Below are 63,094 nucleotides of genomic sequence, written 5' to 3'. Positions count from 1 at the left end.
CCAGATAATTCACTGAGTAAGACTTGGACTCCTCCCACAATAATTTATCCGTAGCCGCTTGATTCAAAATCTCAAGAGATTCTACCTCAATACCCTGGAAAACCTTTTTATTCCTATCTTTCCAAACTGACCAAATAATCCAAGGTAGTTGAATGCCTATATCCGAGACCCCGGGTTGCGAAGACGCCCACCAAAAAATAAAGTCTAAATTCGCATAAATCGATGTGTATGGAAAACCCCCTGGTCCATCCGTATAGGCGACAACTCCCAAATACATCGAGACCTAGGGCACTCAAAGAGCGCATGGTTTATAGTTTCCACTGCAGAATCACATCTCTTACACACGGTGTCACAACGAACACCTCAATGTGCAAGACGCTCCAACACATGTAGAGTACCCGAACCAATCTGCCAAAAAAAGTGTTGGATCTTGGATGGTACATCAAGTTTCCACGATTGGGCCCGCAAAGCCGTACACGTCGGCCCATACTCTACATCCATAATTAATTCCCGAGCTAACTGGTAACCTAATTTGACCGAATATTTCCCAGATTTAGTATAATGCCATATTAATCTATCCGGTTGATGAGTTCTACTAACCGACATACTCTGGATTAGTTGTATATCCCCCGGATCAAAAAACTCCTCCAAAGTAGGTAGATGCCAATTCTTAGTCTCCGGGTTAATTAAATGATTAACCATTAAACTCGGAAGCCACAACCTCCCTCGACCATTCGCCGGTCTAGGGCGAATATCCGGTATCCATGGATCACGCCAAACCAAAATGGAATTGCCAGAGCCTACCGCCCATCGCGCCCCCTGGTCCACCAATCCCTTGATGGAATAAATACTTCTCCAAGCAAAGGACGGATTACATGTTTTTTTTGCCATAAGAGGATGTTTGTTCCTGAAATATCGACTTTTCATCACCTTAGCCATTAAAGACGTTGGGTATTGAATTAGACGCCAAAACTGTTTGGCCAACATAGCCTCATTAAATTGTTCCAGAGCTCGGAAGCCAATTCCCCCTTCAGCTTTATCTTTACATAGTTTGTCCCACGCAACCCAATGCATACCACGAGCTTTGTCATTGGACTTCCACCAGAAAGTGGAAATTGCACTTGTTAATTTAGATGTTAGTTCCTGAGGTAGCTTATAACACGACATAACATGGGTAGGTAATGCCAAAGCCACTGATTTAATCATAATTCCTTGCCACCCTTCGACAAACACTTTGCAGACCAGCCATTAACACGATCATCTAGCCGATCCTTAACGTAGCTAAACACCTTAGTTCTCGATCCTTGAAGATTCTCAGGAATACCCAAGTAAGAACCCATGCCACCCTCCTTAGAAATCCCAATAACTAACTCTAACTGGGATCGAATATCTGGAGTAACCTTTTTGCCAAACATAATAGATGATTTAGCCAGATTGACCTCTTGACCTGAAGCTCTGCCATAGGTACCGATTATATCCATAATCGTCCTACATTCCTGGGCAGTTGCTTTGCAAAAGAACAGGCTATCATCCGCAAACAGCAAATGCGAGACAGTAGGACTACCACGGGCGATGGTAATACCCGTCAATTTTTTCTCCCTTTCAGCCTTCTTAATATTAGCTATCAAGACCTCTGTGCAAAGAATAAATAAATATGGAGATAGAGGATCCCCTTGTCGTAACCCCCTCTGAGGTCTAATAAACCCTCTAGGCTGACCATTCAGAAGAACTTGATACGACACTGACGATACACACCACATAATCCACGAAATCCATCTCCTATCAAATCCGAATTTGACCAAAACCGCCTCCAGACAATCCCACTCTACCCGATCATATGCCTTACTCATATCCGTTTTAAATGCCAAAAATTCCGAATTACACCTACTATTAGTATTTAATTCGTGAAATATCTCTTGAGCCACCAGGATGTTATCAGTAATTAACCGTCCAGAAACAAAAGCTGATTGAGTTTCTGAAACCAAACGAGGCAATAGACGTTTCAGACGGAAACACAACACTTTTGAAATAATCTTATAGCTCACATTACATAAGCTTATAGGTCTAAACTCCGCCATCCGCTGAGGCCGATCCACTTTAGGAATAAGACAAATATTGGTCTCATTTAGAAGCGGATCAAAACTGCCAGTACGAAAAAACTCTTTAATTAGAGCCACTAAATCCCCTTTGAGAGAAGACCAAAATCTTTGGAAAAACAAAGCTGTCATCCCATCAGGACCTGGAGTTTTCTCCGGATGCATAGCAAACAAAGCTTGTCTGACTTCCCTTTCCGAGATATCCCTGATAAGATCTCTGTTCATACTTGCTGTAACAATCGGATCAATTGCTTGTAGCATCTCAGAAATACCTCCACCGTCGGATTTCTTGAACAGATCCTCAAAATATGTGGTAGCTATATGTTCCATACCCGATGCTGATTCATCCCAAACGTTATTTGCACCAAATAAACCAATTATCCTATTCCGAACCCGCCGTTGTTTAGTGGATGCGTGAAAATATGAAGTGTTTTTATCCCCAACCCTTAGCCAAAATTTTCTGCTCTTTTGTTGCCAATAAATCTCCTCATCCCGGTATGCCTCTTTCAATTTCCTCTCAATTCCCCGAATATCTTCCAGCGAAACCGAGTCATCCATCTTCGCATCATGCAGAGCAGTCTTCAAAGAAGAAATAATTGATCGGCCAGTACTGACAATATTTTTCCTCCACCATGAAATCGAATTCCTACAATTCCTTAATTTATCAACAAAACCCAGAATCCTAAAATTCCGTGTCCGATTCCAACCAGACTCAACCGCTCCAGCCAAGCCCTCCTTACCCAACCACCGCTTATCAAACCGAAATTGTCTCTGTCTCCTCCAGACCGCCGTCAAACAAGTTGCTAAAATTGGACTATGATCAGAACCAATCATCTCCAAATACTCTACTTTCGAATTGGGATAGAGGGCGTGCCAGTCTTCATTACCTAAAGCCCGATCAGGTCGGCAACAAATCACTTGATTATTACACTGATTCCCACGCCAGGATAATTGATCCCCATAACATGGAAATTCAAGCATCCCAATATCCTTAATCATTGAGATAAAAGGTTTGAAGGAATTAGCTGACCGCAGGGCACCACCCTGCTTCTCATGGTTACCAATTAATTCATTAAAGTCTCCAATAATAAACCAAGGATCAATACGAAAAGATCCAATGTCCGGTAATTTATCCCACACTTTTCCGCGATGTTGGGGAACCGTGTCACCATAAACAAAAGAAAAATATACCAATTGATGATCAAGAACAGCTTTTGTATCAATTATACGGTCATTATGAAATAGAACAGAAAGATTTATTTCATCCTTATAAAATAAAACCAAACCACCGCTAGCCCCTCGTGGTTCAACAGTAAACATTTTATTATAGCCAAATTTTGATTGAAATTTTTGTAAATAAGAAAAACATTTCTTTGTCTCTGATAAAAACAAAATATCTGGTCGATGCTTCCTCCACAAATCACCCAAATAATTCTCTGTCAGATCAACCCAATGCCCTGACAGTTCCAACTTAGGACCTTCACGGTTTAGCCGGCGGTTTCGGGAGAGCCCCCATCCCTATCTTTGCTGGTCTTATACCAATGCCAGCCGGTTTTCCATCCATAGCCTTGTTCCCTTGTTTTCCCATCCCATTCTGTTTGTTACCTTCACCTGCAGGTTTAGATAAAGCTTTAGCTAGCAAACGTTTACCAGGGGAAGCTAAAATCAAACCAGGCTTCCTAACTAGTTTCTTAGGCAGAGAAGTAGGCCTCCTCGACCCCTCAATTCTCGTACGACTGATATTAACTTCTTGCAAAGCAACCTGTACTACATTCACATCCAAATCAAACATTAAGGATGGTGAGGAAGTACCTTTCGGATCCTCCACATTGGGGATAACATCACCCGAACCCAAGTCTCCCAAACCCGCATTCACCTGGTCGAGCGCAATCTCACCCTCTTCTGGAAGGTTACCATGTGAGGTAACACCCTCCTCGAGAAGATCATCAGTCGCTTCATCAAACTCAGAATCAACCAAAACCGCAGTAGTCCCATGAGGAGGAGAACTCTCCCTAGCTATTCCTTGTTGAGCAATTCCTTGATCAACCACGTCAGGATCAACACCAAGAACCCCTTGTGACTGCTTCTCTAAGAAACCGCTTTTTGTCTTGTACAACGGTTTCAAGCTTTCCCTTTCCCCTTGCGGTTAAGGGGGAAGGAATTAGCCTGTCCCATGTATCCTCCATGACCCCTCTGAATCTCCCGCATATCTCCTGACCCGCTTGCAACTGCACTGTACGTCCGTTTCTGTTCCCTCCCTGAGCCATGGTGACGAACCTGATGAAACAAACTGGAACTACCCGCCCCAGCAGAAAACTCATAAGCTTGGAAGTCCAAAGCTCTCTTGACTACCTTTCTAGGCTTCTCCCAGCCCCCAGCATTGTGGAAAACCCCTTGATTCCCCATCCCTTGTTGTCGCTGAACACCTCTCTTCTCAGGATGATGCTCAAACACGTGACTCCCACCAGCTTTAATCAACTCTGGACAACTCTTCTCATCGTGGGTAAGACGAGAGCAATTTTCACAATAGCCGGATAGTTTCTCATACTCAAGAGTCACCACCACTTCATCTCCAGATTCGAACGGCACCAACAGCTTAAAAACAATAGGATTGAAGCCATTTACCGTAACACAAACGCTCCCAGATTCTTCATCAATATCTCGGATTATACCAATCTTCTTGCCAATGGCCTCCAAAGTAGCAACCTCCCACAGATGCATCAGAATGCCAGAAACTCTCACCCAAAAGTTGATGGCAGAAGGATAAGTAGGAGATACAATGGGCTCCCACTTAACCAAGGAAAGCATCCAACTATCAAAATGGTAAGGACCATTCTGAAGAACCTCTTGAAGATCATCCGCATCCGCAAAATTGAACTGGAAAGTTCCTTGACCCAAATCAGCTCCCACCACTTTGTCTTCAAGCTTCCATATATTGGGCATGGTGGATAGCAAAGACTCAATCCGTTGCACCCCTGGATTCATCAGTCTCCCTATGAGTGTGAGATCAAACTGTTGAATCCTCTGAGCCAAGACCGAGTTTGATATTTTTACAACTTCCGTACGCATCAGCGAACCCTTGCCCTTCATAATCGCTGATTGAGACATTGAAGAAATCACTAGCCTCAAAAACCAAGCTCTATCCGCTACTAACCACCGCAAATCACCACTGAAAGAAAGTAGAAGGAAGTGAGAAAATGAAAGACGATGTTGTCGAGTAAAACCCAGTCCCCAGATAAATACCCCTATATCAAGCCTGATACGCTGATATAATTCCGGAGATACTCCAATCAACCAAAGACGAAATCTAAAATCCACAATCATAGCCCAAACAAATCCCAATCCGCGTATCAGCTGAGAATAACATCCTGACAACCAGAGAACCAACCCCAAAACTCCCATAAACGATATCTCCGTTTTTAAGACCAACACACCCCAAACATAATCCAAAATCGAAAACGAACCTTCAAACCCGATTCTACCAATATCCTCGAATCGAATCGAGATATCCAGCCATGCCAAATCTCCAAATCCCAATCGCATCAAATCTCCATTAAAAGAAATAAGATCCCAAACCGGAGGGAGATTCGTTTCGAAAATCAGGATCAGATTTCCGGTCTGACCCCAACAATCCTCCCTCACCGGAGAACGAGAAAGACCCTCTTTCCGTTTCCCAAGCTCGTCGAAGCCACTCATTCAAAAAGTGAATCGAATCGCCGAGATCGCCATCCGTTACTTTCTCTTTGTGTACTCTTTTGTATTGTGTTTTTTTTTTTATCAACAAAACTAATTTATAAAAAAAAAAATAGATTAGGTAGATGCTGATGTGGAGGAAGGAGAAGTGAGGAAAGGTAACTTTATATATATAGATTTTGTTCTTGTTCTTAAAGCTTTGATTAGGCACCCAAAAAAGAAAACTGCATAATTAACGAGAAAATTTGCAAATTTTTAAAATCTAAATTAGAAAAATACCAATAGTAAGAAGAAAACTAAATTAAAAAAGACCAATAGAGACATATATAATATTCAATAATCATTAAATATATTAATTTAAACATTCAATAAATGTAAATAATTTTTATCAGCTTCTTTTTCATATAAAAAAAATATGATTTATTATTATTTTCAACTTAGCACTCATTATACAAGTCTTTTTGCATTCGAAACGACGGACGCGTTGGTCATTAGGCCTATTTAATTCGCAAGGCAGGCCCAATAAGGTTGATCCAACGCTTCTTCTTCATATAGTTACAAAAAAGGGTTGAGATTTTCCAGAATCAGCGTACAGAGAAAGCTACGTTCGCTCTTCTCCCCCGTTAGAACCAAATCACAAGAGAAGAAGACGAAGAAAGATTCGATCGTCGTTGTGATTTCAATCTCCGTGTTTGATTAAACGTAACCTCTCTAATCTTTTCTTCTCTTTCACTTTGATTTCTTAGGGTTTTTGTATTTTTTTTTTCTCCGATCTCTTGATATTATCTGCTTCTGTAGAATCGCCGATCGTTTTGTAAATTCATGGTTATCGGAAGATTCATGATTGTTTCATATGAAATTTTAACTAGTTTTGATTTCGTTAGGGTTTGAGCGATGATTGTTCTGTTATGAATCTGTTCTGATGTTTTTGTGATTTTATGAAATCTTTCAAAAATTTGGAGTAATTTGTTTCTGTTTCGGATTTTGTTCTGATGAAGAAAAACTTGAAATTGATAAATCAATGTATGATGTTGTTGATTGATTTTGTGATGTAGAGAAGAAGAAGAACCATGCTTGGGTTATTCAAAGTGAAAGAGAAGCAAAGAGAAGAATCTCAAAATAACAATAGAAGAGGAGCTTCTTCTGTCAAGAAGAAATCTGCTGGTGAACTTCGTCTTCATAAAGGTTTCTCTATCTCTTCTCTTCCCTCACTTTTGTTTTTTTTTTTGATCTTATTCAGTTTCTGATGTTGAACAGACTCTGTAATCTTTGGGTTCTTTTAAGTGTTAGAACTATAAGTGCTAGAACTATAAGGGTTTTTATGTTTTCTTGTAGCTGATTGATAATCATCTCTGTGGTTGGTGTGTTTCGTTTGTTTATATGTGTGCAATAGATATATCAGAGCTGAACCTGCCAAAGTCTTGTAAGATATCTTTTCCGAACGGGAAGGATGACTTGATGAACTTTGAAGTAACCATCAAACCTGATGAAGGATACTACACGTAAGTGTGTACAAGAATCTTCATTCTTTCTTTTGTCTATGTGGGTCACTGATTTTGGCTCATACACACACACACACTCATTCGTTCTTTGTTTTACCAAAATAACAGGAATGGTAAGTTTGTGTTCACATTCCAAGTCTCTAATGTGTATCCACATGAAGCTCCCAAAGTGAAATGCAAGACCAAGGTTTTGGCTTTCTCCAAGTCTCTGAAACGTTCGTTTTGTCTTTCTGATTGGGTTTGTAATAGAATACTGAAGAATGTCAAATGTTTTGTAGGTGTATCATCCCAATATCGATTTAGAAGGGAACGTCTGTCTGAACATCTTGCGTGAAGACTGGAAACCGGTTCTCAACATAAACACTGTTATCTACGGTCTCTTCCATCTCTTCACGGTAACAAATCTCCCTCACTGATGATATACTCCATTGATGTTATCTTTTCTTTGGCCTTCTCATATGAAGTTTTTTTTGTTTGTTTGTCTTTCACATAGGAACCCAATTACGAGGACCCTCTGAACCATGAAGCAGCTGCGGTTTTAAGGGATAACCCGAAGACGTTTGAGAATAATGTCAAAAGGGCAATGATGGGTGGACAAGTTGGCCAAACCTCATTTGCTCGCTGCGTGTAGTGGTCTGGTTTCATAGCCATCTTCTTCTTCTAAAGACACTTCTGCTGTTTTATTCTTGTACATTGGGACCAATTGATTTTAGGAATTTTCTGATCTGCTTTAAATATTCATTCAAAACTCTTTACCAAATTTATTATAACCAAAATAATAGTATGAAAAAAAAAACGAACGGAAAAAGCAACCAAAAATATATCATTCGGATAAGTAAGGTACATAATTTTATATTGCCAATGTAAAATACACGAAATTACTGATTTGATAATATTGAGTTTATTTCAAATAAAATATAACAAACATCAAAACTACTGAAACAAAAACAATTATGATGAGCAATTCTCATGCCATCTCTACATACCTTGAACGCATAGTCCTATCGATTTCTCGATCTTTCCGGAAAAGAAAATGTAACGGTTTGTAACAAAGACAACACAATACAAAGGGGAGAGCCATCATCCACATGATCCCTTTCGCCAATGCCTCAGCCTCACGACCAGAGTCTTTAACATTATCAATTCCCTTTGCGTCAAACCCGAAAAGTTTTTCCGACATGACGCCAACCAAAGGCGCACCAAACGACGAAAAAGACACTTCGAATGCACGATCAAATTCATAGACCATGTTACCGTATCTACAAATCACCAAATGATCGTTTCATGTGTTTTGTCTTCACTCGCACAGTTTCGACAGTCACTTTTCGGAAGGTTACCCACCTGAGGCTACTCCAGAATAAGCACGCTTAACTGTGGAGTTCTCTCAGAACCCTTGACCGAAAAGATAAGTGAACTTTTGTGACATAGGTGGCCAAATCAATTCTTTTAAACTTCTCCGCAAAACAGGGTATCACATGATCAAATGTTATATAATTTCTAGTGTTGTTTTAATCTTTTTACACTGATATCCATGTTGATTATTATGAAAAGTTTGAAAACGCATACTTGTGGCTAAGTCTAATTATGGACTTGAAGTATGAATGAGCATAAACTAAATAAGACACAAATCTTTGTTAACGTCGTTCAGGTAACCTACATCCCCGAGACCTAGTCCAAAATTCATTCACTAGAACAAGATAGCAATTACAATTGCATATGATAAAAGCATTACTATACTTATCATTATTTTCTAGATGAATAAACCATCAAAAGATCTCTCTATCTTGTTGATGGGGCGACACCACACACCTTGTGTGCATCTCTCGAGAATACCTTGAAGCGTGCCAGTGTTCATGAAGCGCCCCAATTGCACAATCTTAGGGTTGACAAGTTTTCTATATACAACTAATAGGAAAGTTTATATTATACAATAAATATGAATTGAGAGATTAACAATTGTACAACCCCTGAGGTTGACAATTTTCCTATTATACAACAAATAGGAAAAAATTTTTTTTCCAGAAACTCATCTTGAGTCTTCCATTCAAGATGTTCATCCAGCTCATCAGCTGCCACTTAGCTTGTCTAAGTCAGCCTTAAGCTTCTGTACTCAAACTTTTCAGCTCAGCTTCTTGTACTACTTCATGTATTAACGTCTGAACTATTACAAGAACTGCTTCACACGTGTGATACATCCTCTAATATATCTAACCCTCTTGTACTACTTCGAAACTTCACATATATTTTTACTGCAACTTTGTCAAGTAGAGCCTTAACATCTTTGTCAGTTCTGCTAATTGTCTTAACGTGAACTGTCACACCATCTATGATGATTCTAATTCGTTGTCTCATATATCACAATAGTTTTATGACATCCTGGTAATAGCAATCCCACGACATGTTCGGTTCGGACAGCTTATAAAACTCAATCAACATAACACCTTCAAAGTTTACCGTATAAATTGTTTAGTTATTGAAAGCCTAAGCACCAGTTTTTTCTTACTCAAATGTTTAGGTCTAACATGTTGTTTCAGGTTCGGACTCGGACTGGACTCTTTGACCTCTTAGAAAATTTCACTCACAGAGTAATTTGAAAAACTGCTTTTTATTGTCGCATTGTAAATATAAATGTAATATAGTTACTACTATGGCATAGCTAAAAGCCTAAAACCAAATCAGATAATTTACTCCTACTCATGATTGTGATATTTATCGATTATCTACTCTAAGTTGTATCAATATAAATGCAACTCTAAGTTCTAGGCTCTAAGTTGTATTAATACACATTTCAAACTCTCAAACACCAGCTGCACTTGATGTAATTTTTTTTTTTTTTTGAATAAATTATACATTTGATAAAAAAGGAAGATGATACATTGATTTTTTTTGATACATTGAATTATAATTACATTGATTACGTTACCTTGAATTTTATATATTTCTATCATGCTTGCATCCTTTTAAATAATACGAGCACACCTGTTATTAGTTATTAGACTGTGTATGTATGTGACAATATTTTAAACTTTAATTTTAATTTGAATGGTAAACAATTTGAAATATAGACATCTTTGTGTTTCTAAAAAATAGTAGAACGTAAAAAAAAAACCTGACCACCAAAAACTCGAATTTGGTTAATGGTTACGTTATTCCACTTTGTGATTGGATTTTGGTAAGTTTGGAATATCCTTTTGGTTGATTTATTATTACGTAAGAACATTTTTTGTCAATATAAATATAGATCTAGTTAAATAACATTTTTTGATAATGTAATCAGTATTTTTAAATTAAAAAACAAACATGAAAACCAGCTAGTACAAACTCGATTGTTTTACTGGCACATAACTTCAATTATGACCAAGATTGATTATGAAGAAGAACATAAGAATTCTCATATCATCTCTATTTTCCTCGAACTCGAAGTTTTAGCGATTTTTCGATCTTTCTGAAAAAGAAAATGTAACGGTGTGTAACCAAGACAACACAATCCAAACGGGACAACCATCATTGACAAGATCCCTTTCGACAACGCCTCAGCAGCACGACCAGAATCTTTAATAATGTCAGTTCCATTTGAGTCAAACCCAAACATTTTCTCCGACATAATCCCAACCAAAGGAGCACCAAACGAAGACAAAGACCCTTCGAGTGCACGATCAAAGGCATAGATCATGGTTCGATGCTTAGGAGGAACGATCTCAGCTAAGATTGGAGAGTTAATGGCTGGTCCACACCAAGTTATGGTTAGACCCATTAGAAAAAGAGTGGCCAAGAAGATGTAGTAGCTGTCAACGGACTGTGGGATCATTCTTAGAAGAACAATGGAGAATATAGCTCCCATGAAAACGCTGAACTGTGCGCAAATCAATCTGCCCGAGTTTGGAAACACACGAGACATTTTGTCTGCAATTATTCCCCCTACCAAAGATCCAATTGCTTGTCCGGTGGCAAATATTCCGTTTAGGATAGCAGCCTGGTCATGATCAAAACCTGGAAAATAAGAAAATAATACATTTTGATAACTAAGAGCATGTTTTATTGTTTTTAATTAATAAAACATGTTTTAATAAAAAATAGTTTTTGGTGTTCTCATATTTTTAAGCTAAAATGATTGAAAAATTCTTCGTCAAATTCTCAGAGTTGGTTTGGTTAGAATTAAATGTTTGGACCTCTATAGGGGAAATATATATGAGAATTAAATGCACGTACCAATGAGTTCGAACCACATTGTGAAGAAAACCATTGCAGTCCATGGCACCGAACCCACGGTTCCTTGCAATACGATGATCTGAAATGTTCGTAATTTGGTTACATCTTTTATGGCCATCCAGGATTCCGTCCAAACCGAGCTCATAATTGTTGCAGCATCATAGTTCTTTGTTTTATGAACCGTTCGTTCGTCATCTCTACAAAACCGCATGACTATTTCAAAACCAAAGGGAAAAAAAACTCTAGTCACTTATTTATGCTAAATTCAAAAATGTAGAGCTTTATATTACCGTTCATGATCATGAGAAACAAAGCTGCTACTTTTCTTTTTCCGCGGGTCGGTGACAAAGAGAAAAACAAGAACCCCGGTGATCGCACTCATCGTTGCCATCAATATAAAGGCGCAGCGCCATCCTGGGATCCCCAAGAAATCGTGACCAGCCATGACTGTTGCCAAGACGCTTCCAAATATAGCTCCAACCGTACCAATGAGACCCCATAAACCAAAACCAAAACCTCTCGAACTATCATTAAAGCTATCCGCAATTATCGACTGAAGCACTGGGTAAACAATCGCATGTCCAAACCCGTTGACTGCTACACCAAGCGTAGCCTGGTCCAAGAAAACAATAATAGGGTTTGATGAGTTACACAAGATGGGCTTTAATCATAACAATCATGAAAATCGTTTCAAATAAATGGTTAGATCATTTAATTAATCCTCATTTTATAGTTTCATTACAAATAAGGCAATATATTAGTTATAATTGGTAAGGAACAAGTTGCAATATAAATAAACTAAAAATAACTATGACTTGAATTTTGAAAGTCTCATAAAAAAAAAAACAAAGTTCAATTTCTTATATGATTTAGGAAAGACATAATCGTGTATATATGTTCCAAAGAGTCGGCAAGTTTTATTAAAAAAAAATTGAAAAAAAAATGATCTAAAAACCTGGATGAAGTACTGGCTAGCTCCAACTGCATAAGTTGACAAGACCCAACAGAAACTACCAATTGCGAAAACTGTTGGACGGTCATAACTGATGACAAATAAACCAGCTAAAGGCGAGGCAAATCCTTGAACAATGTTTCTTATAAAAGAGAGGTATCCAATATCAGAGAGGTTTGCATTGAACGTTTCTTTCACTTCTTTGGCAACCGAAGGAATGAGTTTTTCGTCTGCTCGTTGCATCATCGTCGCTAAGTTGACGAGGATGAGAGAAATAGAGATCCCGCAAAGCTTACCCATTCTATGAACATTCGGTAAACACACACACAAAATTACTAGTATACATAAAGAAATCGTCTACAAAACATCAAAACATTATGGTTTATTTATAATTTTATTTCAAAGTAGGCGAATTGAAAACCTCATGATGTAATGACTAGGATCCTTAACACTACGAAATTAAGTGATTCAAACTTGATTCGTGATAGGTGAAAGATGAATTCGGATACAATAACGAAGAAGACTTCATTAAGAAAAGAAAAAAAATGAAAGTTACTAACTTGATGTTCATGGTGGTTTGAGTATGTAGACGACGAGCGGTGATAATTCCCAAGCGGTCAACTCTTGAGTCTTGACAGTTCAATGGCAAAATTTATAAACTATATAATAATTTCACAAACTATTACTAACAGATAATTATTATTTTGAACTATAAATGTCAATTAGCTAATTAATATATCATTAAATTTTGTGAACGTTTTATTTTCCTTCTTAGGTGTCTTATTTAAAATCTTATCTTCTTTCTTAGTTGATGATTCACGTTTCTGTATGTAGGCAATTTTCATGTTTCTAAAATTTTGTTTTTATATAACTTTAAAATAATAAACTACTCTGTATCACAATATCTGGATTCTTTTATTTTGACTGTGTGAGATGGACCATATCATATGGTGTTTAATCTTGACAAAACGAATGGTTGCATTCATTATATTTACATTTTATTAAGGAGACACATAGTGGGGGATTTAATGATTAAGTACAGTACTCCCTCCATTTTTATTAGTTATCGTTTAAGGATGTTTTATACAAATTAATAAATTATTAAATTTTTTATTTTATTCTTTTTAATTATAATTTTAATATTTTTATTGGCCAAAACATTTAAACAGTTGGATAAAACTAAAATATTTATCAAATATTTGCATTAGAAATTTAAAACGATAAATATTATAATACAAAATTTTAAATCTAGAACAACAACTAATAAAAAACAGAGGGATATATAAGTTTACCTTCATTTTGGTAGAAAAAAAACTTTTAAATTGTACAACAAAGCTTGAAATATAGTTACAGAACTTCAAATATCAGAACCATTAACTATGTATTACCAGTTTTCAAATTTGTTTTACAATGTTAGGAAATTAAGATGATTAAATATGATTAACAGTTTTTAATTACTTTTCTCCAGTTAATATTTGATTAAATAAGTTACAAGGTGCTTGAATTTTACTTTGAAATTTTTGACTTCTAGATTTCAAATAATCTTTTATATAAATTACAATTTAGCTAAATATAAAAACGCTAATAGTAGACATACAATTATAAAATTATGATATTTTAATAAATTTTACAGAAAAAATTAAATGATAAAGACTATTTCATTTCATCGTTGCAGATACTTGTGGCTGTAGCAACCATAAATACTTTTGTTCGTTTGGTTATTTTAGATATCTGCAGGCAAATGTTGTGACCTGCGGCTAATATTTTTAAACGTTTTATAATTCGATGGTCAAAAAATACAGCAGCGAAATGAATATATATGAAATCATCGATGCTCTAGTATAAAGTATCATATATATAAGCAATGAATAGGTGATAAAATCCTAGTAATTTCTTAATAAATTTTTTATTACTTTTGCATTTTTAAGCAATTAAATTCATACATATTATAGTTTAAGTGTGTGTATAAAGCATATTATTATTATATTATTATAAGTTAAATTAAATATGGAGTATACTACAAAATGATTTATATTTTTTGTTGGAGGTGAGGAACATATGGATTTATTCCCTTCTCACTCTTTCTTTTAAATTTCCTCGCAGTTATATTCTCTGTCGTCACACATATGGAAATTTCCTCGCAGTTTAAATTTGAGTGCACACATATGGAAATTTCCTCTGTCGTAGCGGTGCTGTGGTAGATTGCACCTGCATGATATATATATATATATATATATATATATATATATATATATATATTTTGTAGACTATATATCCTTGATTTGACTTTTAAAACTACTTTAGTTCAATATTATCGATTGACAAAAAAAAAAATTTGGACTGCTCGAGATGGCTAATCAACAAAATACATGTAGATGCCTCGTCAACAAAACAATACGCTGAGAGAAAGACAAACAAACCTAGAATGACAAAAAAAAAAAAAGGTGATGACAGGCCCATGTGCCTTAAAGGCACTTGGATAATACTACTTCGCTCTCCCGAAAATTCCCATACGATTACTTCACTCTAATGATGTATATACAAACTAATCATCATCATTTGACGTACGACATTATATATGCAAGTTTCTTTTTATAAGTACATATATATTTTTTGTATGCATAACAAAATTTATCACACACCTTTGTATTTATATAAAATGGACGATATTTCAAACAGATAATGTTGCTCATCATGAAGTTATATATTCTCCAATGACGACACAAGCCGACATCCTTTTGCCCACTCAAATAAAGAGCTATGAGACGACCCACCTTTAGTCCAAGCTCGTTCGGAACTAACCCTCACCTCCTCAGCCTTAGCCCTAATTCTCTGTCCTTCTTCATCCTCTTCCGCCACAATCTTTCTCACCAGAGATGCCACTTCTTCCCGTCCGATGACTCTCTCTGATGGTAACTCCGATGTACGAACGGCCACACCGATCTCCTCAGTCAGTAACGTGGCATTCATCCACTGCTCCGCATAAAGAGGCCAAGCAACAATCGGAACTCCTTGAGTCAAACTTTCCAACACCGAACTCCAACCGCAATGAGACAAGAACCCACCGATCGATTTATGGCTCAATATCTCAACTTGTGGTGCCCATTGCGTAACCACAAGCCCCACACCACATGTGCGGTCCAAGAAACCATCAGGTAGACTAGCAATCACCTGATCATCATCGATCGAACTGGACCCGAGGTAAGAAGCGGGCCTACGTAGAATCCATAGGAACCTTTGACCACTTAACTCTAAACCCCAAGCGAGTTCCATCGTTTGCTCAAACGACAGCGTTCCACCACTCCCTAAACACACATACACTACTGACCTTTCCCGTTGTTTGTCTAGCCACTCGAAGATACTATTGGGTTTCCCTACTTGCTCCTTAGTCCTAACAGTAGGCCCAATAGGATAAACCGGTACTTTCATGAGTCGGCTCAATTCTTCATCTTCTCTAAGCGCAGCGAGAGTGTTACCTTGTAACTCCTCCCAAGTATTAACCAAAACGCCATCGCTCATAGGTACCTCTAAGCCAGCTCGTACACACTCTTTATATTGCTGGTCCGACCGGTCTAACATCGGTTCCATCAGCTCCTTTCGTCCCATCGGTTTACAACCCGGTATCTTCAAAGGCTCCTTAATTTCAACATACTCACCTTCCACTGTCGTATCCCACACCGGCAAGTACACCATCACTGCCAAGAACCAGGCGTGCGAAGGAACGTACACGTACTTAGCCGTCAGGCCTAAATCATCGGCTACGGACATCAACCCCGTACCGAAAAAGTCAACGATCATGACCGTTGGTTTTGGCTTCATTGATTCCACGGCATCTCGAACCGCAGACTTCATGGCTCGTACCTTCACCCTGATTTTAGTGAACACCGTCGCATCTGGCTCCGCGAGGTTGTCTATATCCATCGAGGGAAGTTCTGTAATTTTACAGGCCGTTCTAGCAGCGGCTGCACGTATAGCTTCGGTTTCTGTCGATGAAGAGGAGCCGGAGGTGACGGCGAGAATTGTGACTTGGACGTTTAGGACGGAGGAGAGACAGTTTCCAAGCTCGAGGATAGGGATGAGGTGACCCAAGCCAGGGCTAGCAACTAGAACCGCGTGAGGCTGGTCCATGATCTTATTATTTGGAGGTTCGGATCAAATGATTGTGAATATTATATATAAAAAAATCTCGAAAAGGGTTCTTGTAACGTGAGATGTTTTACCACGTACCTGTTGTATCAAAAGATGTTTATACTTGTCAATGTCACGGATTGAACTGGGATAAGATAAGATCACACTACACGAGAATTATATTTAAAACACCCCGTTATTGACGTTAAGTCATGCTTTAAAGGCCGAGTCAACGAAATTTAACTATTTTATTGAAAATTAACAAAAACTTTGGAATTTTAAATAATAATTTGAAAATTCATATTTTTTTCTTTTCAAATTTGAAACTTCATCATTTTTTTGACATTTTTGGAATATATTTTTTTTTTTTCTGTTTTTTTTTTACGTGGCAAAATAAGTAGTGGATTGAAATTTCGGTGTAGGCAGAGACCACTAAACAAGTGATATTTATTTTTATGCAGTATAGACCAAACGTTTTGTTAATGAGACCTAAGATTAACGAGAATGCCTACTTTTTGTATTGAGGCATAACAAGAACAAAAGACGAACCTACACGTCGCCTTGTTTCGCAGAAAAGTCCATTCCACATACTTCCACATTTACAAGAACAATGAATGATGATGACATGTGCATGCATGATGCATGTATGTACACATGCCTTTCCATAAATCAGACACATTTCTCCCGTTGATCACCGCAGCACATGAAACAAGGAGAGGGTTTTAAAAAGTTATATCCCAAAGTATTTCAGGATTTTTATTATATGTTAGCATGTGCAATTTAAACAGCTATGCATTGGTTTTTGTCACACGAAAAATCCTGAATCGAAAATTTAATTACTATGAAAAATAATTAGAAACACAAATTTTCTTGTCCCAGATGGTCAAATGAGAATGGAAATCTATAAATCGTAAAGTACTAAGACTAAAAAAAAAAAGTACTAAGACTCAATATAAATACAAAATTTTCTTATTTATTATTTTCTATCTAGATATAAAATATACTTGTGCATATGATTATTTGAATAAAGTTTATAAACTTAAAAAGTAAAGATAAATTTTAGATGCAATTATTTGTATTTTTAACAAAATAATATTTAAATATATATTGCATAAGATTTGTTTAGATATATATAAGTTTTGTTGCCTAGAAAAATATTGGTAAAATATTTTTCAAAATTTGTTTAGCTATTAACACATGACTTTTTTTTTTATTCCAAACAATTTGATTAGAAGCAGCTCTAATGATTGGAAAATTTTTAGCCTTTTTGAGAAAAATTCCTAGAAAACCCCAACTTATTAGTATTTGCCTAAAAAATATCTTAACTTTTTTATAGTTGTCAGAAGCATATCTACATTTTTTTTTCTTCCACTAACAATGTGATAAGATGTCATAGCTAGTTTCCTCTGCTCTCTTTAAACATACATCCAATTTTCACTATTTTCTTCCAATTTTTTAGCTGTTGAGTTGGTTTTGATTTTTGAGGAAGGTAGCTATGTCGAAGAGAGAAATGGAAACAAAAAATCAGATCATATTTTTATGAATGAATTTTGTATATTTTCCTAGCAAAAAAAAATTTATGTATTTTTTGGCAAATATTAAATAAGTCATCTTTTGCAAAAAATTTCCCATTTCCATCTTTAGTAAATACTTTATTTTATTTTAAAAATTAATGGTATTTGATATAATATTGACATAATTTAATGCTAGCTTCTGAATTAGTATTATTATATTAATAAAATATATACATATTTAATAAGAATATTTGACATTGATTGAGTATCTGATCAACTAGTACATATCTTTGTATTCATATTAGAATATCACACACTTTTATGTATATTTCATACTAAAGACTTTGATCTTAAAAACAAATTTTTGGTCATATTTTTTTGGAAAAAGAAAGAAAAACCTTTTTTCTCTTTCAGACACGATTCTCGAGAAACCCCTTTTAACCAAGTTTTCCGGCGCCGGTGGAGCTGCTATTCGCCGGCGTCGGGACCTCACCAACACAATTCATTCTCGTTTCGGATATGCTTCTTTTAGTGTTCTCTTTTGTAATTTCTTTCTCCAATTTTTCTTATTGTTTAACCCTTCTCAAACTCTTTTGTCTGTTATCCCCATACCACACCCTGACCTTTGTCCGCTCCCGCTGACCGTCTATTCACCGGAAATGTTCTTTGCGCAACAAAGTTCTCTGCAAATTTTGGGCAGCCGCTTCAACCATCCGTCATTTTGGCGATTGATGGCGAAACTAGGGTTTTCTCCAGTAGACCTAGTTTCCAATATTGATTAAGTTTATGGCCACTGTCTGTTTCTGCTAAATCTACACGCACCGGAGATGATATTTGCATCGCAAATCTTTCCGTCAAGTCTGGACAGACTTCCCAACCAGCCCTCAACTTGGTAAGCGTTTGCGACCCTCTTGCTGGAAGTTTTATGGCTTTTTGATCCCGATTCCAAGTTGCCTCTTTGACTACGGCTTTGAACTGTCCAAGGCCAGTTGTCCTCCGGTGGCAACTCTAGCATATATCTCCAAGCTTCAGAGCACTCTCAACCATGCTCGAAATATTGTCAAGCTACTTCTCCGTGAACTCAAACCGGTAAGAAGCTCAGCTCTGACCCCTTCATCAACGCCAACTCGTCTCATGACAGTGGTTATCTCCTTTTCCATTGATTTGATTATGGAAGAGCTTGTCGACAAACTTGATCTCACATGTACCAAATATCTTCATGAATTTGGCTCAAAGCTTTCAAGAACCTATTGCCGATTAATCCTATTCTTGCTGTATTTTCTTGTTGTTTTGACATTGGGGAATGTCTTTTTATTTTGTATGGTAACCTTTGCTTGTATGAATCTTATCTTGGTTGAGTAATGAAATGCAAGTGTTTGACAAAAAAAAAACAAATTTTTGGTCATGCATGATATTATAATTTTTTCTAGAATCAGTGTAGAAGACGACATTGTCTTGCCCATTCGAAGAGAGAATTATGAGATGACCCATCATGAGTCCAAGCTCGTTCGGAGCTAACCCTCACCTTCTCAGCTTTAGACCTAATCTTACGTCCATCCTCTTCCGCTATAATCTTATTCACTAAAAACGCGACTTCTTCACGCCCGATCACTTTCTTCGACGGTAACTCTGACGTACGAATAGCCACACCGATCTCCTCTGTTAGCAACGTGGCATTCATCCATTGCTCCGCGTAAAGAGGCCATGCAAGGATCGGAATTCCTTTAGTCAAACTCTCCAACACTGAGCTCCAACCGCAATGAGACAAGAACCCACCTATTGATCCATGGCTCAAGATCTCAACTTGCGGTGCCCATTCTGTGACCACAAGACCCACACCACGCATGCGGTCCAAGAAACCTTCCGGTAGACTAGAACTCACCTGATCATCACCGCTAGAGCATGCCCCGAGGTAAGAAGTGGGACTACGTAGAACCCATAGGAACCTTTGACCACTTAACTCTAAACCCCAAGCAAGTTCCATAGTTTGCTTAAAGGACAATTTACCCCCACTTCCTAAACATACATACACCACTGACCTTTCCCGTTGCTTGTCTAGCCATTCGAATATACTATAGGGTTTGTCTACATGTCCATTAGTCCTAACAATAGGCCCAATAGGATAAACCGGTACTTTGATGACCCGGCTCAACTCCCCATCCTCTCTAAACGCAGTGAGAATGTTTCTTTGTAATTCCTCCCAAGTATTTACCAAAACACCATCGCTCATAGGTATCTCCAACCCACTCTGTACACACTCAAGATACTGTTGGTCCGACCGATCTAACATCGTGTCCAAAAGCTCCTTTGGTCCGATCGGTTTACAACTTGGTATTTTCATAGGCTCCTTAATTTCAACATACTCACCTTGAACTACCTTATCCAACACCGGCAAGTAGACCATTAATGCCAAGAACCACGCATGCGATGGGATGTACACGTATTTTTTCATGACACCTACTTCGACTATGGACAACAGCCCCGTACCAAACAAATCAACAATCATGACCGTCGGTTTTTTCTTCATTGATTTCACGGCATCCCAAACTTCGGACTTCATGACTCGCATCTTCGCCAGTATCTTAGTAACCACTGTCGCACCTGGCTCGACAAGGTGGTCTATCTCGACCGAGGGTAATTCTATAATGTCACAAGTCCCTCTAGCCGCAGCTGCATGTATCGTCTCGGTTTCTGTCACGGAAGAGGTGCCGGAGGTGATTGCAAGAACGGTGACGTGGACGTTGAGGACAGAGGAGAGACGGTTGCCGAGTTCGAGGACAGGGATAATATGGCCCAAGCCAGGGCTAGCGACTAGAAGTGCGTGAGGCTGCTTCATGATCTATTAATTTAGAGGTTATGTTAAGATGATTATAAATAAAAAGAATGTTACAGTTAAAGCTTTTTTTTTTAATTTACAGGAGAAATTCGACCACTTACCCGTTCTTGTTGATGGAGATGTTTTATTCCTTGGGTATGGCACAGCTTGATTTTGTATAAGAGCAGAGATTATATATACACATAAAAAGATGGATAAGAGTTGATAGATTCATTCTAGACGAAGATTACTGTATATAATAAAACAAAATTGTATTTCTTGTGCAACAAAAGACAAACAAAAGAATCCTGGACGTGTAAGACTAAGCGTTAAGTTCGCGAAACCTAACAAAAACTACCATGCGGACCATACCTACCCATTTTTGTAACGCCTAACTTTGTAGAAAATGAACAAAAGAAGAATATATGACTGAGTCATGAGATAATGATGATGATATGTGCATTTATACTTGTTTATTAAAGAGATGATGATGATGATATCGGGCTGTGATAAATGTGGCCCATTAATGTATTCATCTTAATTATATGCATCTATCCTCTGTTAAGTAAATTAACTGAACCTATAAAGCCCGCAAACATAATTATTCATGTCCTTTAGAATTACACGTCTAAATAGTTGGATGGGAATAATTGTGCAGTTTGTATTACCAATCACAATTTTTCTAATTTCTATTTTTTGAATGCTCATAGTTTTATACTTTTATTAGTTGTTTCATCATTTGGTTGTGAAAACAGAAACAAGAAATTCCATTTCTCACATTATGCAGTCTTTTGTAGTTAATTCCATGTTACAATTAAATCAAGTTTTCTTCAGTTAATTCAATTAAATAAGTTTTTTAAATTGTTATCTATATTGATTCAAACATTTTAATAATATAATGTTTGCTTCTTATTGACTTATTCTGTGGCGTGATTAACTATTTGAACTAAAACTCTAATGAATAGCCTAAACAAATAAGCCAAAAACATTACAAAAGTCCTCAATTCTATAACCATATAGACTCTAGAGATACAAGTAGGTACATGAAAAATTAGAAATTAATTGTTACAAGAAAAAAGTTTTAATTGTTAATAAAAATATATATAAACTCCTATTTTATATGGTTAGAAGTCAAACTCGAGTAATTGGTCCTAACACTGCTGTATTTAGTAATTAATGGCGAGTCGAGCTAATTAGGTTTGAGTATTGTATTTTACAACTCATATAGATCTTACTGGTTGTTTCTTGAAGGAAAAAGGTTGTGTGCAATATAGTATGTAAACCAATCTGCAATTTTATGAGCTAAATAATTATTTTGATTTGATTAAAAAATTATTATCTGTTGACACAATGCTTCTCTGTTGTGCCATGTATACCTTGGACCACCACGAAGTGATACAAGATCGCCTTAAAAGCTGCATGAACAAAAATAGAAAGAATATCTTGATAATAGTACTAAACATTTAACAATTTATATTGATTCACTGGCTAACAGATCTAGCTAGGCCATAACTTAAGAGCTATCTAGAAATCCACCTTCTTTTAGCTGGTCCTTGTTAGAATCATTACCTACAACATGATACTTGTAAACGCATGTATGGAAACACGTGGCCTCAACCCATTTATGGAAATTTATAATATAGATTAACGTGTTAATGACAAGAGTTGTTTAGTTGCTAACCATGTGGTTAAATCACCTAATCGTGATATGGAATGCAGACAGGTTAAGAGCTCGAAAGAGGCAAAGATAAATAAGGGAGAGAGAGTATATAATAATGTTTGTAAATGTGTATATATGGAAAGCATATGACTTTCTTGTCACGTGTTTTACTTGTCTTACTAATCTCAACCCCTCAATTTATCGAGCTAGATAATATTCAAGTGATCGATTTTTCCATTTAAAATTTATCTGACATCTATTAAAATATATGTTAAAGAAAGCTTTAAATCGAAGTAATAAATTCTTAAAAATATTAAAAACAATATTTTTTTAATTTATATCAACAACATATAAATGTTTATAATTATATATATGGATATAAAATTTTAAAAATTAAATATATAGTTAAAAATTATAAAAATATAACCTAGGTAATTTTAGGCGGTCGTCTAGGCGTCGATTGAGCACCTAGCGTTTAGACAATATCTAGGCGGCCATCTAAACTGTTTTTTAGAATAATGTAAAGATATTTAAATTTAATTTTAGAAATTATGTTTTAACTTACAAAAACTCCGAATAAAAAATTAATCACACACAAGAGTCCACCATAACATGAGTCCTAACCAATTATTTGTTTACTGTGCAGTTTTTAGATTCAAAAATCTAGTTTAGAGAATCAACTAAAATAATCTATATATATATATATATATACAGTAAAACCTCTATAAATTAATAATGTTGGGACCAAGACATTTTATTAATTTATAGTGATATTAATTTATAGATATATTTTTAATTGTTTATTTTTTTTTAAATTATGAATTGGAACAATTATAGCAAAATAAGATTAAACTTTCAGATGTTATAAATTTTATGATTTAGGAATTGAACTTGTAATATTTATAAAGCATTATTGACAATAAATTACAAATACTATAAACAAATTGACTTATACACATGACATACATAAATTCAAATTTATGAATAATAATAATATTAATTCTCATATTTTAATAATTTGTCTAATTATCAAATTGTAAATGATGCATATCTAAAAATTAAAACTTTAAAATTTAATTATTTATATGACATGTTATAAAATATTTTAGAGATATCATTATAGTTTGAAAATACAACATTACAAATGTTCTATAGAAATGAGTTTATATATATATATATATATAAAATTTACATGATTATTAATTTATGATATTATTGGGACTATATTTTACATTGAGATTTCAAAAAAATTATTATCTTATCGAATATTGTTAATTTTTACACTGGTCCGACTTGGGACCAGTAAAATTTATTAATTTATAGTGATTATTAATTTATAGAGTATTAATTTATAGATGTTTTACTGTATATATAAAATTATTTTTTTCCTGGTCTGCCACCTCAGCATATCCTTTTATTTCGTAAGTCCATTTCTTGAAAGAAGCCCATATTTTCGAACTGAGACATTTCTGTTAAAGCCCAATTCGTTATCTCAAATTTGTGACATTATCGACTAAGCTTTTTTTTTTTTCCTGACCGGTGGAATAAAACTCCTCTCCCCGATAATCCACAACTGACGACGGCGCTGAGGACCTGAAGCGTCCCTGCCCTTCTCATTCTTTCATCCTGTCCTTTGAAATCAATGTTCTCCATCCTCCACACCCTTTCGCTGTCTTCGCTCTCTTCGATCTCCATTGTAACGTTTTCTCTTACTGTAATTCATCCCCTTCAATGCTCGCTCTTTCAATTGAAGACCCACTTAAATTCGTGTATCTATATAATGTCTTCTTCTCCAATTTCATGCTTCATATATTTGTCTTCGTCTCTTTGATTTCTCCTCACTAAAATGATTTCTTTGATCTTGGACTAGAAGAAATCTACCCAAAAGTTTGGATTTTTCGATAAGGGTTTCTCTTGAATTTTTTTTTTCTTTTCCAGAAAACAATGTCTTCGATCAATCTCTCTTCATTGTCTCCTTCTACCATATCTCTTTCCCGCTCAAGGTAAGTTTTTTTTCTTCTTCCAAATCTCTTCTTTTGTCTAATCTTCATTGGTTAATTGATTTTGGGGGATATGATTAAGAGATGCAATTCAAAGTTTCAGCTTAGATCGTGATCTAAGGATTTGTAATTGCGTTTCAGTGACCTTAGAATTTGTGATTAGAATGGATCGTGAGATTCCAGATTGTTTTCACAGAACGAATGGTTTGCATTTTGCCTTAAATGATTTGTATTATTTTGTGCAGACTGAGCCAAAGCTCTACTACATTGCTCCATGGTCTACACCGTGTTAGTTTACCATCTAAACACTCATCATCATTTGCCATTAAAACCACTGGAAAAGTTAAAGCTGCAGTGATCTCTAGAGAAGATGATCTGCTCTCATTCACCAACGGGAACGCTCCTCTTTCAAATGGGTCTCTCATTGATGATCGGGCAGAAGATGAAGAGGCTGATTCTGTTTCACTTGGGACACTTGCTGCAGATTCAGCTCCTGCACCACCCAATGGTTTTGTTGCTGAAGATGATGACTTTGAGTTGGATTTACCTACACCAGGTTTCTCTTCTATCCCTGAGGCCATTGAAGATATACGCCAAGGAAAGGTTCGTTTTTCTTTTGCTTTGTAAAAAAGATCAGAATTTTCAAAAAAGTTATTGTTTGTTTGTTTTTCCTTGATTGATTGATTGATTGGTTTTGGCGGTAATGTTGCAGCTTGTGGTGGTTGTGGATGATGAAGATAGAGAAAATGAAGGGGATTTGGTAATGGTTGCTCAATTGGCAACACCTGAAGCTATGGCTTTTATTGTGAAACATGGAACTGGGATAGTTTGTGTGAGCATGAAAGACGATGATCTTGAGAGATTGCACCTTCCTCTAATGGTGAATCAGAAGGAGAACGAAGAAAAGCTCTTTATTGCATTCACAATGACTGTGGTAGGTGTTATTCTCTCAAAAACTTCCGATCTTGGTCCTTCTGGTGATTATCTAATTTCCTTGCTTGTCATACTTTGTCTTAATAGGATGCCAAACATGGTACAACAACTGGAGTATCAGCTTGTGACAGGGCCACGATGATATTTTCTCTTGCATCAAGAGACTCTAAGCCTGAGGATTTCAACCGTCCAGGCATCTAAGCCTGAGGATTTCAGCATGGGGTTCTGAAAAGGGCTGGACACACTGAAGCATCTGTTGATCTTACTGTTCTAGCTGGACTGGATCCTGTTGGAGTACTTTGTGAAATTGTTGATGATGATGGTTCCATGGCCAGATTACCAAAACTCCGTGAATTTGTAGCGGAGAATAACCTAAAAATTGTATCCATCGCATATTTGATCAGGTAAAGGACTGTGAATTGCAAGGCTTTGTGTGTCTGTTATAATCTCTCGTTTCTCTTGAAGCTAAAGATCTAAACTTTGTGTTTCTAAGTAAGAACAGATATAAAAGGAAGAGAGACAAACTTGTAGAGCGTTCTTCTGCTGCTCGGATCCCGACAATGTGGGGACCTTTCACAGCTTACTGCTATAAGTCCATACTATACGGAATAGAGCACATTGCAGTGGTTAAGGTTAGAACAATGTTTAGAAACGTCCCTCCTTGGAAATACCGAATTGATTTCAGGACGTCCTATGAGATTTTAGCCAATATCCATTTGTCTGAAAATTGTGGCGGGGTGAGATTAGTGACGGTCAAGAGATTCTCGTGAGGGTTCATTCTGAATGTCTCACAGGAGACATATTTGGGTCTGCAAGATGCGATTGCGGGAACCAGCTAGCTCTTGCGATCCAGCAGATCGAGTCTACTGGTCGCGGTGTTTTGGTTTACCTTCGCGGACATGAAGGAAGAGGGATTGGTTTAGGACACAAGCTTCGAGCTTACAATCTGCAAGATGCTGGTCGAGACACGGTTGAAGCTAATGAGGAGTTAGGACTTCCTGTTGATTCTAGAGAGTATGGGATTGGTGAACAGGTATATTCACCAAGCTCCTATTAGCATCCAATAAAGAAAACATGTATGTCATGGGTATTTCACTAATTCTCTCCTTGGATATGCAGATACTGAGGGATTTAGGCGTGACGACGATGAAGCTGATGACGAATAATCCAGCTAAATATGTTGGCCTGAAGGGATATGGATTAGCCATTGTTGGGAGAGTCCCTCTCTTAAGTCTCATCACAAAGGAGAATAAGAGATACTTGGAGACAAAGCGGACCAAGATGGGTCACATGTATGGCTTGAAGTTCAATGGTGATGTTGTGGAGAAGACTACTGAGTCTGAAACTGAGTCCTAAGCGTGACAAACCAGGACGTACCAAAACGAATTAAGAAACATAGAGATATGATACTTCAAAAACGAGGAAAGAAATTGACACAAAAGAACAAGACAAAGAAGTTTAATCTGTCTCATAAACTTGATTAGTTTGGTTTATGTTCTAATCTAATACTATCTGATCATTACTTGTAAAAGTTTGTTTCTAACATTTGAACCGTAATAAAAAAGTGTGGGAGGTATTATAAGCCTTTTAAATTACATTCTTAACCTAAACATCACATGATCCGATTCACTAAACCGAGTTTTACGTGCAGATTCTTGACATATATAGAGAGATCTTGACGAGCTTACAGCAGAAGTGGATGCTGCTTTGTATCCAACGATGGAGAAGCTTGAGACTTGATCCTCTCATTTACACGTTACAGACATACATATCTGGAGCCGAGATGTTATGATTACTGAAGTAAACTGCAATTAAAGGTGTAATGATTAAGAAAACTAGAATTTGTACCGGTTTTAATTTTTTTTTTTTATCAATATAAACTGTTGACCTCAAATCCTGATTAGTACAAGACTTTAAAGACTTTAAAAAAAATTAAAGCCTTAACAGCCATTTATTTGTCAATCATACTTTTTTTACTTTTATTTTTTTTAATCCTCTAGAAGTCACTTTCTTTTTTTCCTTCTTTGTTTTCTCATATTTTTTAAAGCGTCAAAACCATGTTTTAAAATTAAACAAATATAAAACTTTATTTTTTTCTCTCTCCATTATACTTAAAAACTCTCCAAAAGTTTGTATATAAATTTTACATAAATTATTTTTACACATTAATTATTCTTATTTTTTTCTCCTTCTTTTCTTTTAAGATCCATTTCAATAATAATTATTATTATTTTCATTATCATCATTTTAATATATTTTAATAATAAAAGTAACAGCTTCAATTTTAAAAATATTTGTTACCAATTTAATTTCAACAGTTAAAGTTTCTACAGCCAAATTCTCTACAACTAAAATTTTAAAGTTAAAGTCTTTACAGCCATAAGTAACAGCCGTTACCAATCGGGGCCATAATCATACCAACTTTTGAGTATAAATCTATATAAACACTAAACTTACTTTACTAAGTGATATGCAACATATATATTGTTGAAAATAATATTTTTTTGTTATATATATTTACGTGGGATTTTATTTAAATTTTTTATCTATAAGAATATTGTTTGTAATGGGAGGCCAACAGTAAATATTACAACACACACAAACGTAACTGCAACACACGTCCAGCCTATTAATAACAGTAGGAAAAAGTCTGAACATAAAAATAACACACAACTTGCAAAAAATGCTGCGAAACACACCCTATTCCCTTGAAGAACTACCAAACGACATCCTCGGAGATATAACGAAATACCAAGACCTCATGGAAAAATGCATTGCAAGTGGAAGTGTCGAGCCCCACTACATCAAAGGGATCCAAGAGTATTTTCAAAAGAACAACACAGAGACAGGGCTGGAACACTTGAAAAAGGTGGCAGAAGGTAGTTACGAGAATGGTATTTACCTTTACGGAATTGTGAAGTTGTGCAGGGATGACGCAGCGGAAGGAAAAATTTGGCTCGACAAGCTAAGCTGAAAACAAAACAAAGCAAAGGGTGATCAATGCTGGAAAGATATCAAAAAGGCGTTACACAGAGTCAATGTAAAAAGCCTACAATGCTACTACACTACATTGGCAGCAATCAGACCAACTATCAACTGCATCGTGAATGACATGGAAAATAGATGCGCACACTGCTACTACTACAAACAAATGCTCAAGTTTGTCTTTTTCATTTAGCTTAAAGAACAACAATATAGTTTACCAATGTTATCAACCTTAAATTAATTCCACAATTCGAAATAGAATTCTCTGTTTTCTCCTTCTTAAACAATAGCAACGCCTCCAAAAGAATTAAAACAAGAGAAACAAGGAACAAACCTGAAAGTCGAGCAAGTAAACAAAAAATAGAAAAAAAAAATTTAAGTTTGCCGCTTACCATCACATCAAAATTAGAACATAGAAGATCAAAATATGTTGAAAAAACTTCCCACAATCCATCTCAAGAAAACAGTCTCCAAGTATTACGACCAACATGACATAAATATATGCAAAGAGGTCTTTACCTTGAAGGACAACTACATCATAGAAAAACTCTGCTTAGAAAAACTGGGATATACAAAATCAAAAAAAATAACCAAATCAAAGCAAGGCAACACAAGCAACACTTTCAGAGGATCAGGGAAACACAACTAGAAATCAATTAACATTATTTGGCAGCACTTGACAAAACCATCACCAAAGACAAAGAAGGTAAGAGATGCACACACCTTTAGTAAACTAAAGAGATTAAGAAATACGAGTACCACAATCAGATAACCGTAGCACTAAAATAATATGAAAATGAAAACCGAGCCAACAAAAAACAACCCATACTGTATAAAATAACAGCAAGATAAACACGAAAATTATTTTTTCCCAAAACACAACTCACATCAAATCCAAAAAAATAACTCAGAGGACAAACGGAAAAAAAATTACAACTAAGAACACAAAAAAAACTCACAACTTAATTAGGCAATCTAAGGAAGACAACACATTTTCATATAAATGAATTTGCATACCAATTAACACTTATGTTTACCGAAATCAACAGAGGATAACCAAATATCCCCTACAAATGCGAAGCGAACAGGAAATCAACCAAATAAAAAACCCCCAAAAAAAAATAGATATATGAAAGGGATGACTGAAAAAACGATTACGAGCATCAAAGAAATAGGTTCAATACTCATACTGTCCTCTAGATCGCAAACATTGCTCTTCTCCTATCTGTTCACGAGGACATCAAATTCTGAAAAAGAACTAATCCATTCCCAACTCAATAACATACAAATAATGACCCAATAAACCAATTTTAACTACACAATGTTAACTTCTCATTATAATTTTCAAAAAAAACATTAAAAAAACACAAAATATGATTTCAATTTTTAAAAAATAAATAGCATACTAAATTATACTCACTGCAAAACCTATTTTTTTAAAAAATATCCAACAAAACAACATAAGCACCCAAATCAAATACAAAAACAGACGTAAAGATGAATTTACATAACCAAACAATAATATATACAAAAAAGCCAGGAATATACTTTAATTTAACTACCGCGCGCAGCACGATTGCTAGTCACATATTAAAATCTTCTTAGTTTTAATTTCTCAGTGGGTCGTTTAGATTTTAACTAAGATTGTTCGCACATATAATATTGAACTGAAACGTATAAATTGAAGTGTACTTCAACAATTGATATTTTTTTGTCAGATCATTCAAACTGACTGAAATATATGCCAAAACTGATGGTGAAATGGTACTATGGTATTATATTTCTATTGAAAGGCTATGATCTTATTATATAAAGATAAACATATAACTCTAATTGTAGACTGTGTATCAACAAAAAACATACAACTATAATTTTGTTGTAAACACATAGGTTCTTCATGGCTTAACGTGTAAGAAAATGTCTCGAAATAGAAAATGCGAAATCAAATGTACCTAAAGAACAACATAAAGCGTGCAAAAAGTAATAAGCTTTTCATGTTTTCAAAAAATGAAAAAGAAACTAATCATGTTTTCATCTTTTTTAACTTCAAATTATTTTTACTGAGTTATCCAATTTATTTAAATATTCCCTAAATCTAGTTCAAGTGTTGTAAGAAAATCAATTTTTTTATAAATTTGCTTTGTTTTCTATGATAAATTGACAACATATTATTTTTATTGTTTCTTTCTTTTATTTTTACTTTGTCAGTCTATCTCACTTTCATCACTTACTGACATAGAACAAAATGTGGGCTATATATCTATACTGGGTCTTTGACACGTGTTCTTATCGAAATAACCCCAATTAGGACAAAAGGTTGAAAGTTGAAACTTACATGCTTACCTAGTTCGTCTCCTTTCTCATTTAGGGAATCGCTAAAGACATATAGGTTAACCATTTCTTTAAAATTTTCCCGATTCATAAGCCAACCAAATTCAATTAATTTGGGAAAGATTCTCATCACAGACGCAATGTTTTTGTTATGTTAGTTATGTATCTTAAGAAAATATAATAAATCAAATTAAAAAGTAACGGTTATTTGTTGATAAGTATTTGCCTATTTGGGATAAGATGTTTCTTTTTTTGTTTTTCTCTCTCTATTTGATAATTAAAATTATTAGCTTGTTCTCTGTGTCATGATCGAGTAGATTAAATCACCCTTGTTGCATGTATAACTAACGAACACGTCAACTTGCATTTAAATATTTGAGTCATGCAATCTTCATGTCTTTTTAACACATCTTTCTGTAATCCATTTCTTAAATCAGCTGTTTGTTTAACTAAGGTCCGCAAGTTTTAATCGTTGGAACATAGAACTCATAAGCTTTCATATAGCAAAAAAAGAACACATAAATTTCAACAAGAATCGTGCTCGAGAAAAATTAGGTAAGGAAACCATTTGTCAGGATACTAACGTGGTTTTGGCTGAACCACTGAAAATTCAAAATTTTCACCATTGGACTATAAGGAAATATAGTAGTACCAGGCTACCAGCTGCCAAGTAAATATATAAATAAAATTAACTTTTGGCGGCTATTGCTAACCAAAGTCTGATTGGTGGAAAGAAAAGTTGGAAACTGAAGATCAGATATACGTGTATGAATGTGAGAGGTGGCCTACCTGCGAATTTGTAGAATGTTGACACGTGATTAGACCCATGTGCTTAACCTTATCACCCCGAAGCCTTTTCATTGGCGTGGAGCGATGGAGGTACTCAAAAGAAGTCAATATATGTTTTCTTTTAAATGATCTTTTCACCGAGTTAAGGTGTGTGTGTGTGTGTCTTGGTGTCCTAGTTGATTTTCTTGGTTTATGCGTTTGTTGTTTTCTGATAAATTTCTTGGTCCAACCTATATGAGTAGAAAGGAACCATTAGCTATTTGTTGTCTATGGACAGTGCACACAATTCTTTTGGTCAAGTTTTGGTTAGTTGGAAAAGGGAGAAATAAGGAAAACGAAATAGTTTTCGCACTTTGAGTCTACCACTAACTTAAGTATGTCATTTATCATCATAAAACAGAAATAAAATAGACCATAAGATGATAAGAATACAATCATAGTTTAATTAAGCTTTCCGTACCTTTTTATGTAAGATTTTTTGAACAATATAAGTGATCAAGATAAAGGTTTGGTATAAATTGAAGGAAATAAGGGTATAATTCACCTCGACTAAGATGACGAAATCATTTAGAATACAGTCATACAGACCTAAACTAGCAAACAAAATTCTTAAATAGAAATTTCATTATCACTAGTTTTGAAATTCGAGGCTTATCAAGTCCCAAAGAGGAGACAAATGCATAGACAAAAGAATCAGGATTCCATTGTTCTTTTGCATTCTATTCGACAGGTTTCATGATTACTTATAAGCTCTGTTCTCTAATCTGTCACTTTAAAATAAGTACATGTGTTTACTACTAAATTAATTATTCAAATTTATGGCTGTAAAATAAAAAAGCATTTGTTTACTCTTTAGTTGTTTACTTTTTTTTTTTAATTTTATTCCATAGCCTCATAGAAAACTTAGACTAAGACCACTAAGGGTTGCACATACAAATACTATTATTAAAAAAATAATAAAATGAAGAGAGAAAAGAAAAGAAAGAAAACCGATTCTTTCCCCAGCAACTTGAGAAACGGTTCTCATAACAAATAAGACATATGTCATTTATTTAATGGAACAGAAATTTAAAAAAAAATTAAAAAAAAAAAATCTGTGATAAAAATAATGTTATTTTTTTATTTTTTTGAGAAATATTCACCATTACTCCACTAAAAATGCCCTAATAAAAACATACTGTATATATGTAAACACTAGACATAAAATATGAAACTGAAATAATATTCTACTAAAGTTAGGGTTGGACATAAGACAGGCATCTCAATTAGAGTTTCAAAGTTCTATAAACACCTTCAACTCTAATTTAGATCTACGTACGTAAACAATCTTCACACTAAACCACCACCGTTGATTAAAATAAAACAAATTATGTTGATACGTTCTAAAAATAGTAATAACTAACACATTGCTTCCAGACTCTGAAGCTCTTTATTAAACATTATCTAAATATAAGAGAGACATGTTTTTCTCCCAGTTTAGGGATCCAAAATTTTACATATTCTAAATCTACAAGCAACTGAACTCTAAAAAAGACCCCTACAAAATTACATAAAAATAACTAATTAGCCAGCGAGATTAATCAAATATAATAATATATCGACAATGACCCACCAGTCCACACCTCAACCCTAACTCACTTTTCAACCAAAAAATTAATTTATTATGGACAACCAAATTGGATCGGTGCAACCTATCGCGGTTTTTTTTTTTCATATATAATTAATAATTGGTAAAAAAATGCTTCTTCATTATTAAGATGTTGATATGCGTGCTAAAATATAGAATGGCAAATGGATTTGTAAATTGCCTAGTTAGGAAAGCTTAAGCATTCACTCCATAGTTCACACCCGTATTCTGCTACAAATACATAATCTTTGACCGGATCACAAAATAAAATTGTTCAAAAATGATTTAGTAGAAATTGCACAAATTAAAAAAAATGAGGTCTTTAATTATTAGAAACATCAAGAATATAGTAGAGATAAGACTCTTATTGTAACTGAAGCATATGCTTAATAGAATTCATCCTAATTTTAGGGTATATATATGTACCAAAATCCAAAATATGGTAGGCTATTAATATACTATATTTATTTTTAAAGACTTTCTAGTATTGCGGGAGTCAAATTACCATCAATTAACCTTCTATGATGACCATGTTTAACTTTAATTTTATGCGGATCTCCTAAACATAACAATGTTATTAAATTACATGAAATGCTAATTTACAATATGCATTGTATTACTATCTAAATGCAATTTTTATCTGGTTTCATATTTGTGTACCATTTGACATATTATTTATTAAAGTAGCATAATTTTGCGTGTGTTCGAAATATATATATGCTTGGTCATTGCTAAAATACGATGACGTCTTATTTATGATTTTAACACACTGAATATTCTAAATATTTTCCATTTGGCTATATAATGATTTAAACGTTAGATTTAAACTAGAAATAGTATATGTTTCGAGTTTAAAAACCCGATTATAGAAAACGTATGAAGAGTGAGTAAAAATTATTAATATACGAGAGATAGGAGTAAAAAAGTAAACTACCTTTTGAAAGACAAGTCACTTATTATGTTTTCTCTCTTTTTAGTTTGTTGGTGAGACTTATCCATATCACGGTGATAACGACATCCTCTAATCCTCTCATCACACGCAAAACCTTTATCGCATTACATTTATATATAATGAATAATGATAATTACATGTATCTCTTTTAGTTTCTTTTAAAGACTACGTGTAAATATCCATATAACTTTAAGAAGTATATTATAAATGGAAAATGTTTCAAATGAATTCACATGAGCGAATTGACTTGTTTGTACTTCTTAAAGTAATCAAGGAATTGTATGCCAGAACACAAACGATTTAGAAGCCATGTAGTTAAGTGAGTTTTGGTTCCAAATTGCTCAAAAGATAAGAACTATACAAGCATGACTAATTTAAACTACGATGGTATATTTGAAAACTTATTGAACTAATTAATTACTTAGTTGCGAATTATAGTTAATTGTTCAACGTAAAATATACGCACATATCTATATACATAATAAATTCCAATCCCCTTTATAATAAAAACGGAAGTACACAATATTGTTTTGTAGACTATATAATTTTAATAAGTTGGTTACAAATAGGTTATAGGTTATAGATTAATTAATTGTTATAAGTTAAATTTTGGGTGCAACCTTAATTGTTTCCGAAAATCTTAAAGAAAATTAAAGAGAATATTCCAAATTGATAGATTAATTGGTTACAAGATAAATAGTAGGTGCAAAGAGAGAAATTTATTTTTGGAATATTTTATTGCTAGAGCACGTTGTTTCCAAAGTTCTTAAAAATAATATTCTAGATTTATTTTCGGCAGATTTTATTGCTAGACCACATTGTTAACCAACTTATTAAAGAGATTAAAAATATAATGTGAAGCATAAAAAATGAATAAAATTTCGACAATTTATCACACTTAATCGTGATTTCCAAGATCTTATTCTGTAATTGAAAATAAAATTTCATTGAAAATCTTCCAAACTTTCAATATAAATTGACCTAGCCTCACGTTACTCTCATATTCATACCGAAAACACAAAAAATAAAAATAAAAATCGTTTCTCAAATTTACAATACTAAACCGTCTGAAACCCTATAAAAATTCATGATGTATCCGAGCTAAGACACTACATACTTGGACACATTATTCCAAGGATGTTGGTATGCTAGAGCAAGAGTCATTTTCCATACTTAAATTTAATGATACAAACAATATAAAACTTACAAAATAGGTGTTTTTTTTCAAACCATCATATTTAACATATGATTTATTCATAATGTTTTATCCAAAAAAAACTTAAAAAAACAATCAGATATACTATATTTTATATATAAATTATAATATAAATAAAAATAATTTTAATCCGTGCTGTCGCACGGATCCTAATCTAGTTATAATTAATATGTATAGTATTATACGGCTGAAGGATTTTCTTATAAGTTAATACAATTATATTATTATAAAAATTTAAAATGAAATTTATAGTCCAATTAATATTAATAGGTTAATTATTTATTATTTAAATGCTGTCACATATATATATATATATATATATATATATTTCGATATTTGCCAAGATAACAAAGTCATGTCTTTGCAATATGAAACAATAGTAAGATAGTGATATACATATACTGATGTACATGTAGTTTGAGGACCTACATACCACTAGAATTGATATGCAAAGTGGCAATTATGTAATTACAAAGAATCATAAGCCCAAATCTGAAAAAAAAGAAATAATAAATTAGAAAAACAAACTCTAATCAAACCATCCCTTGACACCTACTCCTCCTTTATAAAATGATAAGTCCTCTGCTTCTCCCAACACATCTTCTCTCTTATTGCAGAAAAAGTGAGACAAAAAAAAAACACTAATCTGTTGAATCTCACAGAGAAAGAGAGAGAGAGAAGAAGATAGAAACATGAATAACCAGAATGTAGATGATCATAATCTTCTACTCATCTCTCAGTTGTACCCTGATGTCTATACTTCATTGGTACCACAACAAGGTTTGCACATACTAAAAGTTCCAATCTTTTTTTGTTTCATATAAAACAGAAAACCCAAATTTGGTTATAGATATATCTTCAAGTGGGTCTTCTTTATTCTTTGTTTTTTTTTTTCTGGATATTAAGTTTGTCTTATGTAGTCTTTTTCACAAACGTACTAGAGATGACTTGTAGAGTTGAAAACTTCGAAGACTTTTTAGTTTCTTGTAACATTGGTTTTGATGCGTTTCTGTTTGACCAGCAGGAGAAGCAAAACCAGCACGACGTAGGAAAAGGAAGAGCAAGAGTTCTGCGGGGCGAGAAGAGGGTGGAGGAGGAGGCAATGGGTGGTTTAGAAAGAGAAAATTGAGTGATGAGCAAGTAAGAATGTTGGAGATCAGCTTTGAAGACGATCATAAGCTTGAATCCGAAAGGAAAGATCGGCTGGCATCGGAGTTAGGGCTTGACCCTCGTCAAGTCGCGGTTTGGTTCCAGAACCGCCGTGCACGGTGGAAGAACAAGCGGGTTGAGGATGAATACACTAAACTCAAGAACGCATACGAAAACGTCGTCGTTGACAAGTGTCGTCTTGATTCTGAGGTATGTTTTTAAAGTCTCTTCTCTTTCCAAAAGATAAGTGAATTAATCTACAAATATGACAAAGTTAATTAACGATAGGTTTAAATTTCGAATAAGTTGATAAAGTTGACGATTAATTTACCCGTTTTTCTCTTTTAATTCAAGTTTTCTTTTTCTATTTGTGAACAAAAAATAACAAAGTGGTTAATATCATTATGATAAAGTTATAGGAATATTTTTTACAAGATAATGCAAATACCAAGTGAAACGAATACACATTATATATAAGCAATTGAGAAATATAAATGATATTTGAATAACTGTAGTATAGTTATTTTGTTTTATATTGGAAAATCATACAGAAAAATGAACAGCAAAAAAACAAAAGTGTCATTATATGTAATTATCTTTCCGTACAAACCCCCTTTGTTTTCTAGTGGTTACTTGCTTGTCTTAGTCATTGACTCATTGGGCCTCTCTAATCACCAGGTCCACAAAATAAAACTCATCAAATCAACTCTACTTATAATATGATTAGCTGTTAATGGGAAAGTGATTAAATCAAATCAAAATTTTAAATTTTCAGGTTCTTCAACTAAAGGAACAGCTTTATGAGGCTGAAAGAGAGATCCAAAGTCTTGCACAAAGAGTTGAAGGGACTTTAATAAGCAACAGTCCGATCTCATCTTCTGTGACCGTCGAAGCCAATCAGGCCACACCGTTTTTTGGAGACTACGACATTTGTGTGGACGGTGATGGTGATAACTTGCTCTACTCGCCGGATTATTTTGATGGCTTAGAATGGATGAGCCAGTTTATGTGAAAAAATTTACTAGCTAATCTATTATTTATCCCGTTATAAAAGTATTTATATATAGCTAGGGGTTAATTGTGGTAACTAGATAAACATATGATTGGTCGATATCTACAACGAAGCATAATGTAGATAGAATTCTGGGTCTAATTCGCTAGTGACTAGTGTAATATTGTGGATTGTTTAGGTCGATTAAGGTCAAGTTTGGACAAAAACGAATGTATATATATCTGTCAGTTATAAGTAAATTTTACTTTTCTAATGATTTCATTATATGCTTTATGCATTAATATTTAGCATATTCATGTTCTCAGCACATCTAAGAGTTTTGGAGATAAATCCTTCGAAAGTTTAAACTCAAGCTATATATGAAGGTAAATGTCATAGTAGCTAAATTTTATTTAGACTACATATATATATTTTGAAAACAAACTACTAAAATAATTTTTTTAAGTTGTATATATTGAAAATAAACAAGCTACAATCGACCTTTTTCAAAAAAAAAAAAAAAACAAGCTACAATCGATTAACCAAACCGTATAACCAGTTCAAGTTTGAGATGGGTTACTACAGTTTAAGAAACAAACTACTGTATGTCGTTATTAATCCATTTAAATCATGCAAATTAACAATATAGATTGTTTATATAAATTGAGCTACGCATCACGGATTGCGTTTGTCACTGTTTTCTTAGTAAACCTATTTTAAACTCTTGGGAACAATTTTTTTAATTTTTGTTGCCAGTGAACGACTTCAATGGAAAATTTATGTATCATACATTCATACGTGATAGTTTGATACTGTGATAGTGTGATACGTATAAGGATGAGGACGGTTTACAATCATTAAATTAGAATACGTACGGACCATTGGAATCTATAGCATGATAGATTCTAAAGCATGACTTCTGGTCAGATTGCTACGTACGTGTTTCGACATAGACGGTGGAATATGTAAACATATTTATAAAAATAAAGTACGTTATATTTTATGACTATGAGCTATATATAAACGATGAGGTTTAAAGGACTTTTTATCATCAATCTAGTACATTAAATGGCATGGTGGAAAATAAAAGGCTAATGGTATTGCACATGGTATACAAACACAAACAAAACGACGATAGAACTTTAAATTTTGAAGGATAAGATTTTGCCCAAATTTTTGAAAAAGAATTCGGATAAAATGTAGCTCAATCGGGTAATAAAATAAATGTGGGTTCACTTCATGTGATAACAAAATTAGATAGCTTTTGACTATAGGACAGTCCAACAATATTGACTCTAGATAATATCTAGATATATTCATGACTTAATCACCATAATCGTTTTATTATTCCAATCACAAAGATTCCAAATTTCCGAGTGTAAGAAGGAAACTATATGAAAATCGATTACGACTGAGTTTTGTTTTTAGTACAATAGCTAAAACTCTAAACTTCTTTTTTTGTGCAACCAAACTTAATCAATAATTTTGTGGGCTAGTCTCGTATCTCTCACCAAATGCCTGAGTCACATAGTTGACGTTGTTTCTTATGGTTACTTATAAGCCACTGATTTTTGTTTCGCTATCACCAGCTATAATTAAAACCATGCATCTAAATTCTAAAGGATAGTTTACAAAATAGTTTATTTGTGCTCAAATGAATTCTTGCAATAATTAAATAAGGTAAATTCGTGTGGATTATATGCAGATGTGGAAGCAACAACAAAAATACTATTGGGCCATGAGGGCCCTTAGTCCAATTACTTGTTGGCCGTTAGGGAACGGTGAGTCCAACAAGCCAAGATTCCATTGCAACTGAGAGAGCTTAATTTGGACTTAATCTTGGAGTGAGAGAGAACCTACCTAGTTTGTCACGGTGTTTCAACCGTTCTTTAAAAAGCCTGATGCCATTGATGAACCCTACTGCTCAACAGTCATTGAAGTCTCATGGCTTACAAGCTCGGAATTCAACTTATCGATGGTGTGAGTATGGTTTTAGAGAATTCTTGACCAACATTTCCCCATCGACTTGTTTAGCTAGATACTTCAATCACCATTCGTTCGCTAAGAACATCTTTTCAACGTCATTAAGTCTTTGCTTGACTATGACCAACTTGTCTACCATTGAGCTACTCATGGAAGACCTCTCAACAAACCTTGATCTCACATGTGGCAACCCGCTATCTAGCTTTTGCTTCAAAGCTCTCTTGGACTCTTTGTTGATCTATTTTATCTATTTTTGTTTGGCATTGGAGAGTGCCTCTTTTGTTGTATGGTTTAAACTTTGGATCTTTGAATCCTTTTCCTTGTATTTTGTTTAGAAATGAATGAAATAAAGTGTTTGACAAAAAAAAAAAAAAACTTAATCTTGGAGTTATGTGCGTTGCTTTCTGACCAAGAAATTTCTAGAAACTGTGAAAGGTTAAGTAAGAACCCGAGCGAAACTGTTTTGAGCCACACCTTCTATGGTTACTGGACCGGTTTCTCCCACTGCATGAACGATCGCTCCTTCTACTTCTGAAAAATCTTTGGTTGTTGAGCACCCTCGATCGACCGATCCCTCGTCCACACCTCTAGACAAACCGATCGATCTCTTGCTCCAGACCCTGCCATGCTTAATCCTGTTTTGGATCTGGTTTCTCCATTTTCTCTAGGTCTGCCTGAGTTGTTGGGTAAATTCCATAGAAAGAATCTACCATCTGTTCTCCTCAAAAATTATGTTGTTCCTCCTGGTGTACTACCAACAACATCTTCATACCCTTCACCTTCGTTGTCTTCTTCTTTATTGATGGTTGTTGCAGGTGACCAACCTAAATCTCCTTGTAAGGGTAAGCGCATAAATAAATCTCCTACTACATTTGCTGATTATGTCACTACTCTCCTTCATCAACCTTATCCATATGCGACACCGTATATGTTGGACAACTATATTTCCAGCGACCATTTTTCAGCAACGTTTCAAGCGTATTTTCTTGCTACTACTTCCGGTTTTGAGCCTCAGTGTTATAACGAAGCTATTCTTGATGAGAATTGGCTTATCGACTGAAATTGTTTCTCTTGAATACCTTGGTACTTGGACAGTTGAGGACTTACCTCCTGGAAAGAAAGCACTCGACTGTAAATAGGTTTTTCAACTCAAATACAACTCCGATGGTACGCTTGAATGTTACAAAGCACACTTGATTTTCATTGGAAATAACCAAACAGAAGGTGAGGATTACACATGAACTTTTGCTCCCGCTGCAAAGATGGTTACGGTTCGTGCTGTTCTTCAACAACTCGCTTCACTCGATTGGAAAGTCTATCAAATGGATGTTCGTAACGCATTTCTCTACAGTGATCTTGACAAGGAGGTCTACATCAAATTCCTTCCTGGTTTCCGCATGAACAATACTACTAAAGTTTGTAGGCTACGAAAAATTTTGTACTGTCTAAAGCATTGGAAAGAAAGAATTGATGTTTTGTTCAACAAACGTATGACTTTATATAGTAAGGAAAGGGTGTCGATTTTTAGGGTTAGTAAATTAAAGTCTTCTTTTTTTTTTTTGACAACGTAAATTAAAGTCTTCTAAAACTATATTTTTTTGGCTTGTAGAGAAATTTAAGTGATATTTATGGTGATTTTGGATTTTAAGGTAATTACTTAACTAACTTATGGAATATACTCTTTGATTTAATATTGATTAGAATGATTAAGACTTAAAAAACATTATATTTGTAATTTGGTAAGATTTTCTTTAAAACATAATTTCTAACTAAAAAAGTAAAATATTTTTATTAAATTATTTCGTAATTAATTATAGTAATTATCCTAAAAAATTAAAATATTTACTTTGTATCTAACTTTTTGGTATTACACATTAAAATCTAATCATATATGATCCAAAATCCTTCCACTTATACTGAATGGCGTTATACTGAATGGCGACTTGAATGCCATTAATCTAATAACTATTAAACGAATAAACCAATATCATCTATCCAACAACGTTAATAATATAAACAAAGTCATAAAACAATGAACCAGTATCCTAACATCATTCTAGACAATTTTATTCCACTATAGCAACCTAACAGAAGAACAAAGCAAATAACCGAGCTGCTAGAACATCCTCCTTTTCATCACCTACATTCCACGATTTCCTTTACCTGCACCACAAACAACAATTGAGATGTCTGAGTATTATTACAAATACTCTGTGAGGCGATCCTCCCATCTACTGGGCTAGACACACAAGCGAAAAGACAAACACAAAAAATACACAAAACCAAGCAAACTAGACAATTCTAAACATGCGTCGTCACTACGCCCTTGAGTCGACCGATGCATCCATCAAATCCCTAGCTGCGTCGACCGATTTACTCCTTGCATCGACCGATGTAACCTCGCATCCCTAGAAAATCCCTAGCTGCGTCGACCGATGCACTCCTTGCATCGATCGATGCAGTCACGCAGATCATCGCCAAACACGATCTCCCTCGACTTCTCTCGGCTCCAACCGATGCTCCATCATCCTTGACGCCAAATCTAACTTCAACAAGACACAACCACCACGAATCCAAGCACAAACAGGCACACAAGCAATCAATCACCCAAAAACACCCAAAAACACACATCTAATCGCTTAAAAAAGCCATGGTCACGCACTCACTTCGTAAACAAGCGGATCTAACTCTGAAACGACGAGAAACACATCACAGCAACTTTCACAACCGATCACCACTCTAGATCACCACTCCTAATGCTAGAACTCTCCAAAGATGACATGGAAAGCTCCAAACAACCACCAAGAACTCACATAACTAGTTGGTGCAATTGAAGAACATCTTTAAACACTTGAAACGACCCGACCTTTTTTTGTTTTTTATATATTAACCAACTAGTGATCTCATACTCACTAACAACCTAACATCATTCAATTCAAACAGCGGAAATAACCAATATTAAACCAGCAACTATCCAACAGCTAAAACTAATAAATTAAAAATCCAATAAAGCAATAACCAGCAATATCATCAAACAAATAACAAGCATCCTAATATCCTTCTAATGACCCAACTCTAGTAATCTAACAGAAGCCAAACAAAACAACAACGAGCCACTAGAATATCCTCCTCTTCATCGCCTCGTTTACAAGAGCTTAGATAGAAACACTAACAATGCACAAAACCAATCAAAAAAGACAATCTGAAACATTGGAGTCAACCGACACTCCTCATCGCCACGCTCGACACAGAATCTTGGTGTTGTGTCACCACCAAAACCCTAGCTGGTATCGATCGATACAGAAACCGATACCCTTCTGGTATCGATCGACACCATCACCAAACATGATCTATCTCTACTCATCTCGTCTCCAACCGTCGCCAACACGATAATGATGCCAAAACTGACCTCAGTAGGTCACGAAAACCAAACACAAATAAACACACAAGTAATCAATCACGTAAAATCACACATCTAATCGTTTAGATAAGCCATGGTCCCGCACTCACCTTTGACGAAGAACAGTAAGATCCAAGCCTCCTAGCAACCTCCTTACATCACTCCCACACTTCTTCCCAACGATCAGATTACATCAAAACAAGTACATAAACCCTCTCATACGCTCAAAAAACGATCTCTGGAAGAACTCTCCTTATCTCAAACTTTAGAACGACGAACGGCCAATCCTCACCTTAGGCATCGAGTTTTTTCTTTTATACATGAGTCCTATGGTTTCCACATCAAACCATATCGAACCGGAGAAATTAGAACTAACCCGAGCAATAACCAATGAGTGGTGTCGACCGACACCCTTCCTTGGTGTCAATCGACAACCAAACCAACTTTTAGGTTTGCGGGCGTTACAAAACTTGACTAACATCTGCACTTCATTCTAGCCTTTTGAATTTGGAGGTCCTAAAGTTTTATTTTTACTTTTCACCGTCATATTCTTCTTCTTTGTCGAAGAGCTTGTCCTCTGCGAGTAACTTCTCAAAAAAAAAACCCTAAATTTCAATGCAGCAGACAGCATGAAATATGTGGAGTTCTACCTATTCACACAGTCTAAAGACAAGCTTCCTCTACGGCATTTACCTGTCTCAACCCTTAAATGAAATAGTTCAATTTGTCCTTTGATGACCTTACATACCTGATTGCATTTGTAATGCCCACAATGCTCTCATTTACCTTTTGTAGACCATCTCTCACTATTAAATTCAGTATATGCGCACAATAACGCATATGGATCAATGAACCATTTATGACTAATGCATCAGGTCCCATCATCCTGCAAGCATTTGTGCATAACCTAAGTGCTTTATCATCCCGTTTAGTGTTATCCAGAAACACCGATGAAAATAGTTGCTCAGCCTTTGGAATATATATATATATATATATATATATATATATATTTGTATATATATATATATATATATTTGTATATATATATATATATATATATTTGCTATTTCTAAGTTCTTACGTATTCTTGGCTTGTAACCAATTGCTCTTCTTACTATACCGACCAAATCTTTTTACGTATTCTGGTTTTGTTTAAGTTCTACGAACAAATGAAACTGAGTTGGTTTCCTCAAGGACGATCACACACTCAAAATAATATAAATTAATACATTTTAATGGAATTTATAAGTTTGTGTTAGGGTGAAAACTGAGTTTGATTAATTGTTGTTAGGTAAGATTTGGGATATATATATATGTGTAGTTTAGACTTTAGAGTGTAGTTACACGTACGTAGAAACAAGAGAATCTTCGTCTAGTTGGCTACTTAATATCATCTCTAGTAGTAATTAGTAAACAAACCTTAACACTGTTATTAATTAAGTATTATTCTTTGTCATGATATGAGCTAGAAAAACCATTCCGTTCAAAGAAAAAAGATGAAAATAGATGAGAACAGAAGATTTATACGAAACACATTATTCATTATTTAAAAATAAAGAGTAAAAGGTATATACAATCTAGAGATTGACAACCTTTAACACACATACGTTAACGAGCACTAGAATCTTAACATTGTTGTCTCATACATGACAATTATTGAAAACATGAAAAAAAAAACAAAAAACTGTTAACCTCCGTCACCCGTGGTATTTTCATAGTTGTTTAGGCAGTTTCAACTGTATCCATCGAGTCTTTGGTGCAGACTGTCAAACATGCGTTGGCACATTTTTCAACTGCTCCATTGACGATTTCACTTGCATCTAGTTATCGAAACAAAATTTGAACGATTAATACTTTTGTCAATTATTATATAAAAATGATGATATATAGTAGTAATGAGTTTGAGAATTTTGTTTTACCGGAGTTCTGGAGAGTGGTCAAGGAACCGCACACAGAGGATACGCATCCCAACTTGCAATATTCATCGACAGCATACAAAAATACATAAAAAAATGAAATCTTGATCCGTTTTGTAACAATTAACGTACGTACCTAAAAGAATCACAGTGTTTTCGAGAATGTCATGGGTAAATCTGTTAGGACATTTTCCATTAACAATCTTGCAGCCGCTAACGCTTGCACATAGTGCCCTGGAACCTCCCCCTAAGCGGCAAGCATTATAGATATTCCTAGATGTTGTGTTGGGAGATATTCCTAGATGTTGTGTTGGGACAGCAGCTCTTGGCGTCAACTTGAATTTGTGCCATGAATAGACTCATTACGAGCACACTTATGATCAAAGTTTTTCCTTCCATCCTTCGATTGATTTGTTTGATCGCAAAATGTATGTGGAGCGTTAAGCTTGTATTGATGAAATGGTGATGGAACAAGGCTCGTTTAAATACTAGTTGGTCTACATTTTGCAACCACAAAATTCATTTAATCCCCCTTCATCACATGCTCTACAGCCTCTGTACACGTTGCATGGACCACTTTATCTCAATGGCTACCTTCACGACCCGGAAAATTACTTTCTTCTCTTTCTTTCATTTTTGTTTTGTTTTGTTTATTTGGTTATGTAGGAAGAAAAGACCTCTTAAAAATTTGTGTTACTTAAATATTTTGCATTTGGATTCTTAATTTTCTTTTTACAATTAACTATTCCTTGTTAGTTTTGCTAGTTATATTTTGTATGTCCGTGGTAGCCTCTTAGAATTTGCTGTCAATGACGTGCGCCCTAAAGTTTATGAGGCGGTGAATCGTTTTGCTGATATCTTGTGTGAATCTTGATAAAAGAAAGATCAGAGCTCCATCCAGACTGTATAAGGATACGAACAATTAAGCAAAGAAGTCTAACCCAACTTACCTGAAAGTACACAAGCATGCTGCATGCGTGTGTGTTTACCCCAACGCCCGAGATCTTGCTCGATATCGATCCTTAATTTTCTACCAAAGTAGTGAAAGGTACAGTTTGCTCTAAAATATATTACGAGTATTCGATCTGTCTACAAAGGTTGTATCACTTCATGTACGTGTAAAATAGTTTGAATCTGAAACGTAAGATTTTACTGTTAATATTTAGTACTTGGATGACATGAACTATTGTGTAATTTTTTTTTTTTTTAAAGATGAATTATACGGTTAAGAAAAAGAACAGACCTCTGCGTTTATCTTCTGTAAATTAACCAGCTATAGTTAACGGCTAAGGTGAGTGATGGGTTGAAAACATTTACGGATTATAATTTCGAAGCGTATGAGTAGATTGAAGAGGCAAAGATAAGAATGTAGTTTGTTACAAACGTTTTTGCGTTTCTTTATTTTCTTTTTTTAACCCACTCTCTTGTAGTTAAATCACTACAAAAAAACATCAAAGTATAGTTACTAAATATTTTGTAGTTATATCCAATATTTCGTAGCAACAAAAACTTTGTTACAGTTTTGTTATAAATAAAATTTGTAACTATTTGGTCGTCACTAATTTCAGCGTTATAACTATCTGTCGCAAATTTGCTACAAATTGTCGTACAAAATTTTGTAGCTAATTGCTATATTTCTTTGTAACTGATAGTTACAAATTGCGGCAGAAAGATCAGTAATTTATAGTTATAAAAAGTCACAAAATTTTGTGGCTAATTTTCCCACAAGAAACTTCAAAATGACTTGTCATAAATTTGTTACAAATCGTCACAAATTATCTGTAGAATGTCATAGCATTACTTTTTTGATATATGAATTTAATTGAATATAATTTGTATATTTCACCCCTGTTTTACAAAAATTATTTAATTGGATTTTTATATAAAAAATTATTGCATAAATTATGGAGAATATTCATTACGCAAAACATAATATAAAAAAATATTTTGTACAAAGATATTAGATATACATTTTGGTTAGACAAACACAAATAATGGCTCAATGCTCCATAGAACTCAGACTGAAGCTTTAGAATCAGATTCACTATAATAATCGCTCCTGTCACACTGGTCCATCGCAGTTTCTTCCTCAAAGTGTTCTGAAGATTGAAACATAGCAATATATCAGATATCCCAAAAGGTATTTTCTTGTCTGCATAAAAGATTCAATCCCAATCAAAGGTATATAGTCTTTAGCCAGACTCCACCATTACAATAATCTCCTAGAGCAGTTTAGAGCTAAACTGATCTTCAATATAGATGACATAGAGAACATAAATCATTAGAGCAAGCACTAGTTTAAGATAAGAAACACAGGGAAACTAACCATGTCATTCATCTTAGAAGTAAACTGTCCACCACATTGTTGCTTGAGCTAGTAAGTATACATTTCCCTGAAACAGGAATAAATCATAATATGAAGTATCAACCATTAAATCGACTCTCCTAATCCCAATTAAGATACTCCAGTCACTAACTAACTCTAGAAACCAAAACTCAGAACAGAATGATGCAGAGCTTTGACTGATATGATAATAAATCGCGAGACAAGTCCATGTTTACAACTTATAAACTAAAAGTGATAAAAACTTTGTTTTTTCTTTCTTATACACAGAAATACACACTTGCATGAAAAACAAAGACGTTCCGACCAAATTATTGTTTCCACAACAAAACAAAACACTGACAAGAACAACAAAACACGTGAACCAAAATTACTTGTTGGAACCAAACACCATTCCGATGAATCTCCTGCAACCCAACCACAGAGCAATGATCAAAGGAACTATAGTACATATGAATAACTAACCTGTCTTTGACAATTTTTCTTCTTCCTCATGATCAGTAAAAGAACGGCTGTAAATCCCACAATCTGAAACATACACCCATAGTCAAACAATGGCATGTAATCATCTACTCTTATGTTAACTTGACAACATACATAAAATTACAAGAAGGAAGAACACATAAGTAAGGTTGCATTAATCATAGAAGACATCTTCTCATACTCATCTTCTTCCATTACCTGTGCTTGTATCTTCTGCTCAGCCATGTGGAGCAGCTCCCACATGTATGAGATTTGCATAACTCCTAATGAACAAGCTGTCGACTCTCCACCTATACATATAAAGAACAATCACGATTCTAGAGTAAAACTTACATTTTACAAATCCAAAATTGTTGAATCAAATCTAAGGATTTATCAGCTAAAAAACAAAACCCACATCTTATACAACTAATTTTGAAGGATAAATCTGAAAAAAAAAATTGAAACTTCACCTGCAAATGGGACTGTAAGGACCAAGGAAACAAACTCTACCTCCTCCACCTCTTCCCGACGCTGATTAAACCTACGTCTCTCTATCCCCGCCGTCGCAATAGTCCACTTTCAACTCGCTCATGGCTGCTCAATCATAACCCTAGCTTCTCTATTCTCTCATACCCACATCTCATCTGCAATATGGGGAAGCAAAGAGGTTTTGGTTGAGTCAGGTGGATTTTGTGGTCGCAGCTGCAAAGGATGGGCAATCAGACTTTAATCTTCCGCACCTGCGACACCGTCGTTGCGAATTTGTTGCTCCGGCTCAATCTTCTCTTTCACAATGAGTCTGAGACTAGAGGATAATGGTGGAGTGGGCGCAAAATGAGGCCGGCGACGAGTTCACGGTTGAGTCCATGGCAGAGTCGAAGAGACCTAATTTTAGATCTAAAGATTTTTTTTTCTTTCTTTTTTATGTTTTGTCGTGGTAAGTTTTTTTTTTGGTTTTGGCTTAGGCCATCATTAACGGCACAACTATGAGTGTGTTCTAAGGCTTTTTTAAAAAGAAAATATTATAATAGTGGACTTAGAACTGGATTTTGGATCTTAATCTAGATCAGTTTTTGGGCTTGTTCTTATGTGACATTGTCTCATTGGAAACAATTTTTTTTGCAACTGAGAGATCGTTTCGTTTTTCATTTCTTCGATATTGTGGTTGCTAGGTTTTTCTTGTTTTCTCCCAAACGGTGAAACGGTGATCTCTCCCAAATTCTCCGGCTAACCGGAGATGAAGTTCATGGAATTATCTTCTTCCAATCGTCGAAAGTTCGATTTTGTCCCTGATCTGTGTTCTATCAACTTGTCCCAGTGATTGGATCTCTGCTGTTTCTTTAATCGAATCTCATCGAATTGATCTGGGTTAGGATTTTCATAAGGTTATCGAATCTTCTGTGCCTCGTTTGCGTTATCTTGATTCTATAAAATGAATTTAGGGTTTGGGCGAGTTTAGTCTGGTCTCTGTAGTTAGATTAAGCAGAAAGCTTCGTTTGTTTTGTGATGGGTTTTTTTCGGGTTCGTGTGATCTCTGTAACAAAATCGAATCTTTGTGTTTTTGATTTGTCAGGCGAATTGAGAGTTTACCTTTCGTGAGAGAGCTTGTCTTTTAGCCTTTGTACGTCTGAAAAATGGCGAATTTTGCCAAACCGGAGAATGCATTGAAGCGTGCTGATGGTAAGTTTACGAAATGTTTTAGTTTTAGTGTTCGTTTTGGTCCCTATGGATTTGGTTTAGTGGTGTGTGTATGAATTGACTTTGTGTTACATGTTTTTTGTTTTAGAATTGATCAATGTTGGACAGAAACAAGATGCCCTTCAGGCGCTTCATGATCTCATTACTTCCAAGAGATACAAAGCTTGGCAGAAACCTCTTGAAAAGATCATGTTTAAGTATCTTGATCTTTGTGTTGACTTGAAGAGAGGTCGATTCGCCAAGGATGGATTGATCCAGTATCGTATTGTTTGCCAGCAAGTGAATGTCAGTTCCTTGGAGGAAGTTATCAAGCACTTCCTTCATCTTGCTACCGAGAAAGCTGAGCAAGCTCGTTCTCAGGTCGATGCTCTTGAGGAGGCCCTTGATGTCGATGACCTTGAAGCTGATAGAAAGCCTGAGGATTTGCAGCTGAGTATTGTCAGTGGGGAGAAGGGGAAAGATAGATCTGACCGTGAGTTGGTCACCCCATGGTTCAAGTTCTTGTGGGAGACATACAGGACAGTCCTCGAGATATTGCGAAACAACTCAAAGTTGGAAGCTCTTTATGCGGTTAGTTTTTGTTGAGGTTAAGCTTATTGCAGAACCGAGTCAACCCGATCAAAAATGAGACAAAAGCTGATGACCCCTCTCCTTCCCTTTCAATTTCTCTGTCATTCTAGTAGTATTCACCACTCTCTGTAATTTTCCCTGCCTAGACGAAAAAATCTTTGTGGCTCGGCTCCCTATTGTGTAATTAGAATTGACTATTTTTCTTGTGAATTATTGTTTCCACTTCGCAACAATGCAATAACGTATTCTTCTTCTTCTTCTAACAAGTTATCTTTAGTGGATTGAGTTTTAAAATAGTTTTAAGATAAATTAACAACCATAATTTGACTTACTATCTGACGGATGACGAACAAGAATTCCAACAAAATAATTTTTATAATTTATAAGTTTATAAGTTTAGGAATATGTTTAAGAATATTATATAATTGTAATAAGTTTAATTGTAATATTATATACCAAATTTATTAGATTTTATAAATGTAATATGTTTAAGAATATTATATTATTAAATCTTAAGATCTTAAATATGTTCTCCCAATAACTAGCTTTTTAGCAAAAGATCTTGACTACTGATCTTACATTATTTCACTATATCTTTATTCTAAGAACACCATAATTAGTTCTCCCATTTTTTTTACCTATGATCTTAACAACTGATTTTTTTTACCTATGATCTTAACAACTGATCTAACATTATTTTCACTATATATTTAATTTAAGAACACAAAAAAAAGTTCTCCCATTAATGATGCCCTTATAGAGAGAGATGACATATAAATTTCACCTTATGGAAAAAATTGGCCACTTACCAAAAAATAAAAAATGGAAAACATAACAACATTTTTGAATTGATATATTTAACAAGACAGCCCACTACGTCCTTAATTGCTACACTTAACTTGTAGTTATTTTTGCTACGACACAAATTGTCACTTTACTTACAACTTACACTTAACTAATTTTACAAAATATTTTTTTTACTACAAATTGCCACGTTTTGTGTTGTATGCACTTGTTCCACAATAATTTGGGTCAATGCTTCAATTTATTTCTGTGACTATTTGTAATTTTATAGCTACGTTTAATAACCAATTAGTTTTTTTTTGTCACTATTTATTAATCAAACCTTCAAACGAAGCAAAAGAAACAAAAATATGATATAAGGCCGGAAGACACATGTAAGTCCCTGGATATTTAGCCGGCGGAAACGAGTATTTCCCGAAGCTAAAGCACAAATCAAAATAACAACAACAGAAGCCAATTAAAGGCACAACACCACAATCAACCAAACGAAACCTAAAAATGATCTCTAGTTATTTCCTTTGAGAAGCATCTGAGAGCACAATCCCTTCTTTTCCGAGAACTGAATTTTGTTGATAATGACGGAAATCGCCACAATCACCGGAAACTCTGAACTACTCGTCCTCTCTTGTTAATTAAAAAGACTTAAGCAATTAAAACATCTACTTGCAAACCCAGCTTGATGGGCTTCAAAGATGAAGCTTTGGAACCATCAAATACATGTTGACACCGGTAAAGTCTAGAATTCACTCGACGGAGGACCGGACATGCATAAGTAGACCTTTCAGATCTTGACCCAAATCTGATTGTGAATTCTTGTTGGAGGAAGCTGAAGGAGCTGCCTAACCGCATCATCACCCATCTCAGAGATGAGAGATTGGGGTCAATCGGTTGAAGGCCTAGGGAAGAGAAGCTAAATCTGAAGGATTTGAAGACGCCTAAGAGCTAGGGTTGATTTCGAGAGTTGGTGGCTTGGGCACATCATTGACCACCACGACATAAACTTTATTCGGTCATGAACAACCGAGAACATAGCAGCAAAGAAGCGCTGACGGCCACGCCGATCATCGTGACTATGAAAGTCAAATCGATACCGGATAAAAGCCAACCAAACACCGCAAAGGATCTGGTGCATGTTGGACGAGAGCCCGCTAAACGGGATTTGATAACCGGAAAAGATCCGGACGACAACATAAGTCAGTCGGTCTCCCTCTGGAAAACTCATGAGAGAGAAGAGAGAGAACCGACTTTTTTTTTCTTCTGATTCAGATTCAGAGACAGTAACCAATTAGTTACAAAATCTATTATTTAAATTTTTGTCACTAAACTGTAATTATTTGTAGTTAATATTTGTTATTATTTTTTCTGTAGCAAAAAATTATTGCTATATGATCACCGATTGAATATTTTTCTAATCTGTAGATATATGTTTTTATATACTAGATGATGGCCGATTGAATAATTAGTCAAAAATTCAACAAGTTTGTTACTAACGTGTCTTTTTGCGTCAATATGATATATTGGGACAAAATGAATGCTTATTGTCTGATTCATTTATTTTTCAACCGCACATTCAATTAGAATATTACTCTTTCAATGGTTGCCTAATATGAAGAAGCATGTTTACGAAAGTGAGATAACTAAAAACTAATATTTGCTAGCAGATTAGAGAATATCCTCTAGGTAATCTCTAATCCCAGGATTGATGTTGCAAATTTCTGCAAAATGATTTTTAAACTCAGCAACTCTATATACTTTATACGCTCTTGCAACTAAATCAGCCATACCCCTTCCTTTGTGATATATAATAACATTACTGATCAGGTAGTAGATGCAAATACCATGAGTAGCCAATGAATAATTTTTTTCAATTGATTTGCCAATTGACAAATGCATATCTAATACAAAAGATAAATCTTTATCATCTCCTATAACAATCTTAAGTTGCTTAAAAAACCACTCACATGAAGAATCATTCACAAAATCAGCAATTCCAAATGTGACTGGATACAAATTAGAGTTACCATCTACGACTGTAGCAACTAGTAGAAAACATTTGTATTTGTTCTTCAGAAGCGTTCCATCAACTACAGTCACTTTCCGAATCCCCTTGTAGAACTCTCTTATTGATTGAACAAAAAAACAAATAGATACTCGGATTCACTTCTTGTAGCATGTACAAGTATTTTGGTATTTTACCATAACTTCTCCCTGGAATTCCTCTAACTTTGTTAACTGCATACTCGCGAGACTCCCATGCCTGAGTGGTAAGTTAATTCACAACCAGAGCCGGCGGAAGACCCAAGCAGATGAGCATCTGCTTGCGGCCGTAAAATATATAGGCATATAATCGGCTTTTTTCATCAAATGTCTCTTTATCCTAGTGGTAATAGTAGGGTAATGCACTCATCCTACGTCCTGAGTTCGATCCGCAGCTCTTACATTCCTTTTATTCATTATTTTTTTCTTAAAAATATTTAAAAACATGCACAAAAAATCATTGGGCTTGTGGCCCATATCAACCATACTCGGTTCTATATCAACCATACTCGGTTCTATTCAAAAAATCAACAGTATGATCTGTGGGTAAAAAACTTAGCTCCATATCAACCATACTCGGTTCTATTCAATAGGCTTCTGAAGCCATAATCTTCAATTTTTCATGAGTTATAGTCGATTCCAAAGTTAGTAATTTCCCACGTTTTTCTTCATCAGTAATAAATCCACTCCTTTTTGTCATACAATCTCCACATACCACTCTTAACGTAGATGTGCATCTCCATCCAAAACAGTCAAAAATTAGTGGAAAGAAATCAGTGAAGACTCCTCTAGAGACAATAAACTAGGGCACTAATCGATTAGGGTTTATACACTTTTTATTTTATATTTTTCTAAAAAATTTAGACTACGTTTTCTAAATTGCGTTGAACATAATCTTAACACAATTACGTTATTTAAGAAAAGTAACTAAATATAGGAAGTGAATCTTTAAGAAAAGTAACTAAATGCTAACTAAATATATAATATCTTGTCTTCATATTCCAACTTAGGAGCTTCTAGTAGGTGCACATCTATCAGCCTCTTAATGCTAATCTCCCCATCTCTCTTCAATAATGTAGCCCAAAAACCTTTGTCCTCTTTCCAACTGTCTTCTTTCCAAGTATTCAAATCTAAGCTGAAATCATCCTCATATTTGAGTCCAGTGACTGCATGATATTCTTGCATCGAAAATCTCAGTGGCTTCCTTCCAAACACAAACCAGAGTTTATGTTTCTTATCTGTGATCAGCCTACACATGATGTTGTGTATCAAATGTGCAAAGTATCCTAAACCATTTTCGTAGATGGCAAACACATTTGCAAAGACAGGATCACTCTTCACTTTCTCGTACTCGGTTGGCAAATCATCCTTGATTCTTGTCATGATAGACATTCTGCAGCTATTGTTTATCTGCTTAACCTGTGGTTCATCACCATATCTGAAAAGGCGTTTCGGATACTCCTTTTCAACGCCTGAACAAAACAATTAACAAAAATTAAATCAAACACAACGATAAGAGTTGCTAGAAATAAGAGAGAAAAAAAACTCTCATCATATAGAAAATAAATACTCAAAAATTAGAAAGTGCATGATATCAGTCCGATTGATCCTGCTTTGTCATTCATGTTCAACAAGCTAATATTCCAAGTACACCTAACATGTGAAACATAAAACACATTGCAATCAAATAACTATCAAACCAAAAATGAAACCAAGTGCAGTTCATAAGAAATTAAATACTAACTTTTAAATCTAACAAAATTGACAATTTTATACAAAACTTAGCGATCACCAACTCAAGCTATCGGGATTTCAAAACTCTTGAGACAAACTATGATACAATTAGATGAACCAAGACAGGCCTTGCAACGTTTTCGTTGCTCTCATCTTTGATAGCTCAATTTAGTAATAGGAATTCAAAAGCAATTAACAAAATCTATATGCAACTTCTAAATCTATAAAAAATGAGAAATCTAGAGTGATTTACACTGTAATATCAAGCCGAATTTCAAATGATGTGAAGAGAAGCCAATCAAACAAAACCATGGGAGCAAATAAAACCATGAATCGCAAGAATAAGAGGAAAACAAATCAGGAGGAGAATCCAAAAAGGAAGAAGCTTCGCCCAAATGAGAAAAGGATGAAAAGAGAAACTCACCGCTGTTGATTAATCGGAAGAACAAGCGGAAAAAATTCACCATCAAAGCTGTCGTCGATGTCGTTTTTCTTTTCTTGTTTAAGATTTAGTAAAAGTGAATTGTGAGTGAAAAAGGGTTTTCATTCCTTTTGGGTGTAGAAACCACTTGTTCGAGTAGAGGTTTCCATATACCAATTTTTTTTTTTTTTTTTTTTTTGTGAATAATTCAAAATTAAGTTTATTGTATTTTCGTATTTAGGTGGTTTTAAAAAATAAAGAGCAAAATTGACTTTTTATTATTATAAAACCTATTTGACCAAACCTAAAAAAAAAGTATATATGGACATTTATCTTTAAAAATGTTCTTTTTGTTGTGAAAGTAGAGATACGCGAAGGATGTATTCTCTTGTATTATTAATGTTTCAATCGAATAAGTACATTATATAGTAAAGGATAAAGCCCTAAGTACAATGGGATTCCTAAACCGACTTAGAATAAGAGAAGGTGGCCAATGGGCCTTATGGACTTAGACATATGAATGGGCCGGTTATGGAGATCCATCCTAAGTGATTTACAACACTCCCCCTTGGATGACATAACCGTGCAAATGCTAAGAGATCACCATCATACGCTTGGGGATGGTACCTCATTAAAACCTTACCAGGAAAACCCATTGGGACAAAACCATGGTGAAGGAAAAAGAGTACATCACGTATTACTCCCCCTGTTCTAAGCATCACTAAAAGTCCTTGAGTCTCTGCATCCCAATCTGGTGCGAGAGCTTCTTGAATGTTGATGTCGGTAATGACATGGTGAAGAGATCGGCTGAATTGTCACAAGATGGAACTTGCACCACTTGAACTTCTCTGGCCTTTTGTAGTTCGTGTGTGAAGAAGAACTTAGGCAATATGTGCTTCGTCCGATCTCCCTTGATGTAATCTTCCTTGGGTTATGCGATGCAAGCGGTATTGTCCTCATATATGATAGTCGCTTCCTTGTCATCGGCCATGCCACAATCTGTCCTGATGTGTTGAGTCATCGACCTCAACCAAACAAACTCACGGCTGGCTTGATGCATAGCCAAAATCTCTGTATGATTAGATGAAGTGGCCGCAATGGTCTGCTTCATTGAACGCCACGAAATTGCTGTACCACCGTGCCTAAACACATAGCCGGTTTGAGACCTTGCATTATGTGGATCGGATAGATAACCTGCATCAGCAAAACCAACTAAACCTTCTTTGTTATAGTTAGTATAAAATAAACCCAAATCCAACGTTCCTTGTAGGTAACACAATACATGTTTGATACCGTTCCAGTGCCTTTGGGTCGAACAAGAACTAAATCTTGCTAGGAGGTTCACGGCAAAACAAATGTCTGGTCTAGTGTGGCTAGCCCAGAACATTAACGCTCCTATATCACTGAGGTATGGCACTTCCGGACCGAGAATCTCTTCATCGTCCTTCTTTGGACCGAATGGATCACTGTCCAAATTTAGGCTTCTCATAACCATTGGGCTAGGAAATGGGTGAGCCTGGTCCATATTAAATCTCTTGAGTACCTTTTCAGTATATGCCATTTCATGCACAAGGATTCCATCATTTATGTACTCAAGTTGCAATCCCAAACAAAACTTAGTTTGACCTAGGTCTTTCATTTCAAACTCTTTCTTGAGATATTCAACTGTTTGGACGATTTCCCCAGAGATTCCTAGGAAATTCAAATCATCCACATATACTGCTATGATTACAAACCCTTTGTTTGCAAACTTCTTTATAAAAATACATGGACTGATGGGATCATTATTATAGCCTTTTTTGGCTAGATACTCACTTAGTCTATTGTACCACATACGCCCACTTTGTTTCAGTCCATAAAGGGATTTGTTTAGCCTTATGCAGTGTTGTTCTCGAGAATCACTCTTATCTTTGAGCTCAATACCCTCTGGTAATCTCATATATATCTCATTATCAGTGGACCATATAAATATGAGGTCACTACATCCATTAGCCGCAAATCAAGTTTTTCTCTTATAGCCAGACTTATTAAAAATCTAAAAGTCGTTGCATCCATCACAGGGGAGTATGTCTCCTCATAATCTATTCCTGGTCTTTGAGAGAATCCTTGTGCTACAATCCATGCTTTATATCTCACGATTTCATTATTCTCATTTCTCTTCCTTACAAAGACACATTTGTGTCCAACTAGCTTTATATCGAATGGTGTCCTTAAGATCGGACCAAACACATTCCTTTCTTTAATGAATTTAACTCCACGTCAATGGCTTCTTTCCATTTTAACCATTCTAGTCTTTAAGTGCACTCTAATATGGACGTGGGTTCATGATCCTCATTTATTTCAAGTGCTACCTTGTATGCAAATATTTCATCAATGTCGACATCTTTTCGGTTCCATTGAATTCCAGACATGATATAATTTATTGAGATCTCATTATTATCAATACCTTCAGGACCTTGAGGTTCATCCCAAACCTCATTCGGTACCTTAGGATTTGCCGCGGCCATGTCTATATTTTCTTTAACCTCGGTTTTATTTGCACCTTTCTTGGATTTCCGAGGGTTCTTATCTTTGGAACCTATTGGTATACCACGTTTCAAACGTGCCTTAGACTCTGTAACAACTTGATTGTGTTCCTTTTGAACATCAATACGTACTGGTGCATTACAAGCTGGTATGTACGATTTTATAACTCTCTTTGGGTCAGCAAAGGAATCTGGCAATTGATTAGCTAGCTTTTGCAAATGTATAATCTTTTGGACCTCTGCCTCACATGCTAGAGTCCGAGAATCTTGCCAATTTAAGGATGTTTGATTCCATGATATTTGTTTGACCAGCTTGTTTGTCTCTCCACCCAACATAGGAAATTCAGATTCAGCAAACTGACAATCCACGTATCTAGCCTTAAATAAATCATTCGTAGTTGGCTCTAGATACTTAATAATGGTGGGAGAATCATATCCAACATATATTCCCATCCTCCTTTGAGGTCCCATCTTTGTTCTCTGTGGTGGAGCAATCGATACATAAACGGCACATCCGAATGTCGTTAGATGGGATATGTCTGGCTCATGACCCGTTAGTAATTGGGATGGCGAATATCTATGCTCACTAGATGGCCTGATGCGTATAAGTTCTGATGCATGTAATACTGCGTGTCCCCAAACTGACATAGGAAGCTTCGACCTCATGAGTAATGGTCGAGCAATCAATTGTATTCTTTTAATGAAGGATTCAGCTAATCCATTTTGTGTATGTACATGTGCCACAAAATGTTCCACACTTACCCCCATGGATATACAATAATCATTAAACGCTTGGGATATAAATTCACCAGCATTTTCTAGACGTATAGTCTTAAGTGGAAAATCAGGAAAGTGGGCTCGCAGACGTATGATATGGGCCAGCAATCTAGCAAACGCAAGGTTTCTAGTTGATAATAAGCAAACATGCGACCATCTGGTCGATGCATCAATAAAGACCATAAAATATCTAAACGTCCCACAAGGTGGGTGTATTGGACTACATATATCTCCTTGTATCCTTTCTAGAAAGTTTAAAGTCTCTTTAGTGACTTTCACTGGTGATGGTCTTATAATGTGTTTTCCTTATGCACATGCTACACACGTGAGATTTTTAGGGATAACTCGTCTCTCTTTAAGAGTGTGCCCATTTGAATTCATAATTAGCTTACGCATCATGTTCGAACCGGGATGGCCAAGTCGGTCATGCCATAAAGTGAATTGTTCATTGAACATCTTGTTCATTGCCATATTAGCCTCTATCATATTAATCTTAGCATGGTAAAGACCAGTGGATAATGCGGGTATAGTCTCTAGGACTTTCTTATGGTCTTGGGTGATTTCAGTAATATATAGAAACTCTTGGTTTCATTCACCCTTAGTTTCAACATAGAAACCATTTAAACGAATGTCTTTAAAACTTAATAAGCTCCTCTTTGAGCTGGGTGAATATAAGGCATCACTTGTTTCAAGATGTGTGCCATTAGGTAAAAGTATATGGGCCTAGCTGTAGCCTTCAATTAAACTTGCTATACTCGCTATTGTGCTAATATTGGCATTTTTCATAATGAGATTAAAAAAATATCTCTTATCCTTCAAAATTGTGTGGCTTAATCTACTATCCACCACAAGTATGTTCTTGTCCTCAACCGTTTCTTAATATGGACAAGAATTTATGTTTTAGACATAAAGAATAAAACAAACAAATATATATTGAAGGAAATAAAATAATTGAATTTAAACCAAAATAATAATTCAATAAAATCATAATCCAATAAAATTCAAAGCATAAAACATGGAAATTAAATCAAAACAATATTTAAATTTAATTATCCTCTCCTAGACAATCCGAAGTCTCATAATCCAATTGGTCATCATTCTCATGGTCGAAATCTCCTTCACCATCGAGATGAACCAGGTTAGCTTCTGGATTATTTTTCAAACTCTCTTGATAGAGATCAACAAGGTGCTTAGGTGTTCTGCATGTCTTTACCCAATGATTCTCCATACCACATCTATGGCAAATGGATTTGTTATGTTGCAGTTTGAAAATTCTGCGGCCTCTACCTCGACCACGACCGAAGTCTGGTCGGTTCCCACGGCCATGACCATAATTGTTTTCTTGGTAATTTCCACGACCACCACATCCTCTACCACGGCCACGGCCGTGATACTTGTCTCTATGGACGTAGTTAGACTCTTTAGTCTCTTTAGGCTCTTTCTTGGTCATATCAACCTTGTGAGCTTCTGGTAATGGGGCAGTACCAGGAGGTCTCATTGCACTGTTCATTAGTAATAACTCATTGTTCTGCTCAGCAAGTAGCAAACAAGAGATTAGACTTGCATATGTCTTAAAACCCTTTTCATGATACTGTTGTTGAAGCAGTATGTTATTGGTGTGAAAGGTTGAGAATGTTTTCTCTAGCAAGTCTTCCTCAGTAACCTCCTTACCACATAGTTTCAAGATCGAGACTATCTTAAATAGCTCTGAATTATACTCATCCACAAATTTAAAATCCTGGATCCTTAGATTTTTCCAATCGAATTGAGCTTTTGGTAGGAGCACCATCTTTTGGTATCCATATCTGTTTTTCAACTCTGTCCAAAGGTCAAGAGGATTCTCAATGGTAAGGTATTGGTTCTTGAGGCTCTCAGCAAGATGATGGCGTATTAGCAAAATCGCCTTGTACCTACTCTTTTCAGTACAATCATTATCATTCTCAATGCACTCACATAGGTCCTTTGATTTGAGGGTAATTTTAGTGTCTAATGCCCATTGTAAATAATTGTCTCCAGAGACATTAAGTGCAGCATATTGGAGATTGTTGATTTTGGACATCTATAAAATACAAAACATGCACCCGGTTATTTTTATGCGGTATTTAAGACCGAATCATGCAATCGTTTTAGTCTTAGGCCATGCGGTATTTGAGACCGAACCATGGAATTAATTTTGTCTAGGCCATGCGGTATTTAAGACCGAACCATGGAGTTAATTTCGTCAAGGCCATGCGGTATTTAAGACCGAACCATGCCAATTTTAGTAAATAATTTCTTGTCTTTTTAATACATAATTAATATATGCACGAAACAATCCTAGATAAAATTATAATCTAGTATGAACAAGGAAATATGCACATAATTTTAGGTTTAGAAATTTTCCTTTTTTCTAGATAAGATTATTTCCTTTTTAGTTTAGTAAATTTTCCTATTCTGAATAGAATTAGGACAAGAGGTTTTAGGAAAAACTTTTCTCTAGGGTTTCGATTTTAAGTTATTAGTTTTAGGGTTTTGATTTGTTGATTGTTTAATTTTAGATTTTAGGGTTCTAATATTTTTAAGATCAGGTTCGATATATGTGTCCGATGAATTCGATTTATTTATCTTGACTGGAATTGATCCGGGAGCTAAAGACCTCGGATATACCTTGAGTTTGATCACGAACCTCGGACTAGTCACGAACAACACTTGATCACGAACAAAAGCCGAAAACGAACACGGATTGATCACGAACTAGAACCGATCGCCGAGCTTGAACAATCACGAACTTGATCCGGTTGAGAGCTTGGACGAACAAAGGATGATGTGCGGCGGCTTTAGGGTTTTAGGGATTTTCTCAGTTGGAGTTTAGGGCAAATTCGTGATGATAACGTGTTGTGAAAGTAGAGATACTCGAAGAATGTATTCTCTTGTATTATTAATCATTCAATCGAATAAGTACATTATATAGTAAAGGATAATGCCCTAAGTACAATGAGATTCCTAAACCGACTTAGAATAAGAGAAGGTGGCCAATGGGCCTTATGGACTTAGACATATGAATGGGCCGGTTATGGAGATCCATCCTAAGTGATTTACAACACTTTTTTCCAATTCTCCCAAATAAATACGTTCACTTCCTATATTTAGTGAAATCAAAAAGTTTAGAAGACATATTATATATTTTGGTAGTATATATATACTAATTTTTTCAGAGATAGAGTAAAGGAATAAAACATATTCTAACTTTTTCAGAACATAGATTAAATCGTATAATATATTTACTAAAATTTTTGGAACATAGAGTAAACAGTAGAATATATACTTTGAATATCGTAAAATTTTGAAATTCGGACTTCTAAAGTATTTAGAACAAAAAACCTTTCCTAAAATTATTAGAACATGTACAAAATGTTAGAACACAAAATCTGGTATTTACAGAACAATAAAATTTGGTAGGAAACGTTTTCTAAATGTTTTAGAACAAATTTACCAAAAATATAACTTTTTCTTTAAAAAATACAAACAAAATTCTTTATATTTCCTCTATAATTGTATATCTAAATATTTTTTTAGATTTCTCATCTTAAAACTTGTTAAATTTGGGTTTATTAATTTTTATGGGTATCTTAGGTATGAATGACAATTTTGAAATAAAGGTATATATGGACAAACTCTTTTTTAGTGATCCTTTATTTCCAATATCCCCATTAGAAATTTACTCCTTGAATGGTTGCTTAATAAGAAGTAACATGTTTAAAAGTGAGATTAGTAAAATAAAAAAATAATAGAAAAAGAGTTTCTTGAATCTTTTAATTTTGAAAACAAGAAATAGTATATGTTGTAAGATGAAGCGGTCCAACCAAATGCTGCATTTGTTGTTAAAAAAACTTCTTTTTGAGTAAATTTTACATTTTATTCAAAAAAATAACAAAAACGAGAAATATAAAGTATTGAGAAAGTAAAAAAAGATTTCTTGAAGCAGAACAATGTTCATTTGTAATTCATTTGGAAACTTGGACACTGACATTTTAGCAGACCCTTCAAGACATGAAGAACCATTTGAGTAGTTTTTTACAAACATTCAAATAAACACCTTTTTTTTTTGCAAACAATAAACTTCATTACTTAAAGCCTCAAGAGAAGAAAGTTAATACAATCAAAGGTTAAAGGAAAATAAAAAGATACAAAGAATGGTTACATGAGTTTTCCAAAGGGATAAAGTTTGGAGAATCTTTTGAGACCAAATCGACCATGAAGAAGGACTACAGGAATTTCCTTTATCAACTTGTGATCATAAATGCCATGCACAAGATATGCGACCAGGCTTTTAGAAGGGTGCTCCATGAGGGAGACAAGGATTAGGGTACTAGCCAACATGAGAAGGAGCATAAACAAAAAACCAAGGATCTTTAAACTTGTGGGCTCATAACTCTTGGCATTAGGTGAAGCTACATTTAGAAAACGTAAGTAATAGGTACAAAGCCGTAACATAGCAAGTGGATCCTCCCTCTTAAATAAACACCTACACAATGATATGTTCATAAGCATTTTTATCTAGGCCGATAGTAAGAGGAAGTGTTTGGTAAAAATCAACTCTCATAGGTTAAAAAATAATTGCTCAATGTACATTCATTCAAGCACTTTACCGAACACTTTTGATGCAAAAGTCCTAAATTTCTAGATTATGGATGATCACACCAATTTCAGCATTATAAAAACATATAAATAGTAGAACCTACAAATAATAAGTCTTTATTAAGAATCAAATCATAAAAATTTAATAACTAATCCCCCATTTAGAAACTTAAAATCTAAGTAGTAGACTACTTATACTTAAAAAAATAAAATAATAACAGAAATCATAGATGAAAAAAACATGATGTATACTAGCGCTAA

The 63,094-nt window shown here is 35.0% G+C and overlaps 8 protein-coding genes, 1 long non-coding RNA gene and 1 pseudogene across 16 annotated transcripts; 4 read left to right on the top strand and 6 right to left on the bottom strand.

The window, feature by feature from the left end:
* Positions 1-3,333: 3,333 nt before the first annotated feature.
* Positions 3,334-5,858, bottom strand: LOC104768219 (uncharacterized). The gene is made up of 2 exons (XM_019241141.2): positions 3,909-5,858; positions 3,334-3,707 (listed from the first exon to the last, which is right to left on the bottom strand). Exon 1 carries the CDS (start codon positions 5,790-5,792, stop codon positions 4,218-4,220), a length of 1,575 nt encoding a protein of 524 aa, XP_019096686.2. The 5' UTR covers positions 5,793-5,858; the 3' UTR covers positions 3,334-3,707; positions 3,909-4,217.
* A 365-nt stretch (positions 5,859-6,223) lies between these two features.
* Positions 6,224-8,051, top strand: LOC104767222 (putative NEDD8-conjugating enzyme Ubc12-like). Its single transcript, XM_010491263.2, has 6 exons — positions 6,224-6,491; positions 6,845-6,974; positions 7,183-7,291; positions 7,400-7,478; positions 7,570-7,686; positions 7,785-8,051. Exons 2-6 carry the CDS (start codon positions 6,860-6,862, stop codon positions 7,920-7,922), a joined length of 558 nt encoding a protein of 185 aa, XP_010489565.1. The 5' UTR covers positions 6,224-6,491; positions 6,845-6,859; the 3' UTR covers positions 7,923-8,051.
* A 2,569-nt stretch (positions 8,052-10,620) lies between these two features.
* LOC104767221 (uncharacterized) lies at positions 10,621-13,158 on the bottom strand. 3 transcript variants are annotated; one of them, XM_019241003.2, is made up of 5 exons: positions 13,013-13,158; positions 12,456-12,753; positions 11,791-12,113; positions 11,501-11,697; positions 10,621-11,281 (listed from the first exon to the last, which is right to left on the bottom strand). In XM_019241003.2, the coding sequence occupies exons 1-5, from the start codon at positions 13,021-13,023 to the stop codon at positions 10,683-10,685; spliced, it is 1,428 nt and encodes a 475-aa protein (XP_019096548.2). In that variant the 5' UTR covers positions 13,024-13,158; the 3' UTR covers positions 10,621-10,682. The 3 variants fall into 3 exon arrangements, with proteins under 3 accessions (XP_019096548.2, XP_087358455.1, XP_087358454.1); XM_087502329.1 differs by having other exon boundaries at positions 10,621-11,264; positions 13,013-13,112; XM_087502328.1 differs by having other exon boundaries at positions 12,874-13,046.
* A 1,593-nt stretch (positions 13,159-14,751) lies between these two features.
* On the bottom strand, positions 14,752-16,994 carry LOC104768218 (UDP-glycosyltransferase 72D1). The gene has a single exon (XM_010492142.3). The coding sequence runs from the start codon at positions 16,578-16,580 to the stop codon at positions 15,153-15,155; it is 1,428 nt and encodes a 475-aa protein (XP_010490444.1). The 5' UTR covers positions 16,581-16,994; the 3' UTR covers positions 14,752-15,152.
* A 2,434-nt stretch (positions 16,995-19,428) lies between these two features.
* LOC104767219 (UDP-glycosyltransferase 72D1 pseudogene) lies at positions 19,429-21,347 on the bottom strand (annotated as a pseudogene). The gene is made up of 2 exons (XR_015591240.1): positions 21,032-21,347; positions 19,429-20,933 (listed from the first exon to the last, which is right to left on the bottom strand). The product of XR_015591240.1 is annotated as a UDP-glycosyltransferase 72D1 pseudogene (transcript).
* A 2,696-nt stretch (positions 21,348-24,043) lies between these two features.
* Positions 24,044-27,094, top strand: LOC104767218 (bifunctional riboflavin biosynthesis protein RIBA 1, chloroplastic-like). 4 transcript variants are annotated; one of them, XM_087502629.1, is made up of 6 exons: positions 24,044-24,283; positions 24,508-24,572; positions 24,815-25,172; positions 25,282-25,503; positions 25,590-25,906; positions 25,996-26,027. In XM_087502629.1, exons 1-5 carry the CDS (start codon positions 24,212-24,214, stop codon positions 25,701-25,703), a joined length of 831 nt encoding a protein of 276 aa, XP_087358755.1. In that variant the 5' UTR covers positions 24,044-24,211; the 3' UTR covers positions 25,704-25,906; positions 25,996-26,027. The 4 variants fall into 4 exon arrangements, with proteins under 4 accessions (XP_087358755.1, XP_087358756.1, XP_087358759.1 ...); XM_087502630.1 differs by lacking the exons at positions 24,044-24,283; positions 24,508-24,572; positions 24,815-25,172; positions 25,282-25,503 and adding exons at positions 26,238-26,535; positions 26,622-27,094 and having other exon boundaries at positions 26,005-26,133; XM_087502633.1 differs by lacking the exons at positions 24,044-24,283; positions 24,508-24,572; positions 24,815-25,172; positions 25,282-25,503 and adding exons at positions 26,250-26,535; positions 26,622-27,094 and having other exon boundaries at positions 26,005-26,145.
* Positions 27,095-35,961: 8,867 nt separating this feature from the next.
* On the top strand, positions 35,962-37,816 carry LOC104767217 (homeobox-leucine zipper protein ATHB-21-like). Of its 2 annotated transcripts, none has more exons than XM_010491258.2 (3): positions 35,962-36,182; positions 36,424-36,761; positions 37,327-37,816. In XM_010491258.2, the coding sequence occupies exons 1-3, from the start codon at positions 36,095-36,097 to the stop codon at positions 37,561-37,563; spliced, it is 663 nt and encodes a 220-aa protein (XP_010489560.1). In that variant the 5' UTR covers positions 35,962-36,094; the 3' UTR covers positions 37,564-37,816. The 2 variants fall into 2 exon arrangements, with proteins under 2 accessions (XP_010489560.1, XP_010489561.1); XM_010491259.2 differs by having other exon boundaries at positions 35,973-36,182; positions 36,427-36,761.
* An 8,900-nt stretch (positions 37,817-46,716) lies between these two features.
* LOC104767215 (uncharacterized) lies at positions 46,717-48,649 on the bottom strand. Its single transcript, XR_764213.2, has 6 exons — positions 48,391-48,649; positions 48,121-48,294; positions 47,867-47,958; positions 47,651-47,713; positions 47,168-47,234; positions 46,717-46,940 (listed from the first exon to the last, which is right to left on the bottom strand). It is a non-coding gene; the product is annotated as an uncharacterized LOC104767215 (long non-coding RNA).
* Positions 48,650-49,221: 572 nt separating this feature from the next.
* On the top strand, positions 49,222-49,948 carry LOC104767214 (eukaryotic translation initiation factor 3 subunit A-like). The gene is made up of 2 exons (XM_010491257.3): positions 49,222-49,330; positions 49,437-49,948. The coding sequence occupies exons 1-2, from the start codon at positions 49,285-49,287 to the stop codon at positions 49,931-49,933; spliced, it is 543 nt and encodes a 180-aa protein (XP_010489559.2). The 5' UTR covers positions 49,222-49,284; the 3' UTR covers positions 49,934-49,948.
* A 9,313-nt stretch (positions 49,949-59,261) lies between these two features.
* On the bottom strand, positions 59,262-60,275 carry LOC147920967 (uncharacterized). The gene has a single exon (XM_087500357.1). It carries the CDS (start codon positions 60,273-60,275, stop codon positions 59,262-59,264), a length of 1,014 nt encoding a protein of 337 aa, XP_087356483.1.
* Positions 60,276-63,094: the final 2,819 nt, after the last annotated feature.

Source organism: Camelina sativa, chromosome 19 (genome assembly GCF_030686135.1).
Source record: "Camelina sativa cultivar CO46 ecotype springtype chromosome 19, ASM3068613v1".
Lineage (NCBI taxonomy): Eukaryota > Viridiplantae > Streptophyta > Magnoliopsida > Brassicales > Brassicaceae > Camelina > Camelina sativa.
Note: the sequence above shows the minus strand (reverse complement) of the source record. Positions and strands in the feature narration are given on the sequence as shown.

Coding starts and splice junctions, on each gene's coding strand:
- LOC104767214 (XM_010491257.3), top strand. CDS start 49,285: ATGGCGAATTTTGCCAAACCGGAGAATGCATTGAAGCGTGCTGATG. Junction 49,331..49,436: donor TGCATTGAAGCGTGCTGATG/GTAAGTTTACGA, acceptor TTTTTGTTTTAG/AATTGATCAATGTTGGACAG.
- LOC104768218 (XM_010492142.3), bottom strand. CDS start 16,580: ATGGACCAGCCTCACGCGGTTCTAGTTGCTAGCCCTGGCTTGGGTCAC.
- LOC104767217 (XM_010491258.2), top strand. CDS start 36,095: ATGAATAACCAGAATGTAGATGATCATAATCTTCTACTCATCTCTCAG. Junction 36,183..36,423: donor TTCATTGGTACCACAACAAG/GTTTGCACATAC, acceptor CTGTTTGACCAG/CAGGAGAAGCAAAACCAGCA. Junction 36,762..37,326: donor AGTGTCGTCTTGATTCTGAG/GTATGTTTTTAA, acceptor TTAAATTTTCAG/GTTCTTCAACTAAAGGAACA.
- LOC104767218 (XM_087502629.1), top strand. CDS start 24,212: ATGTTCTCCATCCTCCACACCCTTTCGCTGTCTTCGCTCTCTTCGATC. Junction 24,573..24,814: donor ATATCTCTTTCCCGCTCAAG/GTAAGTTTTTTT, acceptor TATTTTGTGCAG/ACTGAGCCAAAGCTCTACTA. Junction 25,173..25,281: donor AAGATATACGCCAAGGAAAG/GTTCGTTTTTCT, acceptor GTAATGTTGCAG/CTTGTGGTGGTTGTGGATGA.
- LOC104768219 (XM_019241141.2), bottom strand. CDS start 5,792: ATGAGTGGCTTCGACGAGCTTGGGAAACGGAAAGAGGGTCTTTCTCGT.
- LOC147920967 (XM_087500357.1), bottom strand. CDS start 60,275: ATGTCCAAAATCAACAATCTCCAATATGCTGCACTTAATGTCTCTGGA.
- LOC104767222 (XM_010491263.2), top strand. CDS start 6,860: ATGCTTGGGTTATTCAAAGTGAAAGAGAAGCAAAGAGAAGAATCTCAA. Junction 7,479..7,569: donor AAGTGAAATGCAAGACCAAG/GTTTTGGCTTTC, acceptor AATGTTTTGTAG/GTGTATCATCCCAATATCGA. Junction 7,687..7,784: donor GTCTCTTCCATCTCTTCACG/GTAACAAATCTC, acceptor TCTTTCACATAG/GAACCCAATTACGAGGACCC.
- LOC104767221 (XM_019241003.2), bottom strand. Junction 12,114..12,455: donor CTAGCCAGTACTTCATCCAG/GTTTTTAGATCA, acceptor TTCTTGGACCAG/GCTACGCTTGGTGTAGCAGT. Junction 11,698..11,790: donor GTTTCTCATGATCATGAACG/GTAATATAAAGC, acceptor GCGGTTTTGTAG/AGATGACGAACGAACGGTTC.